General features: G+C 37.9%; 2 protein-coding genes and 1 pseudogene across 7 annotated transcripts; 1 reads left to right on the top strand and 2 right to left on the bottom strand.

Moving 5' to 3' along the window:
- The first annotated feature begins 24,778 nt into the window (after positions 1-24,778).
- Positions 24,779-30,852, top strand: LOC148846357 (elongation factor 2-like). Its single transcript, XM_088956115.1, has 4 exons — positions 24,779-24,977; positions 26,840-26,876; positions 26,993-27,080; positions 28,167-30,852. Exons 2-4 carry the CDS (start codon positions 26,874-26,876, stop codon positions 30,605-30,607), a joined length of 2,532 nt encoding a protein of 843 aa, XP_088812241.1. The 5' UTR covers positions 24,779-24,977; positions 26,840-26,873; the 3' UTR covers positions 30,608-30,852.
- Positions 30,853-41,525: 10,673 nt separating this feature from the next.
- Positions 41,526-50,139, bottom strand: LOC148846356 (myb family transcription factor MPH1-like). 6 transcript variants are annotated; one of them, XM_088953489.1, is made up of 7 exons: positions 49,983-50,119; positions 49,668-49,900; positions 49,344-49,420; positions 48,084-48,256; positions 46,273-46,396; positions 41,965-42,046; positions 41,526-41,883 (listed from the first exon to the last, which is right to left on the bottom strand). In XM_088953489.1, exons 2-7 carry the CDS (start codon positions 49,789-49,791, stop codon positions 41,861-41,863), a joined length of 603 nt encoding a protein of 200 aa, XP_088809615.1. In that variant the 5' UTR covers positions 49,792-49,900; positions 49,983-50,119; the 3' UTR covers positions 41,526-41,860. The 6 variants fall into 6 exon arrangements, with proteins under 6 accessions (XP_088809615.1, XP_088809613.1, XP_088809611.1 ...); XM_088953487.1 differs by lacking the exon at positions 41,965-42,046 and having other exon boundaries at positions 48,084-48,253; positions 49,983-50,139; XM_088953485.1 differs by lacking the exon at positions 41,965-42,046 and having other exon boundaries at positions 49,983-50,101.
- Positions 50,140-61,082: 10,943 nt separating this feature from the next.
- LOC148846355 (ABC transporter G family member 36-like) lies at positions 61,083-68,087 on the bottom strand (annotated as a pseudogene).
- Between the last annotated feature and the right edge of the window lie 4,002 nt (positions 68,088-72,089).

Raw genomic sequence — 72,089 nt, 5'->3', positions numbered from 1 at the left:
ATTTCAACACCCTTCTTATCTTTGATCGTTAGATCAAATTCCTATAAAAGCAAAATCCACCTAATCAAGAGAGCCTTAGAATCCTTCTTAGAAAGAAGGTGCTTAAGAGCTACATGATCAAATTTCAGAGAAAGAATTATTGTACTGAAAGATTGTCTTTATGTACCCACTTTGAGAAGAAATTTGATTTTTGTTTCAAAACTATGTGTGGATGGATATTCTGTTCTCTTTACTAATACGATTATTATCAAAAGAAATAACAAATTACTCGAATACGGAGAACTTGAGAATGGTCTCTATGTTCTCCATCATTCTCTATAAACTAATATAATCGAAACTACGTCGGATGATATCCCCAAGATAGAACCCGTGATATAGTTAATCCCACGTGCCTGTGGAATTACCAACTTGGCCACATTAACACAGATCATATCACAAGGTTGGTAAAGGATGGTCTTTTAGATTTTCTAACTGTAGATAATCTTCCAACCTGTGAACATTGCCTTTAGGGTAAGATGATGAAATGACCATTTAACGGTAAAGCCTGAAAAATGTACAAGCACGCTTGACTTATACATACTGATATATTTCTTCTTACTTGTAATGCAGGGTTAGTCTTCTTCGATCCATATTCCACAAAATTGACCTTAAAGTTCAACATACCGGCTAGGGTATTATCCCTATTGTCTCTAATCTGAGACTCTTCTTCAATACGAAGGTGTTGTTGAATTTGCTCCAAGTTAAGTTCTTCAGCCTTGTGCAGAAGCTTCTTCCTGTAATCCATCTAAGAGGGTGGAAGTTTGGCAATGATTGCTCCCACTAGGAATGATTCAGGAAGGATGATGTCAAGGAATCAAATTTTCTTGACTATCACCTGTAGTTCATGAACTTGCTCCAATATGGGTTTATGATCGTTTATCGTGAAGTCAAAGTATTCTATAATAAGATACTTATTCGTACCTGCTTCTTGCACCTTGTAGTTGAATTCTATGGCATTCCAGATTTCTTTTGGAGATGTAAGTTCCTTGTAGAAGTTGTAGAGCCAATCTGATAAGGCATTCAGTATGTGTCCTTGGCACAGAAGTGAGTCTTCTTCTCATTTTGCTCTTTCATTCTTTAGTTTTTTAAAGTCTTTGTCAGTAGTTTCAGGAGGTGATTGCAAATTATGGTCCAGCAGATAGTATAGTTTTAGTGTGCTCAGAAAGAAGATCATCTTGTCTTGCCATTGGCTGAGGTTTGCTCCATCGAACTGGTATAGTCAAACAAGATCTTGGTTCATCATCTTGATCGAAGTCATATTTGCTTCCCCTCCATTGTAGAATAACGTTCTAAAATTGTTAGGAAATGGGATCATTATAACTTTGGAGGAGAAGCTCTGAGGCGCATCTGAAGACACTATCTTTAGAATGTTATTTGCCCCCACTCAGTTTCACTGAGTTTGTTGTTGGGTTACAAGCAAATCCATTCCCATGATACAACAGAGCCTTGGGCGAGAATCTAAATCCAGTAAAGTTGAAGAATCTTCGAAGAAACCTTCTGTGTGACTATAGCAAATCGGACTGAGAGAGAGAGAGAAAGTGGATTTCGAAAATGTGTGTTTTTGAAGTCCGATTCATGCTCCTTAAATAGTTTATGAAGAGGTATGAAGAAAAGCTAGGTGCCAGTTTAGAGAAGGCACCTTGAATAGTCACAATTTAAAACCTTGTGATTGTTTAAAAGGTAGTTAACAGTTAATGACTGTTAACTTTGAATTGTGCCTCTTGATCACACTCGATCAAATGGTGACCGTTGATCTCATCAACGGTGATCAACAGTCAGCATCCTTTGCGAGCCATTCGAGTGTGCGCGAAAAGTGCCTCATTGCGCCGTGCACATGCACGCACATGCATGCACATGCGTTGTGCGGTATCAAACCCCCACATCTCCTCTACTATTTCTAAGGAGTGTAAACCAGCTCCTATTAAAATACTGAAAAAAAAAGCTTATAATTTTCCAATGTGGGACAAGTTCAAAACTGGGTTTTGTAAGAAAAAAGCTAATTTTCCAATAAAGTGTGCAGGTGCAATTTCTCATGTAATTGACTAATCAAACCCATTGGATTTAATCTCTTATGAGATTAAAATCCAACATTACCAAGCCATGACCTAAAAACATTCCAACCTTTTGTGATTCATGTCATAAGATAGGTCATGATGCAAATTCTTGTAAGAAGAACTCTAGGAAAAAAGAATTCCTGCTACTGGACCAAATCTAGTAAAGGCTACTCCCACCAATGCTTCTATGTTAAATGTTCAAGAATGAGTCCAGGATGCAGCACCAAGTTGTTGAGCCTATAATTTCTTCAACAGAACCAGTTATTGACCAAACGGTGAAAGTTGCATTTAAAAAACAATCCATTGTTCGACAGGAATGGAGAGCTATTGGAGGGGTTAGTTGCTTTGGTCAAATCTTGCCAAATCATAGCAAGCCAATCGTTGAGGTAACTGCTTCTCCCTCTCTTGTAAATATTACTTGTGAGGATGAATTGGTGGCTGAAAACATATCCATGTGGCAGTAGAAGATGCTCCATGTATTGCTTTTGGTTCACCATCACCCTCTAAAGATGCAAAATCTAGAAATCCAAAGATCAACATAACTCTCTAAGTTCATGTTATGTTTGTGCCGCCTTGAATTCTTTGTGGAGACATGCTTTTTGAATCCGATCCGAATTAATTTGAGAAAAACCAGAAGGCAAAGTTTCATTGTGGTTTGTGGTGGGCTACGGGCCTGGGCTACACCCCCGCAGCGGTATGGGCCCAATCCATATTCATCTTATAGGTCTGAACCGAATATGATGAGTTATGTATTTTGGGGGGTTTTCTTTCTTGTATACAGAGTCTTAGTCTTGTGAGAGATGTGTGAGACATTGGGTGTATTTGGGGCTTAGTTTTTTTTTCTGTGAGGGAACAACTCTGTATATCTTCTCCATTGCCAACTTCATAGTGGATTTCTGTTCCTCCTTCTCCCATGGGCATAGGTTATAAGTCGAACCACATAAATCTATGTGTGTTCCCTGTGCTTGTTCTCTTTATCTCTACTTTTACTTTCAGGTTGGATGCCATTCAAATATGTTTTCTTGGGTTTTTTTTATCAATAACCACTGATTTCATTAATAAGGGAAAAAAGTTACAAGGAATATGAGCTAAAAAATCTTAACTCTCCAAGGTATGGGAATACATCCGACTGAAAACCACGAGAACTTACAACTGAGCCCAGAACCCAGAATCCCTATTGACCTCTTGCCTAGCTAATCCATCAGCAAAGGAATTGGCATTTCTTTTAACCCAAGTACATTGGATTTCCATATCCTTGAACAGCCATTTGAACTTTTTTCTTCTCATTGCTGTAGCTCCACATCTTAGTAGTGTCTTCTTTTAACCAGTCCACTACAATCGCAAAATCTCCCTCTATAATCAGTTTCTTAGCATTAATTTCTTTGGCCCTTTGCACACCTTCCAAGGCTGCTAACACCTCAGCCCTCAAGGAGTCTCCCACTCCAATTGGGACAAAGAACATAGCTATTACATGACCTCTTTCATCTCTTAGTACCCCCGATACCCGAAGGCCCTGGATTCCCCATGCTACTACCATCAAAGTTTAGTTTGATAAAACCAAGAGGTGGAGGGTTCTAATTGAGATTCAAAGTCTTCTTTCTTGAAACCGAGTTAGCAACTTCTTTCTAATTTCTTAACATATCATTTGTTGAAAATTCTGTAAACTCATTCATTGTCTTCAGCCAATGTATTGCCCTTATATGAATCACTTCTACCATAGTTTCCAAACCTCTCTTCTTTTCCAAAAAGATCATTGCATTTCTTTTTTCCCATAATATCCAACAAACAGTAGTTGTCTCGCCCAAAATTATAACCCTTGGCTAAGCGGTTGTTGAAGCATAGCTTTAGGTGTCGAATCCACAGAGAAGCTGATTAAACCAACAAAAGGAGTAATCACTAAGAGTAAATAACCTAGAAAAATGATTTTCTAAAAATAAAAAGAAGTGAAAAAATATTTGAATAAAAGTAATGATGATTAAAGGATGAAAAGTAGTATTATGATGAACAAGGCTTCGAGATTCACTTGATCGATTTGCTTAATTGGTCTCGACTTTGATTCCTGTTTATTACTCAATTGCAAGTTTCACATCCCAAACAAACAATCGGAAAATATAACTTTGAAACCAACGACAAGAACAAAAGTATTTGTTCTAAGAGAATTATTTTTTGATGAAGAACAAAATGATCTATTCTTACATGCTACCCAACAATGACAACATATCGGATTGATAGTATTGCAGTCAAGGATCAACTCATAAAATAAATCTACCCAATCAATTATTTTCTAACAAATTGCACATAAAAAGAGCATGACTAATCTTATATGAAAATTGAAGAATATAACTTCAGGGTTTATAAAAATAATAAAAGAAATCTCTCAAGAACAAAATTAAACATTGAAATCTCTCAAGGAATCAAAGTAAAATAACAAGTAAAACTCATCGATCAAGATCCTCCCTAGCCTTGTTGAAGCTTTAACCATGCTTGAACGCCATTTTCCCCTCTTCTCTTCTATGAAAGACTGAGAAAATAATGCCAAAATAACCTCCGAAAGTTGTCCCCCTTTTAGGTTAGATTTTTCTTTTTTATTGTGCTGCCAAGCTCCTCAATCTGCTCAGCCCAGATCCGCATCTTATCCCCCAATTTTCGCCTAGATAGAGATTGAGTGATGGACTGAGCCGGACCTGCAAATTTATCAATCTGAAGCAAAACATCTTCCACTATCCCCCTTAGTTTCCGAATAGAACGGTCAGCTAACTATAACACCACGGACGTGGGTTTTGTCTCTCCAAGACCTAACTTGGAGGCCTCTAGGTGGGCCTTAACTCTTTTGCATAAGTCTTTGTGGTGTTTCAACATTTTATTGACATTCACAATAGGCTTCGTTAAAGTGGGTAGCACTATGAGTTCAAGGGGTCCCAAGGGATTGAACCCATACACAATCTGGCAGGGGCTGAGATGGGTATTGTGATGAGGACTCTTGTTGTAGTATAACTCAATGAGCGGATTGAATCTTATGATTAGGGTAACTTGTTCAACTCTATTCTCAATAAGTTGCCTATGTCCTAGTTTATGACCTCCATCTGGCCATCCGTCTAAGGGTGTAGGAGCTGTTGAACTTGAGGTTGGTGTTTAATTTGGCCCATAAGTATCACCAAAAGTGATAAACAAACTTCTTGCCATGATCTAAGATGATTGTCTCTAATCATGAGTTGGGTCACATGCACTGCTTCATTGGTCTTCTTTCAAAGGATGAAGTGTACCACTTTGGATAATTGGTCTATCACCACTAGGACTTTGTCAACATTGCATGAGGTGTGTGGAAGATTGAGAATAAAGTCCATGCTGATGTCTAACTAGGGGCACAAGGGGCGCAAGGGTATTGGGAGAGGAAGGTAAAGTTCTAACATTAGAAGGATGGCTCTTGGGGATCTAACAAATCTGCATCTATTAACAAACCTATCCACATCATGCTTTAGTTTTGGCCAATAGTACTATTATGCGACGAGAGCATAGGTTTTATCACACCTAAAATCACCTTCATTATGCACTTTTTGCAAAATCAACAAATGCTAGGAGTAACCAAGCACACACAACCAATTGTCCTTGAACAAATAGCCATTGTGTAGATGATAATCAGTATGCTCACCACTATAAGTAGAAAGGAAAGTAAAAAAAAAAAATCTAGATCACCAACATACATATCTCTAAAATAATCTAAGCTAAACACCTTAAGCTATGGTATTGCAATAAGGGCCATGTAACAACTCAACACATCAACTACCTTGTTTAGTTCATCATCCTTGTGGTGCAGGAACTCTTGAATGTAACTAGCCCACTTTGCATGCCTTGTGCTAAGATGTGTTTGAGAATTTGGTTGTTTCGAGACTTCATGGTTTGAGTGGATTCTTTGTGAGTGCTTGAGAGTTTGCTAGGTTGCAAACAACTTAGCATTGTAGGTGTTATAATTGAGTTGTGACCCACTAAATTTTATGTTGAAGTATGTGATGGAGCACTTGTGTTGCATCAACACTGCTCCAATCCCAACCTTGGATGCATCACACTCGAGCTTGAATAGAACATTAAAGTGGGAGCACTAAAACTGGTTTGTTGGAAAGCTTCTCCTTGATTTTGTAGAAGGGGATTTGCGTTGCTTTGATCATTTGGAACTGCAATTTGCTCTTCATTCAATCTGTGATTGGAGCCATGATGGAACTAAAGTCCTTGATGAATCACCTATAAAAAGATGTGAGTCCATGGAAGCTTCGGACCTCATGTAGATTCTTTGGGATTGGCCATTCACGGATTGCTACCGCCTTGGGTTTATCTACTCTAAGAAAATTAGCTTTGGTTGCATGAATAAACACTTCTTTAGGTTAGTGAAGAACTTGCTTAATGCATCAAAAACTTTATGCAAATGTTGCATATGCTCAACAATACTTCTAAAGGCCTTCCATCATTAGCATGAAGATGGGTCATTCAGTAATGAGGAGATGCACCATAAAATTAGAGCGTCGCCTTAGACGTACAATTCAGGATATTATACAGTACAAAATAACTACTCAATCAAACACTGATGGGAGTATTTCTTTTAAAAACTACAAGTTTGACCAACAAGAGTCTTGTAGGGCATTATCAAATTTTCTTATATGTGGAAAATACCCTTTTACTATTGTTGAAGAACCTGGTTTTAGATTCTTTATTCAATCTATAAATCTTGAATTTAAAAATGTGAATAGGCATACTGTTAAAAGAGATATCATGTCTAGTTATGTGAAAGAGAGAGAGGGTGTGAAAAGTGATTTGTCTAATACACTTGGTCGGATTTGTTTAATTTTTGATAGTTAGAGATCTGAGCACACTGATGATGAATTCATGTGTATAATTGCTCATTGGATTGACAATAATTGGAAGTTACAAAAAAGAATTATTCATTTTAAAACTTTGGCACCTCCTTTAGATGGACTATCTTTAGCAGATGAGGTGGCCATGTGCTTAAGCGAATGGAATATTGATCAAAAAATTTTTAGCATCACATTAGATACTGCTAGTTACAATGATGTGATGGCTAACTCTTTGAAATTGAGATCTTCAATACATAAATCTTTGGTGTGTGGTGGTGATTTTTTCAAAATTCGTTGTTGTAGCCATAGTTTGAATCTTATTGTGGAAGCTAGTTTGAACATTGTTGATGATGTTGTTTCTAAGATTCGTGGTGGTGTGAAAAATATAAAGAAATCAGCTGCCCGGAAGTATAGATTTTATGGCCTTGCTGAAAAAAGTTTTCACTTAAACACAACTAGAAGATTGAGGTTAAATATGTGTGTGAAATGAAATTCAACTTATTTGATGCTTGAACATGCCATTTATTATAAGCAAGTCTTACAACACTGGGGGCAATGGGATAATATTTTTAAAATGTTTATGCTTTCGGAAGAAGAATGGGGAAAGGTGGATAAGTTTCACAAATTCTTAAAGGTTTTTTATGATGTTTACTGCCACTAAGTACCCTATTTCAAACATTTACTTCAAGAGAGTGTGGATGATTCACAAACATTTAATGTTAATGAGTAAGGAATCTCAGAATTTTATGACTGACATGGTTAAAAAAATAAAGGAGAAATTTGATAAATATTGGGTTGAATATAGTATGGTTTTGTCCTGTGCTGCTGTGTTGGATCCTCGTTGCAAGATCAGGTTAGTGGAGTATTATTTTGATAAACTTTATGGGAATGAAGCTGATGAGCATGTTAATGCTATAATTAAAACTCCATGATTTGTTTGATGAATACAAAGAAATTTTTCCTCCTCCTTTGTTGGATCTTGTAGTCAATTTGACATGAGTGAGAGAAATGATGATGGTGATGGGTTTGAGTATTATGAGCAATTTTTGAATTCAAAAAGAAAGATTCAAAGTGAAAAAAAAAAAAAAAAAAAACTCAGTTAGACCTTTACTTGGAGGAACAAAACCTTGATATCAAGGCAGATGTTGATGCTTTGGAGTATTGGACTAAGAGTTCACTTAGGTATCCTGAATCGACATTAATGACTTGAGATTTTTTGGTTATTCTTATTTTCACAGTTGCATCCAAATCTGCATTTAGCATTGGAAAGAAGGTGATCAATCCTTGGAGAAGTTCACTTAAATCCAAGACAGTTCAAGCTTTGGTTTGTCTTGAAGATTGGTTTCGTGCACAGGGCCTTGTATTAGGTAATTTTTTTTATTTATTTTTTATTAAAATATATGATTCATTGAATTTTTTTCTAATAGATTTTCCAATTGTATGCAGGGGGATCAAGCTTGTTAGGGGCTTCTTCAGGATCAAACTTGTTAGAAGAGGATGAATGATCAAATAGTAGTGATGATGATAATGAAAATGCTGAACTTGATGATATGTTTTAGGTATTATAATTACATATCTTTCTGTTATTTATTTGTCATTTGACATGATAACACATTACATATATGACATGGGTACTGAATTTATCTCTTATTTTCTTTTGTAGGATGGCTTGGAAGTTAGAAGTTGGAATGTTCAATCTTGTTGGTGAATTCAAGAATGAATGGAGATAGGTAAAACATGTTTTGTTTGATATGGTCATATGGCAATGAAGTGGTCTTTTGTTTTATTTTTTAGAATGGCTTGAAACTTGAGAGTTGGAATATTCCATCTTGTTGGTGAATTCTAGAATGGATGGAGAATATGTTTTAAGGATTTTGTTTGTCTTATTCAGATTTTTTTATGACTTTGGAGGAACATGAACTTGAAGTTATATGAATTTAGTTTTAGTGTGTCATGCTATTTATAGGAATATGAACCTATATGATTTGGTCTCGTGTGTTTTATTTTTAGGTTTTCCTTGTCTCATACGTTTTATTTCAGGTTTGCCTTGGTTGTATAGAAACAATCAAACAACAGGGAATATATTAAACAACCTTAAAGAAGGTTGTTGATTCACTTGATTGTAGGAAAAACATGGAATTAAAATGGATTCTTTGTAGGAATTAAAATGGATTATCATATGTTTTATTTCAGGTTTGCCTTAGTTGTATACAAACAACCAAACAATAGGGAATATATTAAACAACCTTAATGAATGTTGTTGATTCACTTGATTGTAAGAAAAAAGAATGAAATTAAAATGGATTATATCCATTTGAATAGATTTTTTGATTTAAGAATGTAAAATTGTGCTTTAAAACGTAAAAGAAAGGGAAAAAAACCATCTTGTAGGCTCGATGCTCATTTGAATAAGGAAAAAAACCATCTAAACTAAAATAGATAATATCCATTTGAATGGGGAAAAATCACAATCTTTTTATTAGATTGGGCTTCGGGCTCGGGCTCGGGCCTAACAAATTTTTATTCATGAAGAGTAAAATCTCGGCTCGAGCTTGGCCGGTCCGGTCCATGAACAGGTCTCGTAAGGAGCATTGGACAACTGTGAAACACATACTCAAATACCTTTGAAAGACAAAAGAGTTTTGTCTAGTATTCGATGGTAGTTTATTACAAATCTTGGGGTATATAGATGTCGATTTCCAATCAGACCTAGATGGTAGAAAGTCTACATATGGTTACATCTTTATGATGGGGTCTTGTGTAGTAGGAAAAATAGTCCATAATTGATTCATGCTATTGATGTACTTATTGTCATTTATTATAAATGAATAAAGTGCATGATTGATTCATGTTATTTTGGTGTATTTCTGTGTAATACCTTTAAACTAGACACTTATGAGACTCGTCTTAGTTTAGAATCTTCACAGCCATTAGATAGATCTGGAGAGATTTATCTTGCCAAGGCTGACACTGATGTACCGCCAAGTGGGTTGGGGTGGCTTGTCCCAGCCATTAGGTGAGACTTGAGGTACATGTAGTGTGGGTCTTCTTGAAACCCTGAACCGGACCAAATTCCAGTATTGCCCGAGACCTTGGAGATAGATGGGCAAAATTGGAATGTTACACCTGACCCCTAGACTCGAGTGGGTATGTTGATATGCCATTCAGTGAGATCCTTGACCAGGTCAAAACCTGGGTATGTTGGGACAGTCCGAGAATTTACTTGAGTGGGTGATCATAGTGACAGGATCAGCCCCTTTGTCGGGCAAAGCGAACGATCGGGGAATGCACTCTCTCTGATGGAAACCTCAACTGTCGGCAGTTGATTTCAAACTTATTGAAATTTGTTTTGCAAAATATATTTATATAAAGATATACTCGTATGTTATGGTTTCACAAAATGTTTGCAAAAGGTTTTAATTCCCAAGATCTATGTGAATAAAGAGTGCAACATTGTACCTTCCAACCAAGGGAGAAGTCCTCTCTTGTCGATCAGTGTTTGATCATTATGGGTTAAGATGTTAAGTGTAAGACCATTGAGGGTAATACCTAATGGGATAATCTTGCATCTGCCTATAGTTCTTGGGCCTTTACAAGATGGCTCGACCCAATGACCATTTAGTGTAAATGTTGGGCCCATTAAGAGCCAATGGTGATGGACTTTAGGTTTACTATGACTTATAATGAATTCGGCCAGGCCTTATAGCAAAGGTTGGGCTGAACCCATGTGGCTGATGTGTAGATCAATGCTAGGGACCCACACCATACAAAGAGAACCAATGTGGCCAGCATATAATGGGTTAAGTGAGCAATATGACTTAATGGGCCTAAGGCCCATTTCGAACTAGGCTTAAGTGATTTAATTAAAATGGGTCATTTTAGGTTTATAATTTGATTGGGATTAGCAGTTGGATAAGATGGGTCTTATCAACTTGAGAGTCCAGATCTAAATACAAGTTTTAGATTAGGAAATCTCATTCCTAATCAGATTGGGAAGCTGATCCTGAAATGATTATAAATAGGGGCAAATTCCACAGAAAGAACACAATCTTTTCTACAGTGTTTCTCTCCCTTAGCTCTTGGTGCCATCCCGGTTCGATCTCCACCTCCTTGAGTGATCAAGAACTGTTATTGATATTGTTTCTTGGTGAAGAAACAATCTGAAGTCATGCTCACACCACTCTACTCGAATCTTGTTGAAGAATCACAGGTTGTTGCTAAAGAACCCTTCTTATTGATCCTCCCTCAACATACACAATGCCATCTTCAGTGGAGGTGGATTTGGTATCCTCTTTGGGTGTGAACACCTACATTGGGAGTTCCTTTTGATTTCATATCAGGTATACCCCTTGTTGGTTCGGTTGATATTTTGTTATCCTCTTGTCTGGGTTGGGTATTAAGTCTTTAGTTAATGGGCCTTAGTTACTAGGCCTATTTTTATTTAGTGTCTTATTTGTCTGGGTGTCCCATCTCTAATCAGGGGCATCCTGGTCCTTTTATGTAACTTTATGTGTTGTTATTATATAAGTGAACAAGGCCGACTGATGAATAGTGCCCATTCGAACATTTCTTCCTTTCTCCTCTTCTCTTCCTTTTCTTCTTCCTCTTCTTCTTCTCTACTCACTTGACAGGTTCAGTTCAACAAACATGGTATCAGAGCACTAAAACTCGCCTGGTTATAGCAATTGCCTCGCACCTCTCTCTCTCTCACACCTTTCTCTCTATCTTGGTACTACAAAGAAACCCTAGGTCTGGTCATAGAACCTAGCAGAACCTATATCTAGGGTTTGCCTTGGTTGTAGAGCCCAAGGGGAGTTAGTCCCAGTAGCTAATGCCCTAAGAGACACACACAGCAAGTTGTAGCCATTCGGTTAAGTGAGATCTGTGTAGAACAGATCTGGAAGAGAGGACTGATCTCAGCAGTCCTAGAATAGTTCGTAGGTGAGGGTTCAGCCTGCGATAGTAGTGGTTAGTGCATGGTAGAAGCCACAACAGCAAGGACCAGGCTGTGGCAACAGTGGCTAAACATAGTAGAAGGGTTTCAGTTCAGTGCTTCGGCAGTTTGGTGGCAGCTTGCAACAACAGTAGTTAGAGCAATACATCAGAGTGGAACTTGGTATTTCAGCCCTGATACGGATCCTCCGATTTGAGTTTACAGTGTTGCAAGCTCCGTAAGTCTGAAGTGGTTTCATATAACTTGTGTGACTGTTTTTTGTACTCTTGCAAGTCGGAGAAGATGTCTTCCATATCCGGGGAAGTGTCTTCTAGAGATGTTAGGGCTAGTGGGAGGTCTCCTAATCTGGAGAACCCAAATCTACACAACCTACAAATAACAAATGTGTTGCTAGACGAATACAACTTTAGGGAATTGTCTATTTCAGCCATGCTCTTTATCACCTCCTGGTATCTTACCGGCTACTTGGACGGGCAGAAGAAAGAATCCGAAATAGGGAGTGCTGAATATTCTATTTGGAGAAGAGAGAATGTTACAGTCATGTCCTAGCTACTTGCTTCAATTACTTCAAGGGTAGCTAGGACCGTTCAACACTTCTCCACAACTGCCAAGATATGGGAAAATGTGTCTCAGACCTATGGGCAGAAAAAAAGTAATGCCCAAATCTAAAGACTGAATCAAGATATTGCTACCCTGAGGCAAGGAGATATGAGTGTTGCAACATACTTGCTACCTTAGAAGGACTATGGGAAGAGCTGGATCACCACCTCATCATTGACTAGGAGAATGCCAGAGACAAGGAGAAACATGACAAACAAGTTGAAGAGGGTAGAGCATTCAAATTTTTGGCTGGCCTAGATCCAATATATGAGAACATAAGTTCCCAAATTCTGGGAAGAGATGAGATGCCCGACTTACATCATGTCTACTACCTTGTGAGAAATGAAGAGCTGAGAAGAAAAGATATGCAAGTTGATGCTCAGACTAAACTAGTTGAACAGTATATAGAACATTCAACCCTAATTTGAACAAATCAAAGGGGGAACGAGTTCTCTGACAAGAGACACCTGAAGTGTACTCATTGTGGGGGAGAAAAGCATGTGAAAGAGACATGTTGGGTTCTCCATCCTCATTTGAAACTAGTTGCATTGAGGAAAGATAAGAAGCACCTGAAGGGCCAATCTGCAAGTGGGAACCTAGCGGCAAGTCATAATGATGGAGGTTCCAAACACTCATCCACAGTTGCTTCCTCTTCCGTGGGACCAACTAGTAGTTCCCAAGGACATGGGTCTATGGATTTCACAGCTGATGAGGTAGTGGTACTTAGCCGGGCACTGGCCTGCCTAAGGACAAATTCCCTTGCTTCCACCTCCCTTGCCAGATCAGGTATTGTCTCCGCCTTTAGTGCAACTAGTTCCATGGATCCAACCTCCTGGATTATTGATTCCGATGCGACTAACCACATGACTCATATGTCTTCTTTATTTTCTTCCTATCATTTAATGTGTAGCCAAGACAAGATGAAGGTTGTTGATGGTTCCCTCTCTACCATATCTGGGAAAGGAGTGGTTGACCTAAGCAAGGACCTCTCACTCAAATCTGTCTTTCATGTTCCCAATCTCTCTTCAAACATTTTTTATCTGTTTCAAAACTTACCAAGAACTTGAACTGTAGCATAACTTTTTTTCCTACTCATTGTGTTTTTCATGACAGTTTGATGAAAAGAACGATTGGGAGCGATCATGAGCGTGGAGGCCTTTACTACCTTGATGCAGACATCAGTTCGACCCTACAAACATCTACTAGTAGTTGTCAATCTAATGTGGAGTCATTAACTAAGATACATTTGTGGCATGCTAGGCTAGGTCATTTACAGTTTTTGTTATTGGAAATGTTGTTTCCGGAATTGTTTGAAAGTGTTTCAAGTGAAAAGTTAGTCTATGAAGTATGTCAATTATCAAAACAGTGTAGAATTGTATTCAATTTCTAGAAATGAAATTCAAGCACCTTTTGACTTAGTCCACTCTAATGTTTGGGGTCCTTCTCCCATTGTTTCTATTGATGGCTATCGATACTTTATCAGTTTTATTGATCACTATTCTCAATGCGCATGGATCTACTTATTAAAGACACGAGATGAAGTGCCACGGGTAATCATGACATTTTGCAGAATGATTGAAACACAATTTGGCACGAAAATCAAGCAATTCAGGTCAGATAATGCTGCTGAATATTTCGAAAGGTCCTTAAATTTGTTTATGGAGGATGTAAGAATGATTCATTAGTCATCTTGTGCCAGTACCCCCTAACAGAATGGGGTTGCTGAGCGCAAGAATAGACACTTATTGGAGATTACACGAGCTTTTACTATTTCAGCACAAGGTTCCAAAAGCCTATTGGTCTCAACAATCCTTACTACATCATATTTGATAAATCGAATGCCATCTAAGGTCTTGGGGATGAAGACTCCATTTTCTGTTCTTCCCTCACCTTTCTGTTTTTTCTCTTCCACTATGGGTATTTGGGTGTGTATGTTTCATACATGTCAATGATCCGAAGAAGACCAAATTGGATCCTCAAGCTACGAAGGGAATTTTTTTGGAGTACTCTCCTACTCAGAAGGGATACAAATGTTACGATCCAGTCACCAAGAAAAAATGTGTCACAAAAGATGTGGTGTTCTTTGAGTCTCAATCCTACTTTCAATCTTCCTCGGATCCTCTTCAGGGGGAGATTAGTGGGATGGAAGAGGACCCTCCTGTTGATCCTTCTATTCCCTCCTTCTTTGTGCCCCTCTCTGCCTCAGATCTTCCATCCTCTCCTCTTGATCCTCGTAGTTGTAGTATCCCAAGTAAATCTAGTAAGGCTCCCATTGGCCTAGCTACTACTAGTGATGTTGCAAATGTTACTAAAGACTCCAACAGGTAGTAGAAAGATATCAGAATCACCTATAATAGAAGGAAGAAGAGTCCTCCAACTCATGACAACAACTAATTGGACTCTGATCAACCTGTCTCAGTAACTCAAGGTAATCCTATCAATTCCTTTGACTTGGATCTTCCGATTGCCCTTCGTAAGTCTACCCATTCTTGTATTATCAGATACCCCATTGCTGATTTTGTGTCTTACTCATATTTGTCCCCTCGTTATTGTTCTTTTGTGATTGCTCTCTCTTCTGTGCATGTTCCTACTAGGTACTCAGAGGCAGTGTCTGACCCAAAGTGGAAAGAGGCTATGAATGAAGAAATGAAGGCCTTAATGAAAGCATGGACTTGGGAATTAGTAGATCTTCCAGAAGGGAAAAGCACTGTTGGATGCAAGTGGGTGTTCACTGTGAAGCATAGGGAGGATGGGTTCATTGAAAGATACAAGGCTAGACTCGTAGCAAGGGGATTACTCAAAAGGAAGGAATTGGCTACAAAGAAACATTTGCTCCGGTAGAAAAACTCAACACTATTAGAGTTCTACTATCATTAGCTGCAAATTTCTCGTGGGAGCTTTGTTAGCTGGATGTGAAGAATGCCTTTTTAAATGGTGATCTACATGAGGAGGTATTCATGGATCCTCCACCAGGTTATGAATTTGGTAGGAAAGTGTGTAGACTAAGAAAAACACTATATGGCCTTAAACAATCCCCTCGAGCTTGGTTTGAGAAGCTATGTGGAGCCATGAAGAAAGGTGGTTATACTCAAAGTGGGGCAAATCATACCCTATTAATAAGGAAGAGAAATGAGAAACTTACAACTCTTATCGTCAATGTAGATGATATGGTAATTGCTGGGGATGATAAGGAAGAGATTAAAAGGCTGAAGGAAGTCCTAGCTGCTGAATTTGAAATCAAAGACTTGGGTCAACTGAGATACTTTCTAGGGATTGAAGTTGCTAAATCCAAAGAGGGCATCTATATATGTCAACAGAAATACATCATTGACATTCTACAAGAGACAAGCATGTTGGGGTGCAGGCTAGCAGATACTCCAATAGAACCAAACAGGAATCGGTAGGAGAGGAGTACCCTGATAAGGAAAGATACCAAAAGCTAGTGGGGAAGTTAATTTACCTGTCCCTCACTCGTCCTGACATTGCTTATGTTGTTCATGTTGTCAGTCAGTTTATGCACATTCCAAAAGTTCCTCATATGAAAGCTGTAGAAAGGATTCTCAGATATTTGAAGTCTTGCCCTGGGAAAGGGATTCTGTTCAGAAAAAATAATAAAATTAAAGTTGAAGGATGTATTGATGCAGATTGGGTTAGTTCTGTGGTGACAGAAAGTCGAATTCAGGATACTGCACCTTTATTGGAGGAAATTTAGTTACATGGAGAAGTAAAAAACAGAATGTGGTTGCCAAGTCTAGCGCAGAGACTGAATATTGGGCTATGGCTCATAGTGTTGCAGAACTGTTGTGGCTTAAGATTCTTCTTGGTGAACTAGGAGTGAAGATTGAGTGTCCTCTCAAGTTGTACTGCGACAACAAGGCTGCCATCAACATTGCAAATAACCCAGTGCAACATGATAGAATAAAACATATTGAGATAGACCATCACTTTGTTAGAGAAAGAATAGTCTTAGGAGAACTCTGCATTCCTTACACTCCCTCAAAGATGCAGATTGCAGATGTCTTAACTAAAGGGCTAACCACAATGAAATTCTTGGACTTACTTGGCAAGTTAAACATGATTGACATCTATGCTTAGCTTGAGGGGGAGTGTTGGTTCGGTTGATATTTTGTTATCCTCTTGTCTGGGTTGGGTATTAAGTCTTTAGTTAACGGACCTTAGTTACTGAGCCTATTTTTATTTAGTGTCTTATTTATCTGGGTGTCCCATCACTAATCAGGGGCATCTTGGTCCTTTTATGTAACTTTATGTACTGTTATTATATAAGTGAATAGGGCTGGTTGATGAACAGTGCTTGTTCGAACATTTCTTCCTTTCTCCTCTTCTCTTCCTCTTCTTCTTCTCTGCTCACTTGACAGGTTCAGTTCGGCAAACATCCCTCTCCCTCTTTTGGTTTCAGGTCAGGTCCAATTTTGTTTGAAGAACAATATTGAAAATGTAGTTTTCTAAATCAAGGAATATGATTCCCAGATGTAAGAAATAAAATTTTTGAAAATTTTCCCAACCTCCCTATAAGGTTCGGCCATCCATATGATGGATCTCCCATCCCTTCAACAACAACAATCTTTCTAAGAAAAAGTTAGAAGAATTGAATCATCACCCTTAGGATGGTGGATGTGTATTGGACAAACCAATGGGCATCACTAACAACTCATACAAGCCATCCTTAGTCTTGATGGCTATCTTCCACTTGTCAGCAAGCTAGATGCAAATAAAGTGGTAGCCACTCTTGAGGTTAATTTTGATGAATACAAGTGGCTTGGATGAGTTGGTCTAGCATTTCTTCCAATTGTCCTATTGGAATCAACACTCAATAGTGGTCTTGTTGATTGTGCTGATGTCTACACACATGTGCAAAGAACCATTAGCCTTAAAGACTAGTGGAGGTAGTATAGCGCACAGGCTCATGCTGCATTGTATGTGTTCTTTCTCAAGTAGCTAATTAACTTGTCACTACAACTTATCATGCTTCTTGGGGTTGAGTCGATAGTGAGTCCAGTTTAAAAGCGGTGAATCAGGGATGAGGTAAATTTAATCTTAGATATCATGCAGGGGAGGTAATCCTTCCAGTAGCTCCTTTAGAAAGAGATATGCATACTCTGCTACTATGTGTGGTGGATGTTTCTATCAAACTTGTGACTAAGGCAAACATCACTCCTCATCATACTTTGTATTAAAATTCCTAGCACAATAGGAGTGTCGTTATGACTTCGGGAGTATTTTGTTGACTGTGTTAAGGAGGTGATGGTCTCAGCACAAACATCACACCTTTCTTAGTAAAGTTGTGGGTGTTGATATGTCCATCATGCACAACCAAGGGCAGAGCTAGGGGATCCAAGGGAGCCATGTCCCCCCCCCCCCCCCCATGGTCCAAAATTCTCCATTTGTAATATAGTCGTTCTTATAAAAATTTTCCCTCCCCTACTCTCCACCCAACGGTTGCCCCCCTATGGCACCATTTATATTTATTATCCCCTCTCTTCCAGTCAACTTTAGATTTTGGCCCCCCTCATAAAAAATTCCTAGCTCCGCCCCTATGCACAACACCTCGATTATATTGTTAGGGCCTTCCTCCCAGCAAGTGACATGTGTCCATCTATATCACATCACACCATATATACTTGGTCAATATAAGATTTACCCATGGTAAACTGAATTAAGTAGCGTTGGAACACATTCACTTTAGGACACTTCTTCAACCAATGCAAAGAATAGGGTTGTGGGTGCACTAAAGATGGAAAACATAGATTTTAGACAACTTCCTTCGAGACAACATTCTCATAACTACCTCCATCAATCACGATGGTGCAAACCTTCCCACTAAAGAGATAGCTAGAGCAAAAGATGTTGGTTTAAATCCAACTAACTTATACAAACGACAAGGGCCTCACCTTCGAGGTCTCCATCCATAAATTTAGCATGCTCTTCTTTGTTAGATTGTGAGCCATCCTATTGGGATTCTACTTCATCAATCATCGTGTGTTTGAGCTTATAATTGTTGGGAGTGTACCCTACTTCATTCCACTTGAAACAGATGTTCCTTTGGGCATTTAATCGCATTGGAGGCTTGGATAAAGATGATGTATTGCGAGTTAAAGGGTTCATTGCTGATTTGGTGTTCTATGATGTGAATATTGTGCTTGGGGTGATTATGGGATTGATAGGGCACTACAATTGGGGCTGCAACCAAGGTTCAAAATTTTGATATGTATCAGGCCATATCGACTAATATGTATCATATCAATGGTCTCCCAAAATGCCACTACAGGGGGTGTTTCGAGGTGTAACTTGGTTTAGGGGGTAGATGGGCCTTAAATGACCCCTCTGAACCAATTTGAGAAAAAAAAACTAAAAAGAAAAAGTGAGCAAAGATACATGCCATTATGGTCGAACTCACATATCAACCTATATCGGAATTTTGAACCTTAGTTGTGGCTATAGCTTCTCCACTCTTTGTGCAACTTGTTGAGTATCAGAGATGGAGTAGATGTGCAAAGCAACCAAGCGGTGTTGTCACAAGGTTGGTTTAAGTCCCTTGATGTACCAAGTGACAATGATCTCCTTAGGTTCGTAGAGATTCATTCACACTAATAGTGTCTATAATTTGAAGGTGTACTCATCCACCACTTTGCTACCTTGGTGCAAGTATTATAGTTGAATGAAGAGGCCTCCTACATCTTGATTCTGTGTTTGCCTTCCTAGTGGCGAGTCTAGCAGAGGCTATCTCACCAAGCTAGAGCATGGCCTCTTAACTTGTGGGATACCAAGGGAATCTTCTTCTCCTTGGGAACTAGCTTCTCATAAAAAAGCTTCTCTACATTGCTCATTCAATCCACAAAATCTTCTAGATAAACTATTCCTACAAACTCAGCTATCTCATACTTGATACCGCCATCCCAGTGATGTAGGTGGCATCTTTCTGCAATTGTTGCTATTGAATAGCACTAGTAGGGATGCTAGCCACACTCTACTAACTTTCCTAAAGATGCTGAAGCGACTTTTAACTCTTCTAACTCCAATCAATGAGGAGATATGGGAATAAAACCTAGGGACTGGTGGCTACTCCTATAAGCTCTCCTATCTCACAACTCAATAACCAAATTAGAAGGTTGTTGGACTTGAGCCAAGATGTGGTCCAGTTAGCGATCCATGTTGGTTATTCTATCTTTAAGGTCCTACAGAAACAGAGAATAAGTCTATCGACCTGCTACCAACAAGAGTTCTAATTTGTTAAGAACTCAACCTTCTTACTCACTTTGACGAATTTTTCTGAAGCACCTTGAAATCCAAATGCTTGGACAATCACAATAGGATATATACAATGTTGCTAATGGTTTTGCAATCTCCTTGGCCAAAACCACTAAATCGCATTGTGAGATCTGAAATTTAATTCAAAGTGTCCCACCTCTCTGTCAATGAATACAAGGCAACAATGTTCAATGTTTAGTCTTACCTTGCCAAGCAGAAGGAAAGAAACTTTGCAAGAGATCGTCACTACAAATCGTCTAGAGGCCCTTGCAATTGGTCAAATGGTTAAGTTACTATTCTACATCGAAATCGTCGAGTACATCGACATCATACGAATGCAAGGTTGCAAGTCCCAATACAAGGTTGCAAGAGGTTCAGACAATGTTTGTGGGTTATATGAGAATCATCCTAAGGATCCAAGTTTCTCATGTCCAATCTAGCCCATTTCCTATTGTAATAGGGTGGTCTCATTGGCAAGACCACTAACTCCTACATATAATGGTGCATGAATGGGATTTAGCTCTAACCCACCATCCCACTCACATAGAATTGGTTATCAAAGTGGGCTGAAGTGGCAGTCCCGATCCTTGGCTATAAATAGCCTTTCCTAGGAAGAAAGGGGGTTTCTTCCTTTTATGGGAGAATCATATTGCAAGAAGCTCTCACACATCAACACTTGAGGATTGCAAGCAACCACAAGCTCGTACAAACTCCAACAACTGTAATATCAAGAGAGAAGAAAGAAGAGAAAATCTTCTTCATTCTCAACAACACACTTGTATTCAAGCTCTCCAAAGAAGATTAAGCCACCACAGAAAGGCCCTTCTTAGAGAAGCATCATTCACAGCCGATCAAGTGTGAAGCCCGGAGTGAAGAAATCTACAACAAATTTCCTAAAGTACCAAAATCAAGGAAATCTACATCAATAGTTTAAGAAATATGAGAAATATGCCAACAACCCTCATCTTCACCAAATTCGACCGTTAATCAAAGGTTTCTCATGTCATTGAGCATAAATCAAAGAGAATTCATTTCCCTTGTTTGTTTTCTTTATTACAAATTTATTTTTGTAATTTATCTCAATATTTTGTGTTAATTGAAAAATACGAAATTTGTGCTGACACACGCATTAGGATATGAGCCACTTGCTTGTCCATAGAAAACCATAGTTTGACAGCGAGGTTGTCCTTGTATACACATAACCAACCCATTCTTCTTCAATAAGCATCCTCATCTCATACTCCTTGGGTATATCATATTGTCGTGCAGATCCTTACCATGTTTTCCTTCATAGAGTCTTTTGTATGCCCTTAGCTTCAATCAAAATTGATGTACTTTATGAGTTTATTGTAAATGAATAAAAGTACATATTTGATTCATGTTCCCTTGGTATGTTTCTGTGTATTACCCTTAAACTGGACATTTATTGAGACTCGTGTTAGTTTTGAATGTTCACAGCTAGTGGGTCGGTCTGGGGAGACCTATCCTGACAAGGCTGACACTGTGGTGCCACCAAGTCGGCTGGGGTGGCTTGTCTCAGCTACCGGGGTGAGACCCTAAGCACATACAATGTGGGATTAATTGAATCTTTGAACTGGACCAGATTTCCAGTATTGCCCTGGACCTTGGAGATTGATGGGCAAAACTGGAAAGTTACACCCGACCCCTAGACTCGATTATGATACTGCACTAGGTGTCGGATCGGGCTGTCTTTGATGTACCAATCAGTGAGATCCTTAGCGGGGGTCAAAACCTGGGTATGTTAGGACAATCCGAGAATTCATCTGAGTGGGTGATCACAGTGACAGGATCAGCCCCTTTGTCGGACAAAGGTAATGATCGGGGATGCACTCTCACTGTTGGAAACCAAGACTGCCGGCAGCCGATTTCAACCGTTGAAATTTGTTTTTGCGAAGTATATTTTATATGAGATATAAAAGTATATACATTATGGTTTCTAAAATGTTTGCAAAAGGTTTTAATTCCCGGGATCCATATAAGTGGAGAGTGCAACACTGTTCCTTGCAGCCGAGGGAGAGGTCCTCTCTTGTCGGGCAGTGTAAGATCATTATGGGTTGAGAGGTTAAGTGTAAGATCATTGAGGATAATACCTGATGGGCTAATCTTGCATCTGCCCACAGTCCCTGAGTGTTACAAGGTGGCTTGGCCCAAGGACCACTTAGGGTAAGTGTTGGGCCCATAGAGCCCATTTGATGGGTTTCAGGGGGTGCACTGTCTTTAACAGTGTATTCGACTAGGCCTTGTAACAAAGGCTGGGCCGAACCCATGTGGCTGATGTGTAGATCAATGCTTGAGTCCCACGCCATACAAGGAAGCCCAACTGGGCATCAATTAGGAAGGTTAAGTGAGCACATAAGCTTAATGGGCCTAAAGCCCATTTCGAACTGGGCTATTAATTTAGTTAATTAAAGGAGCGAATTCTGAGATGGATTAGCAGTTAGGATAGGGTCTTAATCCTATCCACTCAGAGAGTCCAGATCTGAATGTGATTAAGATCTAGAAACCTCCTAATAAGATTAGGATAAAGCTAATCTAATATGTAGATAAGATAAGGGTTTATCCTTATCATTAGAAGAGAAGGCTGATCCAAATATGATTTGGATAAGTACCTCCTAATGGGATTAGGAGTTGATTTTTTCAAGTTAACAAAAGGAAGGAGGGGGCGGCAGCCTTGAGAGAGACCAAGAAACACATCAGATCCTCTTTAGTGCTGAAATCAAGAAAAAAGAATTCTGCACCCTGCCAATACTCTCTTGCCGCCTCCCTGCTCTTGCCGCCCTGTTTGCCAGTTCGATCTCCAGCTGTGGGAGAAGTCAAGATTGGATCTTGACATCAATTCTTTGAGAAAGGATTGAAAATGGAGTTGTGCTCACGTTCCATCCTACTGTTTCTTGCGAAGGACAAAGTTCTTGGGAAGAACACTGCTGATTCTACTCCATCCTGCACTGCACCATCTTCAGTGGGAGCAGTATTTGGATCATTTCTTGGGTGTGAACACCTTCGTTGGGAGATATTGCTTCTCCATATCAGGTATCATTCTCTCCCATTCCTTTTGGTTCAGATCTGGTTCAGTTTAAGGTTTAAGATTTATCATTGAAAATATGATTTTCTAAATAGGGAATGTGATTCCCAGTTGAAGGGAGAGAAAAATTTTTTAAATTCGCCCCTTATTCCGCAATCTTTGGGCGTCCATGTGATGGATCTCTCAACCCTTCATTCCTACCTCAAGGCACTCCTCACGAGTTAAGCACCCTACTCTGGTAGCTCTTCGGCCATGTGAATGACTGGTCCTGAGGTTCCAATCTTAGGAACATCATTGTCCTTGTATATGTCAACTATTTCCACCTTGGTATTCCCATTGGCCTCTATACTTGCAACCTGATATGATCTCGGGCCTCAAGCTCCTCAATCTTGGTCTCTAAAACAGGCTCACCCCTAGCTTGGGAGCCATCGACCTTGGTATCCCTGCCCTTAGCCCCCACACCAGCCTCAAGATCATCATCCCTATCTTGGTCTCTTCAATCTCAACTTCAATAGATTCATCCTTGGCTTGAGGCCTCACATCTTGGTCTCCCTAACCTTGGCCATAAGTCTCCTCAATTGACCTAGAGTGGTTACTTATCGACTGCAACTTCAACGCCAATGTAGAATGTTCTAACTAACTACCCAACTAACTAAAGCTTGAACTAGGACTACTAGATGAGGATATAATAAGAAGTGTAGAAAGAGCTTATTGAACTGAGGAATACATCGAGCTGAACTCACATACAACCTAGCTTTGTTATACTCTCCCCAATCTCTAGAAGCAAATGGCAAAGTCCAATTACTCAAGATTGCTCTTTATAATGGATCCTTAACTGTTTATAGTGGCTTGCCACCAACAATCCAGATTTTACTCTAATCTGACAGATGCTATGTGTTCCTTGATCTAAGAGTTGCTTTGATAGACACCTCAGAAGTGTAAGTGACACATTAATAACAAACACTCGGGCCAACCATATGAGTGGAAGCAACATGATACTTGAGAGGGCGTGTACAACCCACACACTGTAGATGGAAACAGTTACCTATCCACGAAATGGTGGTATGGCTCAGATCTGATCCTTTTATCATCTTGTAACATTACTTTCTTCGATCGAGCTAACCTACCACTAAAATAACTAGATAATCATCTTGGTCTCAGAAGTGGGGGTAAGTAATAAAACCCATATGTGTAGCCCAATCCTGTGTTACATGTCTTGAAACGAATTAGAGTGCTCCTAATGACCCATACTAGCTTGACCATCAATTCGACTAATCAGTCTCATGCAGATGCATGGGGTATGCTCAGATAGGGATAAGCCATCGAGATCCTTGGGCCCTATAATTGTCTCCTAGTAGGACTAGGACTCCTTGGTGAGCACAAAACCTCTCCTATATATACGTATAACCTTCCAAGAAAAAGGTACGGATAATATTGCACCATCTACCTTTCTTTGATCATTTCTTCTTGTTTTCTTATCCGCCTTGTCAACCAACCCTCTTCTGCTCAGCTCGACAACCCCTTGGTATCGGCTGAAGCATCAAAAACTCACCTTGAACCTCAAGACTCGCTGCCCTCGTTGTAGGACTTTGGAAGCAATTCAGTTTGATTGTTCATATCCGTTCATCCTCTTCCTTCCTCTTTATTTGTTGGTTAGATTTTGACTTAACGTAAATGAAAAATGATCACATAAAAATGAAATAACAAATTCTTTCAAACCCAATTAACCCACCCAACTGAAATAAACTCACCCTGACCCAACCCGAATCCGAACCCAACTCTAATTATCTTGGGTTAAGTCTGGATTGGTAAACTTGGGCTTGACATCGGGTTGGGATAGACCCGCACCCGAGGTTTCAACCCGACCCAGCCCTCCGAGTTACAACCCACTTGCACGTGGATATTTACAGGTGCGCATAAAATATATATATATATATATATATATATATATATATATATATATATATATATATATATATTTTTTTTTTTTTTTTGTTTTTCCCATCAACTGTTAATAAATCTTCATCAGCATCCAACGGTGAGGACGAGTGGGAGTTTAGCTTAGTAGTAGGGTTTCTCACTCTCGTTTCGCCTCAAATCCATTCTCAGATTTTCGCAGAGGCGACTTGAGAGAGTTCCTCGTCTGCTCTTCGCCCCTCTCTTCCTCTTCCTTCCAGGTAAAACTCTGACACCGTTTCCGGATGCTCTTTCATTTCTTATTCTTCTGTTAAATCTCCTTCGTGCCTGTCGATTGCTTTTTTTTTTTTTTTTTTTTTGATTTGATGGTCGAAAGAGTGCAGTTCATTTACTTTGGGTTTGGCTTCTTATATCCTGTTCTTATTGATGTGGGTTCTAACTTCTAAGTTGAATATGGCGTTGTAGATCTGATAGGTGCCTGCAGAATATATCCACTTTTCTTTTCGTTTCTGGGTTTGAATTCATTTCGAGGAGAAATTTGATTTGTTGATCTGTTTGTTAGTTTGTTACCATACTTTTGATGTGTTTTTGGTTTTCTTGTATCGGTAGAAATAGCATGTTTTCTTATCTCTGCTTCTGTTTTGATTGATTGGTGGTGGATTTCGAATGTCTGATGGAAAGCTTTTTTCTTTTTTGGGAACGGATTTGAAGGTGGATCTCTTTTATGTTTATGGGGGGATCTGGATCTATTTTGTTATTATCGTTTGTGATGGTTTTCTTCAGTTCTCGTTGGAATTTCTATGTCTCTATTAAGATTACGTCCTTTTTTTTTTCTTTTTCATGTTAATGAAGTTTTTGCATATGATATTTCTATCTGATATGGTATAGTGACTATTGCATGGTGCAATGGTAAAATCTTGAGCTGATAAGCGGAGAAACGCGGCTTCAAGTCTGAGAGAGGCCACTTCGTGGCCGAAGGTTGGACTCTTATCCGGTTCAACTTTCGTAAGACCCTAAATAGCTGGAACCAAGATTGGGTAATGATGGTTTTGTTGAAGACGCAGAAGCCTTTTACGGCTTTGGATCTTGGTAGTTGATGTAGTTTTATGTACTCGTTATGTAGTGATAATTCAGTGACGATTATCTAAAATTTTTTTACCATAAATTGTTAAGCTGTATCTGCCTTTTATATGAAGTGTGAAAGAAAAGCTATTATAGTCAAAGAACATGTATCTCAGGAGCGATAGCTGCATTGGACAATTATTTGTCTCTCTGAAGCTGTGAATCATGCGTAATTGGATTTAAAAATTCTAAAAAGGTTTCTTGTTTCCTTGGCGCCAATTAATGTTTTACTTGGTACTTCAATATGAAATATTTACTACCAATGAAAGTCATGTGATTAATTGCATTATGATAAAATATATAATTTTTACCCATAAAAAACAAGATGTCTTTCTTATCAATCTTTTCATCATCTGGGGACTGCATATTGGTGGTGGTGGTGGTATGCATGCATTGCAGATATATGATATGTGATATACTAATTAATGTCTACAGTCATTATAACTTCCTGTGGCTTAACAGTTGCAGTAGTTTAATATATCATATATCCTGTAGAACTATCAGGAATCTAGATAGTCCAGTCCATGATATGATGCTGTCCTGTAGCTTATATCTGCTTGTGGTGATGTTTAAAAGTTCTATTGGTTACTTCTTACTTGTGGTTTATTAATGGGAGTGTTCATGTTTCAGAAGTATAGACTTTTTGATTGGTTGTTTTAGAGGTATAGATTAGTACAATAAGATCTCACTAGTATGAAACAACTTCCTATGTTTTTGTTTGTTGTGCCGTGAGCTAACTATCTCCTGGTACTTTATCTCCCATAAGTAAAAAAGTGGTTAATAATATCTATTAATGACTATTATACAGGTGGAATAAATTTTGTTGTCCATGCATTTATGTATACTGTGTTAAATGGGATTTTCCCAAAGATTACTGAACTCCTTTCTCACATTTATAAAATATCTTCAATGGCCTATTCTCTTATTGATTTTTTGTTTATTAGTTCAACCAAGATGTTTTGATGGATAACAGATTGTCTTTTCTTTTTAAACGTTGCAGGATCTGCAAAGGGTGACAACAGAAACCCATCAAGATGGTAAACCAATTACCTTTATATCTCTGTGATAGCCTTTTATCAAGTTATATTTGCTTCATTGATTATGAAATCTATTTACTTGATCTGAATTGATGGTATTCTTTTGGTATCTGCAGGTGAAGTTTACAGTAGAGGGGCTTCGCAGGATTATGGACCTGAAACACAATATCCGTAATATGTCTGTGATTGCTCATGTTGATCACGGTATGGTGTCTCATTGCAATTTGCTTTAAGCTTTGAATGCATTTCCCAGTGATTTAAAAGGCGCATGCCTCAGGCACACCTAGGCACATAGGTGAGGTGCATTTCAGGGTAGGCGCCTCGACCAGATCCTAGGCGCAGCCCTTTCAAAAAGCACACGTCTGGTGCACTTTGTTTGGGCTTGCCTCGAGGGGCGTGGTACAAAGGTGGCTTTTTGAATCAGGAATGTAATATGTTTTTCATCACATTTGCTACTTGAAGTAATGCACTTGAGAAAAAAAAGAGATTGTGGGTTTTATATGCTTGAAAATGTTTTATATATTTTTTATTTTTAAATTCTCATTTGAATACGCTTTACATGTTATATTTATGTATTTTAATATTAGATAATAGGTTTTTTAAAACATTTATTTTAAAATTAAAGTTTATATTTTTATTAATATTATGTTTAATAATTTTTTTTTTGATTTTTAGCCTTTTTTATATTTGCGCCTTGCTTAAAAAGGTGCGTGCCTCACCTTGCGCCTTGTGCCTCAGGTGCATATTGACCCCTGTGCCTTTTTGTGCCTTGTGCTTTTAAAACACTGGTATTTCCACCTAAAGAATCCTAGCTTGTTCTTGATTTATTGAAGGGGTCCTTTCTTGTAATGGCTTTGCATCTGTTAAGGAATTACCAGGCAGGGCAAGCAAACTGTCTTTCTAATATGATCTTTGGACCCTGTAACCCATAAACAAGGGATGCATGCATTACTGTTATCTTCCATCTTTGATGGAATTCAACTTGATGAAGAACCCTTGTTTTCATCTTTGATGGAGGTCAACCTGATGAAGAAACCTTTTCATGTTCACTTATTTTACCATAAATGATAGCGCCTACAGAGCTCAATGTGTAAATTTTAAATTTATTTCCCCAATGGTTCAGATATATGTAAGGTTGCAAGAAGCTTTTTGTCATGACTTGTGTCACCCTTAGTCAACCCTCTCCTCCCCCCTCCTCCCCCCAAAAAAGATTTAAATAGTTATTTTATGTTATATCTCTTGGAGATTTTACTGACGTTTTCTTTCTCTCTCTCTCTTGGCAATTGGCAGGGAAGTCTACACTTACCGATTCTCTTGTGGCAGCAGCTGGTATCATTGCCCAGGAAGTAGCGGGAGATGTTCGGATGACAGATACACGCCAAGATGAAGCCGAACGTGGTATTACTATTAAATCTACTGGCATTTCTCTGTATTATGAGATGACTGATGAATCTCTGAAGAGATACAAGGGTGAAAGACAAGGGAATGAGTACCTTATAAACCTCATTGATTCCCCTGGGCATGTTGATTTCTCATCTGAGGTCACGGCTGCTCTCCGTATTACTGATGGTGCGCTGGTGGTGGTTGATTGTGTTGAGGGTGTATGTGTCCAGACTGAAACTGTCCTCCGACAGGCCCTTGGTGAGAGGATTAGGCCTGTCTTGACTGTAAACAAGATGGACAGGTGCTTCCTTGAGCTCCAGGTTGATGGGGAAGAGGCATATCAGACTTTTCAAAGAGTGATTGAGAATGCCAATGTGATTATGGCTACATATGAAGATCCTCTCCTTGGTGATGTTCAGGTTTACCCAGAGAAAGGAACAGTTGCATTTTCTGCTGGTTTGCACGGCTGGGCTTTTACACTTACCAACTTTGCCAAGATGTATGCTTCCAAGTTTGGTGTAGATGAGGCAAAGATGATGGAGAGACTCTGGGGTGAGAACTTCTTTGACCCTGCCACCAAGAAGTGGACCAGTAAGAACACTGGCTCTCCTACCTGCAAGCGAGGTTTTGTTCAATTTTGTTATGAACCCATCAAGCAGATCATAAATACTTGCATGAATGATCAGAAGGACAAGCTGTGGCCTATGTTGCAGAAACTTGGTGTCACTATGAAGGCTGAAGAGAAGGATTTGATTGGAAAGGCTTTGATGAAGCGAGTGATGCAAACTTGGCTGCCTGCTAGTAGTGCCCTCTTGGAAATGATGATCTTTCACCTCCCCTCACCTGCCAAAGCTCAGAAATATCGTGTTGAGAACTTGTATGAAGGTCCTCTTGATGATATCTATGCTACTGCCATTAGGAACTGTGATCCTGAGGGGCCTCTGATGCTCTATGTATCAAAAATGATTCCAGCATCCGACAAAGGTAGGTTCTTTGCTTTTGGCCGTGTCTTCTCTGGAAGGGTCTCAACTGGTTTGAAGGTCAGAATCATGGGACCAAACTATGTTCCTGGTCAGAAGAAGGACTTGTATGTTAAGAGTGTGCAGAGAACTGTTATTTGGATGGGAAAGAAGCAGGAGTCAGTTGAAGATGTTCCCTGTGGTAACACAGTTGCCATGGTTGGTCTTGACCAATTTATCACCAAGAATGCAACACTGACCAACGAGAAGGAAGTTGATGCCCATCCCATTCGTGCAATGAAGTTCTCTGTCTCACCTGTTGTTCGTGTTGCTGTGCAGTGTAAAGTTGCCTCTGACCTTCCTAAGCTTGTTGAGGGCCTAAAACGTCTAGCCAAGTCCGATCCTATGGTGGTGTGTACAATTGAAGAATCTGGGGAGCACATCATTGCTGGTGCTGGGGAACTCCACCTTGAGATTTGTTTGAAGGATTTGCAGGAGGATTTCATGGGTGGGGCTGAGATCATACAATCTGACCCGGTTGTGTCTTTCCGAGAGACTGTTCATGAGAAGTCATGCAGGACTGTGATGAGCAAGTCACCAAACAAGCATAACCGTTTATACATGGAGGCACGACCTATGGAGGAAGGACTTGCAGAGGCCATTGATGATGGCCGCATTGGTCCAAGAGATGATCCCAAGGTTCGAGGAAAGATTTTGTCTGAAGAGTTTGGATGGGACAAGGATATTGCCAAGAAGATCTGGTGTTTTGGTCCTGAGACCATTGGACCCAACATGGTTGTTGATATGTGTAAGGGAGTACAGTATCTGAATGAAATTAAGGATTCTGTTGTTGCTGGGTTCCAGTGGGCTTCAAAGGAGGGAGCTTTAGCTGAAGAGAACATGAGGGGTATTTGCTTTGAGGTGTGTGATGTGGTTCTACATGCTGACGCCATTCACAGAGGAGGTGGTCAGATCATCCCAACTGCCAGGAGGGTCTTCTATGCTTCTCAACTCACTGCCAAGCCAAGGCTTCTGGAGCCTGTGTATCTGGTCGAGATTCAGGCTCCAGAGCAGGCTCTTGGTGGCATTTATGGTGTTCTCAACCAGAAGCGTGGCCATGTCTTTGAGGAAATGCAGAGGCCAGGTACCCCACTCTACAATATCAAAGCCTACCTGCCTGTCATAGAGTCTTTTGGATTCTCTGGTACACTTAGGGCTGCAACATCAGGGCAAGCTTTCCCCCAGTGTGTGTTTGACCATTGGGACATGATGTCCTCCGACCCGTTGGAGCCTGGAACCCAAGCAGCACAGCTGGTAGCTGACATCAGAAAGAGAAAGGGATTGAAGGAGCAGATGACCCCACTCTCAGAGTACGAGGACAAACTATAAGGTGTCTCGTCATTGTTGCCTCTTCAACTGGAGGGATTGAAGTTATGTTACGAGGACGATGGGGGTTACAATTGTTGCCCAGTTTTTCATCTAGGTTTTACATGTGGTTGGAAGGACAAAACGTTTTCGTTATTGTATTAGGTAGTTTGTTTCATGAAAAATTTTCTTGTGTTATGCCAAGAGATGTTAAGTAACGTGGTTTTGTTTATTCATAAACATCCAAGTGCTTTGATTTTTTACCATCATACTATGTATGTTTGTCAAGTAATTTTTGGGTTTTCTAAGCAGTGAATGAGAACAAGGTGGATCCTATTCCTATGTATGCCCTCGTTCCATGAGGGTGATTTTGTTTGTGCAGTTATGGTGCCTTTTGCTTCTATTGTGGGCGATCCATGGAGCCTATCAGAGAGACTACTACCAGTGATCCATGCCCAACATGGAACCTAAAGCAGCACCTGAAGTGTTTTCTGAGGTTCCAACCTAGCCCCATCCATTTCTGTTGGAATCTTGGTTGTTTTAGGTTGCCTCTGGCTTCCAAGTTCCAACTGTTGCAGCTTTGTTGGATTCTAAATTCGTAATGAGTTAGCGTAGTTCCCAATCTAGTTTGGGAATTAGGGTCTTCGCCTTGAACAGTTATGACTGTTGTACACTTGTATCCATTGATAACATAATCCCGGTATAGGTCGAGATCACATTTCCCCGCCCCACAGCACATCGAACATCTCCCGATGATAGTATGCCATCACCTCTTTTAGGTTGGGTGGTTGTCTTGCATTTTGATTCTAGATTTCTAGTTGCTCTTCCTTACCAAGGCTGATATCGGTTATTTTGTAAAAGAAATACCAGAGATCGACATCCATTTGGGCAAATGTATGCCCACACCGTTATAACAATTTTTTGCAACCTTGTATTGGGAATATCTCTCCATGAAAACGGACATAAGTACGGAGATATTTTCAATGTAAGGCAAAAAAAACAGTTTGAATGGGCTTGGGGCTTTTTATTAGGCAAAAAAAACATAAGTACGGAGATATTTTCAATGACATTGTTGGGCTTTTACTGTTTATAAATAGGATTTTGTTAGGCCCAAGCCTGACCCGATCAACGAGCCTACAACTTGGGCTCAAGCTTGTCCCTAATAAAAAGCCCCAAGCCCGACCTAATAGAAAGATGGTCGCCGGTGCTGAGTTTGCGTGACTGTGTTGAGATCGTATTGATAAAGTTGAGCTAAGATTTTGACAGTGAAAAGGAGAAGTGAGTTCGTGTCAGAGAGAGAGAGAGAGAGAGAGAGAGAGAGAGAGAGAGAGAGAGAGAGAGAGAGAGAGAGAGAGAGAGAGAGAGAGGGACTCACCGTCGCCGTCGATGCTTGTGTTCGCCGCCTCGTTGGTGCCTGGGTTTGCGTATGAGATTCTGAGAGAAGGAGAAGTGAGAAGAGGAACAAGAGAGGGAGAGGGAGAGATAGAGACTCATTGCCAGTTCGTCGGAGTTCACTGGTAAATTCGAGCCGGGCTTTTAGGCCCGAGGTCAAATCCACAGTCTCAAATCTGTATTCAAGCCCACTCGGGAGCCAAGCCGGGCCAGGCTGGCCCGTCGGGCTACCCAGCTCATGAACAGGTCTACTCCGCACCTTCATGAGTGTATCAAAAAACTCTCCTAAAACCATCCCTTTAGGAAAATGGTCATGTGCATGACGTGACTTATTAAAATTTTACCCACCTTACACGTATAAATAGGGAACATCTTCCCTATTTATACGTTACAATGGGGAGATGTTCCTAATTACAACTGTATATTATTGGGAGTAGGATATCCGATTGCTTCATTTGACATTTCAAGAGGAGAAAATGACTTGTTTTTTATTTGAATTCAAAAAACCATTTTGCCACATTATTTATATGTCACCCTACCTCCCATTTCATCATTGTAATAAAGGTGGAAATTTCCCAAACATTAAACGTATATGATAATTAAAATATCAATTTATTTTGATATTAATTTATTCATATCAATATTATTGAATATTCAAAATTTAATATTTAAATATTAGTTTAATATTATATGAAATTGATAATTATTATATAAAAATTTAGTAATTTAAATGTATTTATTTATTTTTAAAATTTCAAAACATAATTTTTAGCAATTTTCAGGTAAATTCAGAAAATTATTCATTTTGAAATTTAATTTTGTTAATACAACTTATTTATTGATATTTTCATTTACATTGGTTTTTGGCAATTGTTAAATATTAAATTGAAAAATTATTGGAAAAATTTAACTATATTTATAATTTTCATAACTGTTTAAAAAATTTAATACTTTTTTGAAAATAAATAAATTGAAAACTTTAAATAATTTCCATAATTACTTATTAGTAATTTACATTGGTTTTGGTACTTATTAAATTGAAAAATTATTGGGGAATTTTAACATTGATAATTTATATTTGGTAATTATTAATAATTTCTATAATTATCAGTAATTTACATTGCTGAAAATTGCTAAAAATATAATTTTCATTTTTTGGTAATTTAATTTATATTTGGGGATTTTTTATTTAGTGAATTTCATAAACTAATTTTCATTTTTTGGTAATTTAATTTAGTGAAAGTTAATTTAAAAATCTAAATTACTAATTTTTTTTGTATTTTTAGTAATAATTATTCATAAATACAAAATTTTTTGAAGATTAATTTATTCAAATATACAAATTTTGAAAATTTTATTCATATGAATTTGGAAATTTATTCATAATTTTTTGAAAAGTAATTTACTTATATCAATATTTGTACTAAGGATTTTTAAGATATTCAATTTTTTCTTTCTATTTTTTATTTTCTATTATGCAAACAACAATAAATTATAAATAGATATTGTTTATTAATTTACTTCTGAACATCACATGGCAAAGTGTCAATTGGTTGGTTGGTAAGGTCTCCTGTTGGTTGTAGCAAAGACTTATGATCAAATCCAACTTGCACTAGGGTTCAGAGGCATTTAGGAATTTGGGGATGATCCCCAAGTTGTGTAGCCCCATGGAGAAACAAAATTTAAGTCTTCCCTTTATTTTAACCTCTGCAAAAAAAAAAAAAAAATCCCTGATATCTTTCAAATTATCAATTAATAAAATTAATCCAACTTTCTAATTTTCCGGTGCATTGCATAGGGCCCTATTAATTTCTTAAGTAATAACTTCCACACCATTAACTCAGACTTTCATGTCTCCTAATTTAGATTTAAACATAATATTTTTTCATAAAAATTCACAACGGGTTTTGATTGGTTAAAGTCTCTTTCCGATATCATGTCTTTTTGGTATCATGAATTTTTTCCTATTATATAAACCAAAATGGTAAAAGAAAGAAAGAAAAATACTTCATAAATGATATTTAAAATTTATAATTTTTAAGTATCATTGAGATTTAATTATATCATTTTCATTATCTATACATGTGCATTTTAATTCTTCTACTATATCCTAATGTTTTCTAAGTATGTCATGGTAGTTCACACTTGATATAGACTAAGGATGGCAATTTCTTCTATAAAACCGGGCCCCTGCTTTGCCCTGAACAGGGCAGGTTTTTCCTAACCTTAAATGGGGACAGGGGAAATATTTTTGTCCAGAATTGGAGAATGGTTTTGCATATAATTCCCCAAACCCGATGGCAAATTAGTAAAATATCCCTAGATTTAATATTGATTTTTAAAATATCTCTAAGTTTTCCTAAATTCTTAAAATCCTAGGATCCCATAATTCCATTTATAAAGTACCCCAAAAGTGTATTAATTCAAATCTTAAAATACTTTCAAATTTCCATAATCTTATTTATAAATTATCCACAAATTAAATAATTTTTAGGTAGTTTCCTCGGGGTGGGAGAAATTTAGGGATTCTATATTCCAGATGGGGAGGGGAGTGGGTGCCCCACCCTAAACCTGCCCCCGCCACCGGGGACAGGGTGGGGATCGGGCAGAGTATCTTGACTACAAGGCAAGGATAAGGGAGGGAGTACCCCACCTTGAGCTTGTTCCGCTGTTATTCCTAATTCAGACCCAGTTTTTTATGTGGAGAATCTTGGATATCTATATATTAGTCTTTTCCTAACTTGTTGGGTTCTTGTATTTTGGATGGAAGATTCAAATACAAGAATCTTTGATTCCATCCCTTTTGTAACCTTTTGCCTTTATTGGTTTTTGTTTTTTGTTTTCTTGTAGCCTCTTGAAGCATGTGAAGGCCTCTTGTCTCACATTGCTTGGGAATAGAGGTGGACTTGATTATATTACTAAACTTGTTATCCCTATGGGTAGGGATCCATCGGAAGAAAGTACACTATATAGTATTCACATGCTTGTGGGGGGTTGGGGGTTGGGGTCCTTTTCACCTGCGCATACTCAGTTCGGCCAAATGGTGATGTGAGTTTGTATGTGTGCCACACCATATCCTTTTCTATTTTGACCATTTGTTTCAAATTTAATTTGACTTAATTGCTTGACCATTTATTTTTCTATTCAAACGTTTTCTTTGTCTTTTGGAGTCCTTGTATCTTCCATAGGAGAGACATCTCTTTGTAAGGACACTCTTGTGACCATTTGGGTGAATTAGAACCCTCTATAAATAGAGTTTTAATTAGCCTGATGGTACAGAATAACACCAAACACATTCTTCTCTGTCCACCGCCTTTCAACATCTTTGAGCATCTTCCATTAGTGATTTGTGGAGGACTAGTAAGTGAGTGCATGCCTACCAAAAGCTTGTAAGCTATTCCATACCCGGCTGCACCGTAGGTAGAGGTGTAAATCGGGCCATACCGTCCTTGGCTTGGCACGAACTTGGACCGGCCCAAAATGACAGTCCGTGGGCCATGCTAGGCCCCGACATGATCATGCGGGTGTGTTGGGCCTAGGATTTTAGGTCCACGGGCCGATACGGCCCAACCCGATACAACCCATATATATTATTTATATATATTTTATATAATATTATATAAATTATAATTATATAATAATATATAGTATATAATATATTTTTTTAATTTTATTATACTAATTTATTTAATTATTGTTCTTGTATACACAAAATTCACATAAAATTAAAATTTTAAATTTTTTTATCAATTTTTTTAAATAAATAGCTTTAACCCGATGCACGACCCGACTTGGCCCAAGGCTCGGTCCATGGGCCAGTCCGGCCCGTGGTATGGGCCTGGGTTGTGGACCGACCCCCAAAATTTTCACCGGGAAGGGCGGCACCCATGGGTTATGCTGTACCGGCCCGACACAGCCCACTTTACACCTCTGATCCGTAAGAGGCAAATAAGATTTTAAGTTCCATTTTCCCTTCTCATTACTATTTTTACAATATAACTAGATAGAGACTATTGACCACGCCATTTTGTTCTATGAATCTGCAACACTGATTTCAGGATTTGGCTGAGATCACAAATGGGTTTTTGGTTGGCTGGAGACACAAATCTTTCTTTGTTCGTGAGATCACAAATGGGTCTTTGTTCGTGATTTGGCTGAGATCACAAATGGGTTTCTATTGCAAGGGTGAATGTGATGATGAGTCGGGGTAATAAATTCAATGGAGAATTTCCCCAACCAGGGCCTAAAGTTTCAAGCAACCTTCATGTACGTTTTGCAACTGTGTTAGTGGGCAAGTGTCTTTTCTATTAACTATCAAGTACTGGAGTGCTGCTTTTGATGATAGAACAGGCTTCCTTGCGGTTTCATCCCTGTCCCTAAAGCCGCTGTTTCTTGTTGTTGTTGAAGCTCAGGCTTTATTAATTGGGTTACGACCGGCCAAATTCTTAGGCTGTGTTTGGTTGTAATGCGAATTTACTTACATTGGTGTAATACTATAGTAGTGTAAATGATTTCGGTGTAAATTATGATTTATTTTTATCTTAAAATATAACTTATTTATTTTATTGCAGTAAAAATGAAATAAAATAAGACCTGAGAAACAAAACAGTAAAACCTAAAATAAAATTAAGCCAAAATCTTTTTGTATGCACTCCCATGCAATTGTACTGGTGCAAATAAAATTGCATTGCAACCAAATACAGCCTTAGGGGTGGATAATGCCACTCTGAACTCAGACTGTCTTGAACTTATAATAAACATTGTCTCCCCAACTCCAAGTATCCCTCCTCCGAGTGACATTTGGCCAGTTCTTATTGTTATATTGATTGAAGGAAAATGGTTTAAAAATGTTTCTGTTTCTCTTGTAAACAGGAGCCAAACAAGAATATTTCTAATTTTCTGGCTACTCAGAATTGTGAAAGGGACAATGGCTTGTGGTGCCTCCCACTTGGCTTTCGGTTTTGATCCAAAACTCTGGTGTATTGAAACCTGTTTAATAAAGTTTTTCTTTTGTATACCAAGAAAAAGTATATCCAATAGGGATGAATGGTAAAAATCAGCCACAAGATCCTTCCACGTGGCAAAAATTGGTGGATTAATTCATACAGGGAAGCTCCCTATTTTTACCTAACTATTCCATGTACATGGATGTTAAGAGAAGATCTCTGCACACCACATGTTTCTGCAATGTGGACGGAACCTGTGGTTTTCAATGGATCAAATCAGCTCCCCCCACCCCGACCCACAAGATTGCCCCCACAACGTCCCATAATACATATTTTCCGTGTATTATCATTTTTTGTATTATTATTGGGAGATACTTTCAATACATGGCAGGAATATGCTGTGGAATGTTGTGAGAGCTGATTTGAACTCGAGTGCCCTTACAATCTCCCACAGCACATTCCCGCTATGTATTAAGAACATTTCCAGATGACGATATCATCATTTTTGACACTATCATCAAGAGATGTTTTCAATACACGACAAGAGTGTGCTATTGGATGTTGTGGGGCACAGTCTTGTGAGGGTCTGATTGGATCTCGAAGGGAGAAGGCAGAAAGAATGTTGAGAGGTTAGAGCTTATTGGTTGCATGAGATTCTAATTTTTTTGTGGTTTTACCAAAATAACCCCTTTTACACATGGATGAAGTCGCACACGTGTTAGGTTTTTTAAATCGGCACCTAGGAAAAACACGTAAGTTTCTCAATTCCCTGTTCTTGAAAAATGAGGAAGCCCTCATTTTCTCAGAAACATGTTTTCTTGTTCCATGGGAATGTTGGGAACAAGTTATTTCATTTGTTATTTTCATACCAAACGTATTCTTGTTTCATAGATAAATGTTCCATGGAATGATGCCGAATAGGGTTTAAGGCTGTATTTGGTTTGAAGGAAAAATAGAGAAAAGAAGAGAAAGGTAAAGAAACCTATACAAAACTTGTAAAAGTTTCCCTACCTCTCCCTACTTTTTCCCTCAAACCAAACATAACCTAAGTAGATATTTATTTCTACCAAAAAAAGGTGGTTGATCTGATAAAAACGCATTAAGGAAAGCTTTTGAAATTTAATTGAAAAAGAAATAATCATTGTGACAAAGTAATTTGACAGGAAATAACTTCGGTTGTTTAATGTATGCCACCATTTTGGGTAATAGACTGATATTTGGATCAAAACTTATGAACTTTTGGCAAATATGAAAGTGAGAATTCTTATGTAATCAGTACCGATTTGAATTTTTTTTTTTTTTATTTTACCAAAAGACAAGTAATATTTTAATTTATTAAAGAATATAATGACAATAATACCTCTGATACCGGAATAGGTGTGTTTGGAAAAGACAAGTTGGTTTGATTTTTCGGAATGGTAAATCTATTCATTTTTGTATAAGTGGGTTGGGAATTCCACTATAGGCAATAGTATGAGGACAGTCCAAGAGGAGCAAAATTGTATGGTTAGTGATTTTATTAAGGCTGTGTTTGGAAACGATAAAAATAAGTGTGAATGCAAATATGTCGAGTGTAAAACAATCTATATAAATTATAAAATTGGCTTATTTTTGCACTGTCAAATTTATCTTCTTACCAAATAGATTTTTAGCTGTAATGAATGCAAACAGGAATTCCAATAAAGCATATGCCTTTTTTTTTATCAAAAGCCCACTTGAATGCAAATTTACTTCTTTTTTATTGATGTATTTTTACATCTTATTATTAATGTAAATATGCATTGAAAAATGTGTTTTCTGTCATTTGTCAATGCAAAAATGTAATGTTGCTAAACACAAGAAAAAGTGAACGAATCAGAGTGTGAATTTATCCTGAACTGGGATTTATTCTCCATTTGCATTGTTTCCAAATGCAGCCTAATGATTAAAAAATGTGGAACAAGGAAAAAAAAATTATAGAGAAAGTTCCTCCTGCCTTGTGGGAAAAAAATTCGTGCGGTTCCAATTCCATCCATGATGAGAACGGTACACTTAGTTGGAAGCCTAACCCAAGGGGAATTACTCCATTAAATCAGCATTTAATCAATCTTATGGAGGTGAACTTGGACCAAAATAATACTGATATTAGGCTGCTGCGTGTGTGGAAATTGGGCAAGATTTTAACTAAGTTGAACTTAAAGGTGGGGTATGCCAACTATCCATTCTGTGGAGCTGAAGAGGATGTTAGCCACCTCTTTTTTCATTGTGAGGAATCGTGGCAAGCTTGGACAGTTATTCGATGGAAGATATTAGGGCACATTATGGATCGTTCGCTTTTTGGTAAGTTATTTGGGTAATTGCAATTATCTTGATAAGTTTTTCTTACAAAACACTTACTCAGGTAAGTGCATTTACCCATGCTCTTTTATTTCATAAGCAAATAAGGCAATGACCATTTTAGCCATAGAAATTCATTTTTAAAATGGGCATTTTTGTCCCATTCAAGTGTTGACAACTTTTTCCCTATGTGGGAAAGTTATTTATCCACTTACGAGATGGGTATTACTTTCCTGAATAAGTGATGATATGCAAGAAAATAAACTTTTCCTGACCCCCACATAAAATTGAAAAAAAAATAAAATGAGATTCTTGATCAAAGAAAACCAAAATCCCATTGACCAACTTTTCCCCTCTCCAAATCCAAAAGAAACACCCCCTAGATTAATTTGATGCATCTCCGAGAATAAATGGAAGATGTACAATGATGTACGTGTTATATTGAGAGATGATTATGATAAGATTATGTGGGCTAGTTATAAGGATATAAGAGAACGTTTAATAAATGTAGCTGAAGCTTGGATTGCCTTGGTGGTTCACACTGTTGCTGCTAGGTTTCCTCACTTAAAGTTCATCATCGAAGGATGGATATTCAAGTATCATTAACAGCTTGTGTGGTCATGTGGATCCGTGTTGAAACGTCAGAAATTTCATTCATGAATGTCATGAGATATGCAAATGGGGTATATACTCAATGTTTCTACGTGCACGTGTTCAGAGAAGCGAATTTCACCGAGGATCTATTGGCCAATTTGGGTCGTGGGATTAATATCTCCGGTTCTAATTTGTTTGATTCTAAATTGCTTTATATTTGTTTTTTTATGCATGGGGGCATTTAACCAAGCATCACTCTGCCTTTTAAACTTTTCCTTCCTATCAAACAACAAAATGTAAAAATAAAAAGAAAGGCCATTTCTGATTCCAACCATTTGTTTGGTTGGAATGTCCTTAATACACCTAACCTAATATTAACAACATATTATTAAAGTAATACAAAATAATATATTATTACAAAAATATTTTTATTACACTTAAATAATAATGATAACAAATAATAATAATAATAAATATTATTATTACACTTAAATAATAAATAATAATAACAATAATAATAATAAAAATAAAGTATTAGAAAAGTAATAACAAAATAATAATATATTATAAAATATTCGTAAATTAACAACAATATAGTAAGATACTAATTATTAAATACTAATAAAATAATACTTATTTAAAAAAGTATAATAAAATATTACTAAAATAATAAGATAGTAATATATTAATAAAATAATAATAAATTAAGAAGAAATACTATGATGATGATGATGATGACAATGACGGCAATACCAATCATCATCATCATCCTTGCCTTAACTAAATGCAGTTAGCTACATGAATTAGCCAATTTGTTCTATTTAAACCCATATCCACTTATAACAGATCAGCTTCTTCTATCTAGACCTGGTGGTGGTCTTCTGTGCATGTGACCAAATTATCTTAGTATACTCTTTATCATTTTATCACTTATTGGAGCTATTCCTAGGTTCCTATGGATGGTTATCAATCCTTTCTAGTTTTTTTACTCATCCTTAGCATTTGCATTTCTATCACACTTATTTTTTGAACATTCTTCTTGACTGCACAACACTTTGTTCCATACAACAAAACTGGCCTAACAACTGTTTTATAGACATTTTATTTTAATTTAAGTGGTATTCATCTATCACACAAAAGTCCAGATGCACCTCTTCATTTTGCCCAACTTGCTTTAATAATAATAACAATAATAATAATAATAATAATAATAATAATAATAATAATAATAATAAAACCAAAAAGTTTGGTTGATTCTTATTTTGGCTTCTAGATGAACCGAATTACAATAATTGGAATATGACTCCGATTATTCCCATCTAAACCAAATAGGCATTGGGAATAGGTGATTTTGATTGCAAACCAAGTGTCGTTTTTTAATTTAACCCATTAAGGGTGAGCCTAATTCCATCCTTCAAGTAATTTTAAATTAATTTTACTCATAAAGTATAATATCAAAAGTCATTTTTAATTAATTTTATAATTAATACTTGTATAATATTTTGATCATTTTTAGCTTAATTTATTTCTACTATTCAATATCTGTTTTCCGTCCGAGTTTGATTTGAATTTGACATAAATCCAATGGATAAGATATTCGAATATAAACGAATCAAATTTGGATCCATCCATATATGATTTGATTTGATCCATTTGATCGCCTTATCCAAACTTAACCCAACTGCCACTTCTACTTTGGAGTATCTCCAACAAGTGCTAATAGAAAAATTTATTAAGAGAACCAGCAGAAGCTTTAACATGACTCTCAAGAACATTTTATTTTGTTTCTCCATTGGGTTAGGAGATGGAAGATGAGATGGTTAGCTCTAGGTTTAAATCACTTTCCTTGAAACAGTTGAAGTGTATGCTGCCTGTCTCATCTGCTTTTCTGTTAGTCTGAGAGGAATAATTGTCTAAGTGCCATAGCTCTTCCTCCCTCTGAATTTTCCCAAGTGGGGCAGTGAAGGATAGTGACAACTCACAGCTTTTACTTGGACGACTAAAAAAATCTTCTTTCTTCCATACTCCATCAAGAGAACTTGCTAGTGTAGGCTGCCATAAAATTATATATATATATTAGGAGCATTCTTAAGAAAGGAAGCACAAACATATTCTTTTAGGAGAATCTCAAACCTCCTACAAATTGTGCAGGTAAACACTGTTCACTCGGATGAAATATCTTTTTGTAATGCCCCAAAGCCTCAAATACTTTAGGCTGCGCTTGGAAACGATGCGAATGAAGTGTAAATCCCCCGTTCAGGATAAATTTGCATTTTGTTTCACTTTTGACAAATGAATTGACAAATGACAGACCAACGTATATTTACATTGATAATAAGATATAAAAGTACATCAATAAAAGAGAAGTAAATTTGCATTTAAGTGGGCTTTTCATAAAAAAAAAGCATATGCTTTATTGAAATTCATGTTTGCATCCATTACACCTAAAATTCTGTTTGGTAAAAAGGTAAATTTGTCAGTGCAAAACTAACCCAACTTTGCAATTTATATGAACCATTTTACACTCTACATATTTACATTCACACTTATTTGCATCGTTTTACAAACACAGCCTTAATGAATAACTTTGCAAACTACTTGAAAACTTCTGAATTGTGTCCTGATTATAATTGGATTATGACTAATTTTTGTTGCTCCAAACCTATTCAGACTCAAACCAATTAATAAGATATAAGAATCTCCTAGTTTAATTTGCTGTAATTTTTGTTATATTTTATGTCTAAAAGGGTAAATTTTGTAAACAAGTATAGAAGACAGCAAAATAAAAAAATTAAAAATTAATTAAAAAATAAAAAAAGAGTCAAAAACCGTTGAACGGATCAACGGGTCGATGGTTCAATTGCCCGAGTCAACAATTTATTGACTTTTTCAATGGTTTTTTACCAGATTCTGGGTTTTGGGTAAAACGGAACCGGTTGCCTAGACGGTTCCCGGGCCGAATGGCCCGACTGTTTGAGTCAACAGCGGTTTGAAAACGTTGGTTATATATATGATAGGTAATTATAGATGTCAAGTATAATTGGGATAATTGAGTCAGATCTGATTATCCAAATTGATAATTGAGTTAGTTCTACGTTTATTTTATAGAACTGATAAGAAATGATTTGGGATAGGTCCACCCTGTCCCAAACCAGACCTGATCCATTGACAGTTCTACTCAAAAAAATATTTGTTTCATATAAAACAACAGTTTGTTTAGATAAATGGTCTCTCGTTAGAAACAAGTTGAAAGATAATCAGACGTCAATATCTTTGGCATCAATCATATATAACATTACTTAATTCAAGTCCCAATCTTGAGAAAGCATGATTCATTGAAGTTGCAACTTAGATGTAGATGTACATTGTTAGAGGAGTCATAACATCTCAGAAATAGGAAAACTAAACATCCTTGTCAGTTGATGAAGTCCAAGGTGTACCTTCTCAGCAAGGTCTTATTAGCCCATTGTAATAAAAACTGGTTTAATATAATATACTCAAAAGGTCTATAAACACCTTTCACAATGGATGGGCAAGGGGCAAGGTGCTTTTGAAAGATGCCACAATAATATAAGAGGTGAAGTGTCATATCTAGGAATCCAAAAGCATGGGACTCTCTTGAAATGGACAAGTGATGAGATGCCACAGATGGGGGAAGGTATCAAAGAAGAAAAAGAAATAGAGGGGAGAAAGCTGTTTGGACTCTCACCAAATAGCGTGTATTGGTAGGGGTGTAAACGGATTGAATTAGAAATGGATCAAGCAATGCTCGAATTCAGATCTGATTAGAAAATCTGATGTCTGATAGATGTTGAAAATTAATATTCAAATTTGAATTCGATTAAATATTCGAATATTCGATTCGATTCGAATTTGATTAATTAATTATTTTAGATAACTAATAAATATATAAAATTATTTATATAATTTAGTTATTATATAAAATATTTGATATATTATATATAAGAATTAAATAATCGGTCGAATTTGGATACTTATCAAATCGAATCAGGTCATATCCGGATTTAAATCTGATTAACTATTCGGTATGAATAGGATATCCGAATTCGACCTATTAAATATTCGAATTATTCGAATTCGATTCGAGTAAGGCGGATATTGAATTCGAAATTGGATTTTTGACACCCCTATGTATTGGCATGTTTCACACATGGGCTTTCTCTACCATTTGTGGGCTTGGTAAGTTTCTTTATCATTCTAGTCAGCAATTCTCTAAGTAAGGCTCTTTTCCTCTCTCTATATATAGAGGATGAAAGTGAAACCCACAAATCATGGGCCCAAAGGCCCCAAACCAATGGTCAAAACAACTTTCAACCATAGAGGATGAAACCCACAAACCATTATGTGGGTATAGGGGTGAATTTGAGTCGAGTCGAGCCGAATAGTACAAGGCTCGAGCTTGGCTCGCCAAGGTAGTACAATGCTTGAGCTAGAAACTTGAGCTCAAGCTTGGCTCGAGTCAAAAACTCGTAAGCTCGAACTCGGCTCGGCTCGGCTCGAGTTCGATTTGAGAAAAAGTGTTTTATAAAAATAAAAAGTTATATATAAAAATATTTATTATTTTATATTTAAAAATTAAAAGTTATAATATTTTTATATATAAGAGCTCTATTAGGCTCGAGCTTGACTTGAAGCTCAGTTGAAACAAAGCCGAACCGAGCTCGAATAGCTCATAAAGAGCTTGGCTCGTGGCCACCCCTATGTGGATAGCAGATCAGTTTAATCATGTCCAATGTAAAGCATTTGGAAGTTTGTTCATACTTCCCACCATGTAACCTAGTATCAACTCCATGACAAGATCCCAGAAAAAAAAATAATAATGTCACCCTCATTGCAAAATACAAAATAAGCCTTAAGCACCCTTCCCACTTTTCTTCTCCATGGGTGTTTATACACCAGACCAAGCACCACAAATACATGCACAGCAGCACAAGCACAAATTGTGGTTTAGGAGCGACATAACTTATTAGACCTCTCAAGGTTTCCTTAAAAAGCAACATGAGACAAATTATCAAGGGAAATTGATCAAGTCAACAAGGCTTAAAGTGTTTTAACACAAGAAGAGAGGACTCCTCTTTGAGTTCTTAGTTAAAAGCTTTTAAAGAGAGTTTCGTTTGAACACGTTTATCTCAGTTTGTTTGCAATGCAAATTTCATTTACATTGGTGTAAATGCATGGGAGTGCAAATAGGTAGAGCATAACTTGTGGTTTACTTTTACTTAAGAGATTTGACTTTGTCTTATTTGTTTGACAAGTAAAACAGGAAGAAAAATGCAGTCTCCACCTTATATGGAGGTAGGAGAGTTATATTTATTTGATAGTGAGGTAGAAAGTAAGATGATATTGTCCCCCTTTATATGAGAGAGAATTGAGATAGGAGGAAGGTGGTACAAATTTTGCTTAAGCTTTTGAGATGCAAAATTTGCACTGCCACTGAATGCCAATAAAATTAAAAGTGAAAATTTTGTATTAAATAGGACTGGGTACAAAATTTGTCTAATATATATTGTATGTGATGTTGTCTACATAACCAATAACTCAATGGGAAAGAATAAAACAAGAGCCAACAATAAGTGTTTTGAGCATTTGGTAGGACTTGCTTTGAAAGTACAAACCCTAAAAGTTATACAAATTCAATCTATGTTATTGAAGATTTGTTTCTATTTTTATTTACTGTTTCGTATTTATTGGAGTACCCTCTAGTCAGAGTTTTTTTTTTTTTTTTTAGGAAAATTACAGATAGGCACCCTGTACTTAGAGGGTGGCAAGCTTAGACTCCTGAGCTTTGTTTTGCAACATAGATCCCTATGAACTTTGCCCCCAGACCCAATAATGGAGTTGATAGTAAAACTAAAATTACTAAATTTTCTATTCAAGATTCTATGGATTGACAGCAACAAATATCAAATGATGAAAATAACCATTCTAAAGAAAGTTGAGAAACATGTGAGGGTTAGGATTTTAGAAGAAAAACTAGTTAAGTTACATGGGAAAAATGGTCTTATAAATTAGTATGAGGTTAATATAGTGTTTTAGAATTGTTTATGGAAATATTCCATGAAGCTGAAAAAGTTGGGGAGGGGTAAGTGTCACTATCCCTTAGGTGAAGGGTGGTTGTTTGTAATTTGCCCTTATTATTTTTTCAATATTTTGCAAAGAGACCTGTTTTGTGTTCATTTTATGTTTATTTCATTATTTATTTGGGTTCGATTATGATATGGAAAAGATTGATATCCAAAACGCAACTGACTAATAATCTGGAATCATAAATTAATATCACAGCAAATCAGGTGTTATTTATCAAAATTCATGGTTGGATTTTGATTGGTCAAAACTCTTTCCATACCATATCTTTTCGGCATCATAGATTTTCCCTATTTATTTTCATATCCAAACTTGCTTCAATTATCATATCTTTACCTGATTTTCACAGCTCTCTGCATTTTCTCTCGTTTGTGGGAAGTCATAGCTTTTTCTCCAAAACGCTTCATGTACACAATCTCCCATCTTAAATTCACATTCTCTTACTTCATCCCATAATGTCCTGTTGATCCAGAAGCATATCCCTTATTAGAAAAGAAAAAAAAAATCTAAAAATACAGACAGATATTCCAAGTGGAGAAAAGCAGAGAAAATAAAAATTTAAATAACAGATTTAGCGGGTTATGACAGTTTCTTGAAAACCATACCCATTTAGCAGTCTATACAATCTAAATTCCATATTTCACTGCTTTAACCTAATGCTTTGTTTGGTTTGAAGGAAAAAGTAGGGAAAGGAAGGGAAAGATAACCTTTACAAACCTTGCATAGATTTCCCTACCTTTCCCTACCTTTTCTTTCAAACCAAACATAACCTAAAGGTTAATCTATTATGCAAGAAAGATTACGGAAAGGTATGATGCCGGAAGAGGTTTGATCAATCAAAAAAATTTTGGTCTGCTTTTGCTTGATGATTGACTTTCTTTTGTTTGCTTTTGAGGAGTAAAAAGAAAAGTAAAATTATGTGGTCTCCACTTCAATAAAAAAAAAAGAGAGGAGGAAGGTTGTTTGTTTGGGAGTAACAAAATAACAGCTAAAATGATGTGGTCCTCACAAGTGCTGCAGTAATCCGATCCGATCCAGTGATATCCACATTCAATCTGCTTATCTTATCTTTGGATCTGAATTCGATCCAAAATCTGATATATTGGGTTAGGATCAGATTTGGATTTAATATGCGTCTGCCTTATGTGCTTAAAATGACAAAAAAATAAAATAAAAAATAAAAAGTTCTAAGAAAATTGATTACTTTTAACTACTTATACATGTATAATAATTGTATATGAACATAGAATATTAAATTTATTAATTGTTAATTTTATAATTGTATATGTATGATATCTATATATATACATAATTATACTATATACATTAATAATTTTTATTTAGATTCGAAATTTAATTTGATTAGATGAGGCTAAATTTGCATCCCATCCAATTATTAATTGGATAAAAGTTCTAACATTAAAATCCAGTCAATTGGATTGAATGCTGAATTGAGTATTAGACTTTTGAAGTCCATTGATAGCCCTAACCCCCAGTTTATATGAGAGAAAGTCAAGGTAGAAGGAAGGTGGTATGAATTTTCTATCAGTTTTTGGAATGCAAAATTTGCATTGTCAAAGAGAGCAAATACAACAAGAAGTGCAAACTTTGTATTAGGTATAGGAGTACAAATCACATCACACTTATGAATAAGGATGATATGAGGCCTGAAAAGCCTAGCATGCATGTAACTGTTTTCACAAATTCAAGTATGTTTATATTTAAATTTTTTAAAAAGTAGTTCTATTAACTTGGGCCCAGATGTAAAATTTGTATCGGATTCAAATTTGTACAAATCTAATTCAGATTTGCACTGCAAACAAAAAGAGCCTTTAATCAAATTAAAGTTGTAACTTTCCATCTTCTGTATTGAAAAGTAAAATTTGTACTCTCTCCATCTGATCATTTGGGTTTATCTTTAGTTTTCTAGATGGGGTTAATAATTCTGTCCATACAATTTTAAATATTTTAATGTAAAATAGCTTGAAGAAATGATCTAGAACCATTTGGCATTTTCTTTTTGGAATTTTATAGAAATTTAAACAGTTTATGTACTGATGGGACAAAGGAAATGCTGCATGCAGAACATCATAAACAATTTAAAGGAACTAATTAAAACAAATAAATGATAGTTAAAACATGCATACTTATGTGGGGAGCAACTGTGGGTACACACAGAGATCCAATGGGTGTTTTCTTTAACACTGGATGGATAAAAGATGTTCATATCATTCAAGTATTTCCTTTCTTGATCATGTAAACCTTTTCCAGATAGAAGAGCTTCAATATTTTTGCTGCAATTGCCGCTCCTGTACATCTGCTGATTGGAAAGAAGCTCTACAAGTAAGATAATAAGGCAATCAATATAACCAGCATCAAAATAGTATTGTTAAACTCCTCAGGTCTTGGAATCAAATATAATTTTAACAAATATAAATGAAACCATTTTATTTAATTTCTTGATTTTTGTTCTAATGGTATAAAATGAGAGAAAGTAGACTTGAATAATATCTATAACGCTCATAGGAAGTGATCTATTATTGCATATTGAAAAGACTAGAAGAAGACATGGGTTAAAGTAATAATGAAATGATTTAAGTATTCATAATTTAAGAATGGATATGACATTAAAAAGAATAAAAGGCAAAACAGGAGATGACCTATAATTGAGATAAGACTTGAATGATGATGATTTTATTTTTTTATTTTTTGCTATTCTTCTGAACATTTGAGATTAGTGCCATGAATTTAATTCTGAACTTTTGGCCCATATTTGGCTTCCTAAGATACCTTGCATCTTCAGTACTGTGAGACCCAAATATCAAGTCATTTCAGCATTTGAGCATTGATCAAACAACTGGCCTGGTGGAAAATCTTATTAGTTTTCTTCTTTTATAAATCTCTACCGATTTATGTGAATCCAAGTTACAAAACTTTTCTATAGTGGCTAATGAATTGAAATGTGAAAGGAAAGGGACTGAAAAGAAGGCTTGATACTATTTGGAGTACTGCTTCAGATTAATGAACTGCCGACATGAACTGATTTTTAACACGTTGTTCAATTTTATGGCTTGTCATCTCTGATTTAGATCTCTTTCTCTGCACCCAAAAGGAAACATCTTTTCTTTTAAAAAGAAAAAGATGGGAAAGAACACTCGAGACGGATTAAAATATTCTTTATTAATTGGATGGAGATAATACAATCTAAGCAGCTGGGTTGTTCATCAAATATTATATATATAATTAAAAGCTTGAATTTTCCACCACTATCATCATATGGGGTTGAAATAATTAAGTGTCTGCAAAACCTGAGGTATTATTATAATGTTTTTAGTAAATTTGATAGTGTTCCTAAGAATCCAAAATTCCTTTTTTTTCTTTCTTTCAAGGAAACATGGTAATTGTACCTGAAGGTGGCTCTTGACATGAGATATCATCAGTCCCTTTACGCTCATCAGTTGTAGAATACGCTTTGGCGTCGCTTCTGCAAAATCAGTTAACACACAGCATCAAGCAACCACGTTAGATTGATGCTTAAAATATTTAGTCCAGATTCTTTTTTCTTGGGCCATTTTTAATTTCTTGTTCTTCCTGTTTTCTCAACAGTTCTTTTACCTGAATAACACCAGAAAACTAGCTTAATGCGTATGAGAGAGAGAGAGAGATTACTAGAAAAAACTTTTGGGGGTAATAGCTAATTAATTAACAACGGCTCTGCAACTGGAACTTACTGTGTTTTCCGCCGAGGTGATCGACGGCCGATACAAAGCGCTGGTGAAGCTCAGGTGTCCAGCGTAGTCTTGGAACATCAGATTTGCTGTAGTGTCTGACTCCAATTCTCTGAGAGCTCCTCATGTTTGTTCATCAGAGACGAGTATATTTCAGTACGAGTCTATTTTGTATTATTAATGAGTTAAAGTTAGGCAGACCTTCCTTCAGAATGAAGACGCAGCTAGCTAGAAGCCTATAACCAAAAGAAGAAATGAAAATTGGCCGGGAGTCCAACGCTATGGACTTTTGAGAGTAGATATCCAGTCAAAACATACCCTGGCAGCCTGCTGGCAGTGTGGCACACAACCAAAAAGTTGGGGAAATGAATTCCAGGTCTGAGACAAATCATGAGTCCGTCATAGACATCATGGAAGAGGGCGGAATTGTTTTATTATAAGATGTTGATTTACTTATTTTTTCGTAAGACCAAGCTGCCATTTCCTTGTTCATAAATTATATGAGCCTTTAATTAGGGATGAGTAGATGGGTAGGCTTTACCTGGATCTGACTTTGAATTGGCCTTATATCGATCCTATCTGATCTCATCCAAGCCGTTCCAGAGTCTAGGAGTTTATCCTACCTGAACCGATTTTGGTTGGTCTCGACCTTGGTAGAATCTACTTTGGAATTGAACTTATCTTAAAATAAACCTCAAAATACTTTTAGGGATGTGAAGATTTGAACCCAAGCACAAAGGTCATGGTTTCACTTGACCATTGAGTTACTTAAATTATTTGATCATTTGTTTTCATTTTAATATTTGAATGTGTAGAATAAATAATGTAAAATATAATATTTACAAAATTTAAATTTAAATTATATGTTTTGAACCATATAATAATAATAATCAACATATTAAATTACTTGGTTTAATCAATAAAAATAATATAAGTATTATACTATATATTATATTTATTGAAAATCCCAACTCGGAATCACCAAGGCCACAATCGACCTTCACAAGATATGTTCTAGTTCCGAAAACCTGGAACTGGCCCCTATAGGGTAAGTTCTAGGTTCTGCCATGAAATCGAATCAAACCGACCCATGCTCACCCCTAGCCCACCCCAATGAAAACAATGATGAAAAGGGTAAAATTGTCCTTTCATTATCGAAGGAGTATTTTTCTCAACTATTAATTAATTTGGGAAATAACCATTTATCAAGATTCAATGATAGGGTTGCCCAATACCAAATCATGCATTTCTCAAAATAAATCCAATGAATTAAAGGATAAAGTATGGGATTAAAATTACATTGGCTCGGGTGTGTGTAATCTCTTCAAAATATTGCCTTTGAAGATTAAATTAAGATGAATACAAGTTATATAATTTGGGGCGTGTTTTGTTTTTGGATTTTGAGAGGGGGAAAGTTGGTTCAAAATTCCATTAACCAATAAACATATATTCTTTTATCAGATTTATGTGGGGATCAAAAAAAAATTATTTTCCTAAATGATACCCATATCGTACATGGATAAATAACTTTTTCACTTAGGAGAAAATTGTCAATACTTAAATGGAACAAAAATGCCTCTTTTAGTAATAGATTTTTTTGACTAAAATGATCATTAACTTATTTACATAAAAAATAAAAGAATATAAATAAATGCACTTGTCCAGATAAATAAGCAAAATTTGGTCTTATTTGCAGGCGGAGTGATTAACGAGTTCTATGCTCTGCTCTTAGACGTAATTGACTGATGCCTCATGATGGAATGATGGAATTCCTTCCAATACATGCATGGTTCCGTACTGATTGAACCCTTTGGAAGATTCAATGAATGAGGATTGTTAGTTCAGACTATAGGAAGAGTCGATGATTCCTTAAAAAGTACTATTTGAGATTCTGATTATTAGGATATACCGACAAATGAGGCCGGGATGCTAATTTGCAGTCCTTTTTGAATCTGATGGTCTCTGTATTGGATTGGATTTTGGATTGCATGTGAATTGTGAAATGGGCTTCAATTCTTTAGCTCTATTCAATTTATCCTCACAACTACCACGTACGACACCACCATCCCCACCACTGTCGTTATCATCATTATCGTCCAAACAAAAGAATTAAGCTTCATGCCTGGCCATATGCCCATATTGTTGGATAAGACTTGAATAAATTTTGTTGCACCCTTCACCTGATCATCACCTCCATTGTTAGTAATTCTGCAACATACAAGTGAAGTGAGGGAAACATCTAAATCACGACGAGATAGATTACCACACATATCCGATCTGTACATGAATGAGTTCTGGGTTTGAAACAGAAACAAACTGAACCGTTCAAGCTAAAAGATTAAGCTGTTAGACGAGTTCTTGAATAGATTTTTATTTTTTAACACCCTATCATGCAAAAGCCCAACGGCTTTAAAGCATAAATCATACTTGACGAGAATAGAAGATCATTTGGTTAAATAAATTTTGATACCATCTTGAAGAATCATTCGACGTAAAAACTCAAACAGTTTTGTGAAGGCTCCCTTTGTTTTGTATACAAACGTCGAATAGGGGTATTTATGTACTTTGGTTTGTATTTGTGAGTATTCCTTTTATATGCAAAAAGTAATGATTATAAGAACAAAAATGCATTTTTGTGACACTTTTATACTCAAAGAGTATTATTGTACCTATTTTTTTGATACAATTTGTGTTCTTTTGATAATTAACTTTTTGATCAAGTTTAGGCATTTGAGCATAAGATAGTTGGAGCATTTAATGATGGGCCCACACTTTTGCACCTATTTCAAACAAACAAGATGAATGCAAAACGGTTTAAATGTGAACCATATTTGTATTCATGAACCAAAAAATAGGTAAATATGTAGTGTACATATTTGTATTTGCATTGCAACACCAGCTTGTTGAAATTTAATTAAATTACTCTCTCTCTCTCTCTCTCTCTCTCTCTCTCTCTCTTTATATATATATATATATATTAACTGGTCCGCTCCAGTATAAATGCGGATTCGATTCTTAGCACCACCGATTTTTTGGGAATGAGGTTATTAGTGTGGTGAATATCACCAAATATTAAAAAAAAATTTAAATCCACAAAAAGCTTAAAATCCATCAATTTCTGAAATCTATTTTCCTAAGGCTGTGTTTGAAAACGATGCAAATGGAGTGTAAATCCTATGGTTCAGGGTAAATTTGTATTCTGGTTCACTTTTGCCTGTGTTTAACAACATTACATTTATACATTGACAAATAACAGACCAATACATATTTACATTGATAATAAGATATAAAAGTAGGTCAATAAAAGAGAAGTAAATTTTCATTCAAGTGAGCTTTTCATAAAAAAAAAAGATGCTTTATTGGAATTTGTATTTGCATCCATTACAGGTAAAAGTCTGTATGATAAGAAGATAAATATGTCAATATAAAATTAACCTAATTTTATAATTTATATAAACCATTTTACATTCTACATATTTGCATTCACACATTTTTGAATGGTTTCCAGATGCAGCCTAAAGAATGAATATAAACGATTAAATTAAATAGATTTAGAATATATAGGAGTGCCCACAGAAAAAGGAGCCAGAAACAACCTAGGATGTAACACATGTGGCTGTGAATTAGATAACAAATGAACCACAGCCACGGCCAGGCCGGCAGGCCCCTAAGTCAAGCTGTAGAATGTGGATTGGGGGAAAACACAAAGCTTTTTCTCTACAATGTCTAGCTTGTCAATAAAAGACGGTGCCTACTTTTGTACACATTCAGGCATCTATCAATTTGTTGCCGTGTTCAACACACTCACTCTCCTTTGAATTTCAATGGCTGAGAAGAAAAAGCAATAAGCCTTAGATTTTGGTGACAGGGAATAAATAACGATGTAATCAAACTTTGCTCACGGATCCAATAAGAGTGCATAAATTTTGTACTGCCAATATGAATAAAAATGAGACAAAAAAGGGCAAATTTTATATCAAACAAAAGTATAAATTATAACTGAACCGAGTGCAAAATTTATATCCCTATATTTAATTCAAATTTATATGACAAACAAACAGAACCTAAGCAACCACTGTTGCATGTACATGGAGCAAAGTATATTGTAGCTTGTAGGTACCCACTAGAAGATCTACGAAGAAAAAGTGAAAAGTTGGTGATTAGTTAGAATATTCTAATTGCTAAGGTTATCTTCAAGGTGTAGGAGATTGAATGGTTCTGTGGAAAGATCGGCCCATTAAATGGTGGGTCCCACCCTCATGCACGTATGTCGCGTCAATGGCTAAGCGCAATTTGTTGACCGTCACCATACTGGGAAGCTTTCTTTATACACACGGCACTAGTGCTGCTTTTTCTCACTGATTTAATGCATGTGACCTTTTGGGAATGAGAGATGGAATTGCACCGTTGTATTACTGGTAAAAGTAAAGAATAAAACTATTTTTTATGTATGCTTAGATAGAGAAAGATTCTTTGATAGATAGCATGGATATATAGATTTGGTGAAGGAAACAATTCTGTGGATTGATAGACTCTCCTTGATTCCCAATTAAAAAAATCATCTTTACTGAATAACAAAGATAATGTTGGTAGGTGATAAAGGATTCTACTCTATCTACCATTGTCCTAACCTCTTTCATCAGGATAGCATACATCCTTATAAAATTTCACTTTTTAATGCTATCCTTACCATTTATTATATCGTATGTGGATTCCATTACGACTTTATCTAGCAATTTAATGCAAATACTAGGAATGGCAATACATCGAGTTAAATGATAAATCCAGCTTGTCATGTTAGGATTAGGTTTATAGATTTGTTCAAGTGTAGGGTTGGGTTAGAGTTTTGACTTTTAATTAATAATAAAAAGCAAATATATTAATTATTAATTACAATAATAATAATAATAATAATAATAATAATAAAAACAATTCATGACATAATATTAAAATATTAATAAATTAGCAATAAAAAGCAAAGATATTATTTATGTAATAATAATAATTAAGTACAAATAAAATATTGATACAATATAATTAAATTAATAATAAAATAATAACATATTAATTATTAAATAATAATATATTACTTTTAAGAAAACAAACAAAAATAATAGAATATTAATAAAAATAAAGTAGTAATATATTAATAAAATAATCATAAAAACAAAGATATTATTTATTAAACAATAATAATAATTAAGTATAAACAAAATGTTAATATAATATAATTAAAGTAATAATAGAATACTAACATATTAAGTATTAAATACTAATAAAACAATAATTATATATTCAAATGGGCATCATGACACATGGCTCGACAAAACCGCGAGACGACAACTCAACTCCATGTAAGTAGACTTCAGGAGCACGACAAACACCTCACATCTATCGTGGACTCCTTGGCCCCACCTCGACAAGACGAATTGCAGCGGCCTGTGTGACGCGATGGGTGACATCCTCCTCGAGCAAGTTGTCGCCTCTAATGTCCTCGGGATACGATGCCACATTGACGGAGCTAACTACCGCCCTGCCCGTTTTGTGCATGACCGGATAAGCGCTACCCGTTTATGTGGAGTTCATCTTTAGGTGTGAAACCACCTCCGAACTAGATGGGCCAGAGATCTCAGAGGCGCTTCGTGGAGCTCACGACTGTTAACCTATATAAAGGCATCCCATTAGAAAATGTATGTGTGATTTAGCTCTCACAACAATCTAACTCTCTTGCTTTATTGCAATCAAACACTCTGTTCATTGACTTAAGCATCAGAGTGCCCACCCTAGGTATAACAACTCGAACACTCTTATCTCTTCTTCTGTAGCTCAGCTAGGTGACCTACACACTTCATCATCTGAATTGCCTGCCAGTAGGGAGCATTAGATTATGTAACATCAATTGGCGTCGTCCGTGAGAACCACTACACTAAAGCCAGTTCTCACTACACTCCTAGTTATAGTTTAATGGCACCCAACAACAACAACCTCGTCAACAATTACAACAATGCACGAATTAACGGTAAAGTCATAAGGGGGGCAGAACCAACCCACATTACACTCCAAGGTCCCCATTGTCACAATCGAGCAGTTTATTGTCCCCTTGACCCTACCTAGCATCCAGACCACCCAAGGCCTGAACCTCCCTCTATCTGTCGTGAATGCACCTCTTTCGATGGTCGAGCCCTCTGTGGTTGGGAATGATGGTCACCAATTCCACAAGCTAGTGTAGTACATCTACAGGATAGACATGTGGATGCAGTATTGGAAAGGTCGCTTTGCGGCAATGGCTAGGGTGCAGCCACAACTATCACCTGATGTACAGATCCAGCGACAACAACAGTACTAGGTCGTTGTGAACTAGAACCAGAACCAACAACTCAGCGACTAGAATCAAAACTAAGACCCGGTGTCGAACCCTCCTTGCCACCACGATGATTGCAATCAGGCAAGGACACCCACACCTTAGAAACTTGGGACCTGACTTACATCCTGAAAGAAGAGACCAATTGAGTGACCTCTTTAGCTGGGACCAAAACCACTGGTTCCACTAAGGGGTCCAGGAGGATGTTCTGCAAACGTTCACATCATGTCGTCGGAAAGAGCCACTTCACTCCAAAGAACGAGTAGTAGGCGAAGAAGCAAGAAGGAAACAAGGAAGAGGATAGCCAAATCGCCACCTTGTCTGTACCACCCATGATCGTCACTTTAAGGCCCCCAACCTGGACTCTTATGATGGCACCACTGACCCAATCGGCCACCTCGATAGCTTTTAGGCACTTATGCAATTGCATGGGGCGACAGAAGCAAGCCTCTGTATGACCTTCTCTTCTACCTTCTAGGGTACATCTTTGATGTGGTATTCTAGGTTTATCCTGAGCTCCATAAAGACTTAGAACCAATTGACGGACCTATTCACCACCTACTTCACGACCAACAAGCGATGCCCAAAGTCCTCGATGAACCTAATGAATGTGATCCAACGTCCTGATGAGTCAGTCACTTAGGGACTACATTAAAAGGTTCAATCTTGAGCGACTATAGATTCCCAACCTCGACCTAGTTTTTCAGATCACTACGGAAATCAATGTCATCTGACACCCCAACTTGCGCTTTTGCAAAGGAGAGATCAACCTACTCGCGACCCACTACTAGTAGAGCAGCCCTCCGTGGTGTCATCAACATGATCACAGAAGGGTCGATAGTTGTAGACTACAGACGTTAGTAGGTAGGAATTCGGTTTGGGAGCTCTTGTATGAAGAAGAGAACCTAGCAAAGTGCCCTTGCATGAAAGAAGTCATTTACTTCACCGAGGATCACACTTGTGGGATCTAGTATCTGCATGATGATGCCATCATAGTCAAGTTAGTATTAAATGACTTCGAGGTAAAATAGATTCTAGTTGACTCCAAAAGCTCAGTGGACATCATATTCTTGGAGGTGTTCGAGCATATGGAACTAGAGGGGAAGGACTTGCTTCTGACCAATGTCCCCTTGGTCAGCTTTAATAAAGAAGTGGTGCGACCCTTGGCTGTATTAATCTGCCGGTGATAGTAGGCTCGACACCAAAACAAGTCCACTTCAACCACAACTTCTTAGTGGTGACAACCGCCTCGCCCTATAATGTCATTCTAGGATAACCTATTCTATACACCTTCAGATTCGTGTTGTCAACCTATTACTTGGCGGTGAATTTCCCAACGGACTGTGGAGTAGGCATAGTGTATGGTGATCAACTAGAATTGTGGAAGTGCTATGTGGTAGCACTCAAGGGCAAGGGAAAGCAGAACGTTGACATCAACCTAGAGCCACCCCTGAAGAACAACGATAGAGCTTGCTCAATGGATGACACTGTCTTGGTGTCGGTCTCAGATACCAACCCCTTGAAGACAGTGCAAATCGACACACGCCTCAAGTAACCACTAGGCTCTAAACTGGTAAGTTTTTTAATTAAAAATTTAGATATTTTTGCTTGGTTAGCCACAAATATGCCTAGTATAGATCCCTCTATCATAACTCATAGGCTGAATGTTGACCTTTTAGTCGCACTAGTCTGATAGAGGAAAAGGAACCTCGCCCAGGAGTAGTGGAGGATAGTAGATGAGGAGGTCGGGAAACTCCTTGTAGTAGGCTTTGTGAGAAAGGTCCAATATCCAAGTTGGATTTTAAACCTAGTCCTCGTGAAGAAGTTCAATAGCAAGCGGCGCATGTGCGCCGACAACATCGACCTCAATAGAGCTTGCCCAAAAGACAACATCCCACTCCCTAGGATAGATCACATAGTAGATATAACCTCAGGGTTCGAGTTGTTGAGCTTCATGGACACCTATTCCGGTTACAACCAAATTTAAATGGATCCATCTGACTAGGAGAAGATAGATTTTGTAATTAAACGTTGGGGCGACCAACCAACGCCTCGTAAACAAAGTATTTTTTGACCTCAAATTTTTTAATTGCTGACCTAAATAGCGTATTTAACGTTCTAAGAGAATACAACATGAAGCTCAACCCAAACAAGTGTGTCTTTGGTGTCACGTCGGGCAAGTACTTCGGCTACATAATGAACTGATGAGGCATCGAAGCCAACCCAGACAAAATACAGGACATCCTAAATATGCGACCTCTTATATCAATAAAAGAAGTACAAAGGCTAACAGGTCATGTAACTGCCTTGAATCGGTTTATGTCTAAATTGGCTAGGCGGTGCCTTCTATTCTTCAAAGCCATAAAGAAAAATCAAGACTTTGAGTGGGCCGAGGAGTGACGAGCTCAAGAGGTACTTAAGTTCCCCACTTCTACTAACTAGGTCAGAACCCGAAAAGGAGCTTACACTCTACCTCTTCGCAAGTGATGAGGTAGTTAGCTTGGTCTTAATTTGAGAGGTGGGCAAAGTGTAGCGACCTACCTATTACATAAGTAAGGTCCTTCATGCATGTCACCTAGACCCGATATCCTAACATAGAAAAGTTGGCCTTTGCCTTAGTGTTGGCAGCCTAGAAGTTGCTCCCTTACTTCCAAGCTCGTACCATTATCATCTTAATTAGTCGACCTCTGAGGCAAGTTCTTCAAAAGCTTGAGGTCTTGAGGAGATTGACGAAATGGACAATCGAGATTAGAGAATACAATATTTGGTTTGATCTGCACCCAGCAATCAAGGCCTAGGTCCTAGATGACTTCATCATCGAGTATACGATCAGCATGCTGGCCCCTGGGGTTGTAGAGCCTATGACCACCTCAAAGGCTACTACTAGTGTGACACCCAACCTGACAAGGGATGAGGAGCCCTGGATCCTCCATGTAAATGGCTCATCCAACCAGTAAAAAAGTGGAGTTGGACTAATCCTTTATGGACTTAGCAGAGTAAAGCTGGAATATGCTCTCACATTCCAAGCGTTGAACAATGAGGCTGAGTATGAGGTGCTCATCGCAGGCCTCTCCCTGAGAAAAGAGGTTGGCGCAAAGCATATCATCGTGTGCAGCGATTCACAACTAGTGGTGAACCAAGTGAATAGACAATATGAGACTAGGGAGCCCGCCATGTTGGCCTACTTGGCTAAGGTTAGAGAGCTCCTACCCAACGTCTGCTCTTGGTACATCCAACAAATCCCAAGGTCTAAGAACACCGATGCTGATGTGCTCACTAATCTGGTCAATGTGACGGACACCACCAAAAGAACTATGTACATCAAAGACCTACCGCGCTCGAGCATAGAAAGAGTGGTAGAAGATGTCGCTTCCATCATGGTCGTCGAGCCGAGATAGATAGATCTGCTTATTGAACATTTGCGCCACGGGATCTTACATACAAATTATAACGAGGCATGGAGCATAGAATAGCAGTTCACTCACTATGTAATCATTGGAAGCTACTATATCGTAGGTCATTCACTTTTCCCTACCTACACTTCTTATGTCCAACTGAATTAAACCATGTGCTATGAGAGATCAATGAAGGTCTCTATGGTGGATACTTAGGGGTAGGGCACTATCCCAAAAATCGCTGCAACAAGGATATTACCGGTCGATGATGAAGGCGGATGCCATCTAGTTTGTGTAGAAGTGTGATAAGTGTTAGAGGCACACCAACATACCATGACAACCTTTTGCCGACCTGAGGTACTTGACTAGCCCATGGCTATTTTCATAGTAGGGAATTGACATACTCTGTCCCTTTCTTCTGGCAACTAGGTAGAGAAGGTTCTTAGTCATTGTGGTGGATTATTTTACTAGGAAGCTGAACTACTGGTATCAATCACAACTCAGATCGTGCAAAATATTTTTTGGAGAAACATTGTGTGTCATTTCGGACTACTCAAAGTGCTAATATCGGACAACGAAAAGTAGCTCGAGGACATCAAATTTCAAAATTGGTGTGTGAAGATGGACATATAGTAGAGCTCCACCACGGTGGCTCACCCCTAAGAAAATGGTTAGGTCGAAGTGACAAAAAAGGCGGTCCTACGCAAAATTAAAGCTCGACTCTCTTGCGCTAAGGGTTTATGGGTGGGCGAGCTTCCTAGTGTTTTATGGGCCTATTGGACGACGATTAAGACAACAACGGATGAGACTCCCTTCAACTTGACATATGGGACAGAGGCCGTCATCTTGATAGAGATCGAAGTGCCAACCTTGTGGTCCAAGACGTATGACAAGGGGAGGAACGAGGACAAGTTGCAGACTAACTTGGATTTAGTAAAGAAAGTTTGTGACTTGGCCTACATATGGACTGCGGTGTACCAACAATGAGTAGATTGGTACTATATAATGCCCAAGTGAAAAGACACCAATTCTAAGTTGTCGACTTGGTACTCTGGAAGGTTATGGTGCCTAAGCCCAGCTCAGAAAGACGAGGTCCAAATTGGGAGGGCCCTTATAGAGTGTCATGAGGGATCGACGAAGGATCATATGAGCTCAAAACTTCGAAGGGGAGGCAGGTACCCCGTGCAAGGAATGTCGACAACCTAAAGAAGTGCTACCTATGAAGAATTCATAGTTTTGAGCAGCTTCCGCAAAGGCTAGCAATTACACCAAGTACAAAAACATAGACCATCCGCTATGGTGGCCTCGTCAAGCTAATCTTCGACAATAAAAATATGTAGTTTTGTAGTGTTTTGATTTAGTTGACAAAATATGCATCTCAATAGCATTTCAACTTAGCCGAACAAATATGCAACTTGACAGAATTTTGACGTAGCCAAGAAAATATCATGTGCGTCTTACGTATTGATACTTAGCCTATTTTTCTAAGATGGAAAATAAAAGGTACAAGGAGGCACAATGCGTATGAAAGAGAAATTTCATTAACAGAAAGAGAAAAGTACATCACTACTTGAAAAAAGCGAGAATGATAGTAGAAAACCGAGCTTGGAAGCTCGAAGTACAATATGTATAATGGGGGGGGGGGGAGAGAAAAGAGGTAGTTCAAGGTTCATCCTCAGCATCCCACTCTCCAACACCCACTTCGACCTCATACTCACCGTCTTCCACCATGTTGTCCGAAGTGTCTGGCTCACCATCTATCCAGTTGCTCACCTCGTCTAGAACCAACCTGATTGAGATGTGGCTAAAGTTGAAATTTGGATGCAGATGCTGGAGGTAGAGACGACACAGGTAGAACCCCTTCTTAAGGCACGGTTTGACAGATTCCAACTTCACGCTCTTGAACTCAGGCGAGCTCTAGAATCCCTCGGCTCTAAGCTACTTCGCCCGTTGGATGTCCTCATCATATTTGGTTTGCCTTTCCTCGAGTTACCTAGCTTGTTCCCCTCCCTTGGAGGTCAGGCTACTGATCTTGCCCATTGCCTCATCTAGTTGGTGAGTTAGGTTGGACAATGCATCAAAGAACCGCCGATGATCCTCCTGGGATTCTAGCCAAGCACCTTCCAATTGAAAACGAAGGGACTCGATCTCGGCCATCATCTGCGTGGCATTGCGCTCCATAGTGAGGGAACGATCATATAGATCTCGAGTCATGCAACTTTCCTACAAAGAAAGAATTAGCAAGACACGCATATACAGAGACCAACTGTTAAAGGGTGGCAAGTACTTATCAATAAGATGTCTCGGATTATCATACCACCGAGGTTGGAAATGCTCGCTGACTTAAGTCCCACTTGTCTTTAGGAAGAAGTATGTCGTTGATCACCTTAAAGGCAATGCGAGGATCTCAAATACTATTCGCAACAGTGACATCCTAGTTTGGGAGGTAAATGGGGCTGTGTGAACTGGACCCTTCAGAAGCGAAGTTGAGGAACATGTAAGCCCCGAGTGAAGCAAATTGGTTAGGCATGGCCGCGGAGTCGACGAAGGTTAGATTGATGTTATCATCCACATCGAGCTCCCTAGTTGGTGGCCTACTCTCTATAGATTCTTGCTCCGTCTCCGAAGCATGTGTAGATCTGGATACCCTCCTCTTTTTCCTGGGAGCCCTCTTCACTGCAGCTAGAATAGACGTCGTGCTTGATTTACCTGCCAAAGGAAAAAGATTTAGTTAGATCGGAAGATCACAATAGATTGGCAGAACAAAAGAATAATGTGAGTGACCTATCCACAGGACTTAGACTGGCCCCAATGAGCATTAATTCGGTTAAAAACTCGTCAACCAAGGATTGCCACTCTACAAGGAACAAAACCTAGTCCGCTAGCTAGTCGTTGAACTCAATTTCTGGGATGCTCCTCGGCTCACTCCTCTAAGTGGTATCCATGGGACAACTGTCTTCCTGGGATAGGAAGAAGTATCTTGACTTCCATGGGACAACTGTCTTTCTGGGACATCTTCTTTATTTGATAGAGCCCAGTAAAAATATCTATGTTGAGCTCAAAATTGAGGTGGAAGCAAATAGAGATCGTCCCCACAATTGTCCTAATTGAGTTCGGTTGAAGCTGTCCTAGAGAGATGCCATAGTGTGAAAGCACCTTGCAAATGAAAGGATGGAGTGGGAAGCGAAGCCTGGCAGTAAGTGCCTCTTCAAAGACACATACCTCAGTTCGTCCTTGATTCCAAGGGAGTTGGTCTTCTCCAAGCAATTACCTCCTCCCCAGTTAGTTTGGTAGGTCTGAACTCTTACATGGTCTTAGGTTGTTAAGAGGTTGAGGTCCCTCTATGGGATCCTCATCGCTCCTAAGCCAAGGTCCTCACCTCATCTCGAGCGGCTCAGAGATACTCCCTCTCCAACCCACTAGACATAACTTAAGAATAAGGACTCACCAAAGACTGAGATTGAAAACCAACCTCGTGTGCAAGTTGCTCAACCACTCGTTCAACAACACTCTAGAAAACTCCAAAACAGCGTAGTAGGGACCCGTCGGGGGCCTCTATTTATAGCGGAAGATCGATGATGGAGATGCTCTTCATCTAATAGACTAAAAAAGTAATGCATGCTTTCAAAACTTAGCAGTACATTCGAATTTTGAATTTTCCCGCTTAGTTGGGCCACTTTGACACTTGGCGACGAAATTCAAAATTTGAACTCACACACCCAATTCGAAATTTGAACTTAACGTGCTCGATGATCCGCTCTCTAAACTTGGTGGGCAAACCAGATTGTGCTTGTGGAGAATCAACCAGATCCATCACTCTAGGCCAAAGGCTTGTAACGAGCTACTCCCTTGTTGAACTAACCTCGACTCGGGAATGGGGGGAAATTGATGAGGGATAATTTGGCCCTCTAGTGACATCATGACACATGGCTCCACAAAACCATCATAAAACAACCCAACTCTATGTAAAAAGAATTTGGGAGCATGATAGACACCTAACATCCGTCACGGACTCCTCGGCCCCACCTTAATACGACAAACTACAAATAGACCAAATGATGTCAGGTCGGCACAAGAGGCGATCTAGGTCTGCCGACCTATTAGAGATTTAGCTAGCAGCTTGTATGACACGACGGGTAATATCCTCTTTGAGCGAATTGTCGCTCTCGACTTCCTCAGGATTAAGATGCCACGTCGACGAAGCTAACTGCTACCTACTTACGCGAAGTCCATCTCTGGGCGTGAAACTACCTCTGAACTAAACGGGCCGGGGATCTCGAATGCATTTCATGGAGCTCACGGCTGTTAGCCTATATAAAGGCGTCCCCTTCCTCAAAAAAGGTATGCACGATTTAACTCTTACAACACTCTATCTCTTTCGCTTTCTTGCAATCAAACACTCAATTCATTGACTTAAGTATTAGAGTACCCACCCCAACTAAAGCAAACCAGACACTCTGATCTCTTCTTTTGCAGCTCAGCCAGGCGCCGACCTGGCAACCTACAAGACGTGCTCGCCAACAAATTCGACATGCATATCCTAACACTCCTACGATCCTTGGAAGTTGGCCCACGTGCCGAACGATCCAGAGGGTGGTCAACGTGCATGGCAATTGCCTTAGGGAATCTCAAACTACTTAGACGATTTCTCGGAAATCTCGGATGCAGTGTGTGAAGCCCACGCCAAACAATGCCTATATAAAGGCACCAACCCCAATGGCATAGGGGGGGGGGCAAGTAAGCATATTCTAGCTCTCATACTTTGTGATTTTTAGCTTCAGTCTACTATGATAGTACTGACTTAAGCATTGGAGCAACCTCGCCGGGTCAGCCACCTCGGGTCCTCTGACATTGATTCCTTGCATGTCTCTAAAGAACTACAAATCTCAACAATCAATCCAGCTCGCCACCAGGCAACTTGGCCCTCTGGTCAGCTCGACAACTAATAGGCAGCTCGGCCCTCTAGTAAGCTTGGAAACTAATAGGCAACTCGGCACTCCGGTCAGCTCGACCTTCTGGTCAGCTCGGCCCTCTGGTCAACTCGTCACCTAACCTGCCTAGCTTGGCCCAGTCAACTCGTCATCTAACCTGCCTAGCTCGGTTTAGTCAGTTTGGCACTAACCGGCCCAGCTCGGCCCAATTAACTCGGCACCTAATCTGCCCCCAACTCGGCCTAGTTAGCTCGGCATCTAGATCCTCATCCAACAAAAGTTCACTTCAGCCTCTGAGTCATCGACCACTTTGAAGCAGACCAAATGACGAGGTACTTAACACAAAAAATTGATACATCACCAAAAATTAATTCATAAGGTTCTATGACGTTTTGCATCACTCGGCCTTTTTGGTAGAGAGACCAAGATTTTGTTTCCAAAGCTTGATAATGTTAGAATAATGAAGCTACTTCACATGTTTGAAAGATAAGGTTTGTCCCGTTCGTTCTTCTGTTTTTATTCTATTCTCTATTATATCCAAATTATTTAATGCTCTCTATATTGTTTCTTTCATTATTTCTATGCATGATATTTTATTAATATTTTTTAAAATTGTTTTTCTTGTTGGATCTTTTACAAAGATTGATTTAACATCAGCTGACATAGTATCTGACATGAGAGTAACTAAATATTGAGAAAATCAAATTTAAAGCATCGATTTGGGAGGACATCAGATCACTTGTAGAGCCTGGAAGGATTACTATGCAAAGGTATGCTTAGATTACAATAAGCCAGGCCGTTGTGTGGTTTTGTTTCTTCTGCAATCGGAACATTGCCATTGTAAACTAGAGAGAAAAACATGTTCCAACCCTGAAATTTTATCCGAATTTATTTGTTTCACTCTTGTTAGAAATGGATAAAAATGGGTGAGCAATATTGAATTGATCTAACCTCATTTTCTATTGTTGGCGTAGGAGTTAACATGAGGGTTTTTTGGGTTAGATTTTGTAACAATGACAAAGTGAGAAGAAACTTCTTGGGATCTTCCAGGAGTTACTATCTAGTTCTGCTTTCTCTTATTCTGTCATCACCTGATAACACCCCAAAGGCACTGAATAAAGTGGAAGGGCAAAACAGGATTCATAGAGCTATATAACTGGGAGAAGGCATTTTTCAGTTCAATTGACAACACCGACACCCCAAAACAAAACAGTTCATTTGGACGAAGATGATTACACAAAATATGATGGCTTGGACGAAGTTATAAGGAAGCTCCATCATTAGCTGTATGATTCACAATTTTTACCAAACTTAAATAATCACTTTTGATCTATTGTAGTATATATGGGATTACTTGGTCATCAAATGCTAGAGAAATAAGTTATGCAGATTCAGGTTACCTGGGCATAGGCATATGAATCCTAGGAAAACTACTGCAGTGTACATGCATCCCAAGGCATTGAAAACATCTTGTTGCTTTTCACTGGCACATCCAGTCATAAAAATCAATATGGGTGAGAAAAATTAGTTAGTAGTTAATTGGGGATTTTCATTTCTAGTTTTTGGTGGAGGCAGATGCTTACATTTTGCTTCCCATGTTCCAAAACAAGCTTCCAAGGAGTATAGCACCTATGAGAGTGAAGAAAAAGCGGACAGCGTTGTATTGCGGATTCCTCCAGTATGACCAATGTTGCTACCAGAGACAGGCCTTCGCCTGAACCCACAAAGATTGTGAGAATCTAGTTTTGAAGTGTAGATCATTGGATCCAGGGACTGGTTTTTTTAAGTTCTTCTATAATTGATTTGTTTTTTTGATAGAGTTGAATTAAGGTAAATTTCTGCAAAATCTACTCCAAGATAATTTTCAGAAGCTATTGAAGTTACTTCCAGCATCCATGTTGCTGGGTTATATCCAGGAGGTCTCTTTGGGATTCCATCAACTTCTTCCAAGTAGTTGATGAGCTCATGTGACTGTTTTCCAAGTGGACGTGCATATATTACTTGTCCTCCCTGCTTTCTAAGAAATAGCTGTTGCAGAAAACAAATTCGCCAACAAATAAGGAGGCATAGTAGTTGAAAGTTGGTGTAAAATTTTGAACTTGGGTGTTTTGTTGAATGATTCATTTGCAAATCAAACCTCATCAAATGACTCAAAGATTTGGATACTTGGTTGGTGAATAGTGCAAACTACGGTTCTTCCTGTGTCTACTGTGTTGCGAACAGTTTGCATCACAATTGCTGCAGCTCGAGCATTGTAGTAGGTCCATCCATGAAAATAATGGAGGGGTTGGCTACAAGTTCAACAGCTATGGTAAGACGCTTTCTTTGTTCCATTGAGAGTCCAGTAACACCTTGAATGCCTACTAGGGCATCCTGCCTCACAAAAATCTGCATAACAAATTTGAAGATTTTGTTTCATTGAATAAATGGTTCATAGAAGTTTTCTAGGTCTGCTATAAAAATTTGATAGTGGTTCAATGGAGTTCACCTCTCTTGTTTGCATATCCACTTCAGTAGGTAGTCAAAGCCAAGCCGAGAAAAGAAAAGATTCATTAACAGTAAGGTTGGGAGAGTGAACGTCATTTTGTTCACAGTAACCACTGATTCGGGCAAAAGTTTCTTGCTTCTTTGGGTAGCCAGAGGGGGTGATTGTGCCCTCAAAATATCCAACAGTTTTCTGTCCAGTGAGTACATCCATGATCCATTAGGGTGGTTTTCCCAGCACCAGTCACTCCCGTCAAACATGTCAACACACCTGCTCTAAAGGACCCACTTACTCCACGTAGTAGCTGGAGACGGTCCCCTGGTGTCCCTTGCTGTTTCATTTCCTGCACCAATAGAATAAATGGGATGAGTTGAGAAATATATTAATGCTTGTAGACATAGTTAATTTTGCTAATTAAGAAATCTTTTTCCTGTTACATGAATCAAAGTTTGATATCATCAAGGAAAACTATCTCTTTTTTATTTGATCCAATGGCGTTCCATTAGATAGAAAAGATATTAATAGGTCCTTATTAAATCTAGGATTAATGAATGCTCCATTAGATAATGAACTATTGGTTCAACACATGCAAACTTACTCTGGGCATGTCAACGAAGTAGTTCACATTGTCAAATTCCATGGAAAGAGGTTTAACTGGCAAGACCATGCCTTTCTTCTGAGTCTTACTCTGTTTTCCTGAAAAATGCCATGCCAATGACATTGTATACTCAAGTTTGGAATATAACCTTCTACCACATATTCTAAAACAAATATTCTTTGTACAGTGGTTAGTTATTTTTACTACAATACAGAAAATAGGCTACCAGAAGCTTGTATATGGCTGTTTTTCCCATTTATTGTTTCACCAGCATTAGTTATTGTTATTTGAGCCAAACCAAGAGTTGAAAAGACAATAAGAGAAAATAAGTTTCAAAGAAAATTAACCAAATTATGAAATCAGTCCAATTAAGATTGATTTTCTTCTCACGGTTCAGGTATGCCAATGCAAGAGTATAAAGGACATTGAAGAAAATGTTGTATGCCAAAAGGGCCCCATTTGCTGTCCAGTACCACTTTTCTTCAGGAAATAATCCCCGATCAGCTTCAGAAGAGTCTGTCCTACCTGCAAAATAGTGTTGATTTTATTGTCTATTCATCTTAACCTGCTTATTTGTTCCACTGAAGGCCAGGATATACCTTGCCCCATCTACTTTCTAGGAACTCATTTACGGCAATTGCATTCTGAGCCATACATTAAAGGAGATGCCCAGTACCCCCAGACCCACCATTTATGTATGTCATCTGTGAATTTCATTCAGGAAAGAGGTACTCTTGGTACAGCATAGTAATTGTAGTGTGAATTTCATTAAGTTTCTTGCTTGTTCACCATGACCCTATGGTAGGTGAGAGGAGCACAGTTTCAACCAAGTTACAAATATATAGCATTAATAAAATGCTAGGTCCCTTTTGGAGAAACCTACTTAGGATTTTCTATATCATGAAGAAGGTTTATATCAGTGTTTCTGTTTTGAAAAAGGTTTGATGGATTTTTTCTTTTTCTGCAGAAAATTTATGTGAAACCTGCAATATAGTTGATCTTTATTTCAATTTCATTTCTTTTTTCCTTTTACCATTTCTGTTTTCTTCAATAGCTTCCTGTCAATACAAGCTGCCCAGCTTTTAAATTTAAAGACAGTTTTTGTCCTGTGACTGATCATGACATTACCCTCCTTTTCTTTTTTGGGTCATTCAAGTTAGTTGATGTGTAAATCATGTATCATTTAAGAGTAATTCAGGAACCAAGGCTAAGGAAGATCTTGCTGCAGCAACACGTGTATATATGGCTCAGTTGGGAGTGCAAAGCCTTATATTTTACATGTGGTTTGAAGATTTCACAATGAATGGCTGAAAAGGGCTGTGAGAACGGTGTGAGCACAGTTTTGCGAGGGCTGAATCCGCCCACCTTTGATGTTGTTTGCCCTTCTTACGATACATGTGGTCTGAAGATTTGTAAGTAGGTAAAGAACTCACATCAACTGAATTTTGAACTACCTTTGATATTCCAATTAATTGCTTAATTACTAGTCCTATCTTTATAGTTAAAATACTTGAACATAATTCTAATATTTATATGTTTTGATTTGCAGGTTCAACCAATATGCTAAGTGGATTTGCATTAGAAGATATACTGCATTATTAGAGAATTTGATTATTTTTTTAAGTTCTTGTACTATTTATATGTCAATTGGATATTGTATTTGAACAATGTCTTTTGGATATTTTAATATATAATCTTTGAATTAATAGATTTCATTTTAAATTGATTTTTATAAAATGGCTTTGTTGTACTAAACATGTATGAAAATGCTAAATCAATAAACAATTGAGTTACCACAAAAATCCTGCAATTAAGAGGGTATATGAATTTTTTTTTTGAAAAAAATAGGTTTATGCCGGCGGTCATGTCTGCCGGCTTAGCTATCAACATGGTATAAATAAAAAATGAAAAAGAGATCTAAGTCGACGGTCATGGAACCGCCGGTTTAGCTGCAAACACACTAAGGCAGCAGTCATTTAACACCTAAGCTGGCATTTTGGACCGCCACCTAAGAACAGGAGGGAGTTTGATAGAAATCTAAGGTGGTGGTCTTTTGGTATCTAAGTTGGCGGTCAAAACCACCACCTGATTAATGCTAAGCCAGCGGCTCAATGTGACTGCCGCTTCAGAGTAATTTAAACTGGCTTCAACCGGTCATCTAAGCTGGTGGTCTTTTGCATCTAAGGTGGCAGCTGATAAGGGGGCGGATGCTTGACCTTCACCTTAGACCTAAGCCGGTGGCGGTCATAGGACTGTCGGCTTTGACCTTTTTTCTTGTAGTGTTGAAGAGTTGGAAGAGCAGATGAACTGAAGAGATCGGCGAGTAATCAAAGGCGTGAGGTGTGCTAAGGTGAGTGAGTGCAAAGTGTAGAGAGAGAGAGAGAATAGTCATAGAAAGTTGTACCTTTATTGGCTTGCCTATTGATAGGGAGGGAACCATTAATCATGAAGGGAATGGATCTTGTAATAGCTCCCAAGTTGGTTCACTTCCTCCACCCATAATGTTCTAGTAACACCCATGTGGTTGGCCATTAACTCGTATTAAGTGCTTGGGTGTTAGTGAATTGGTTTGGTCAGTCCACATATGGTAGCCCACTGTTACAAATTCACATATTGCATCCAAGTTGCCCAATGACATTTGGTGGTCTCCCATTTGCGCATGTTGTATAGATGAACCACTTGGCCCCCATTTCCATTGTCGACGAGCTTGACATCAGGTCAGCTCGGCCAAAGGAAGTTGTTCTGGGCTGCTTTTAGGCCAGTGGGGAGTTCCTCTCATACATTGCCTTTGAGAAATTTCTTGCAAATTCTTAAGAGATGCATCATTTCAGCTAGTGAGATCGTCGAAGCGGCGGTTTGCGTGTCGCACCTTTCTGTGTATTCGACCTGGTTTCATGCATCATTCCTGATTGGCTACCTATTGACAAGAATATTATAGCCGTCACCGTAACTCTATCGCCTAACTCATTTCTCAGCCATTGATTTCCATTTTCTCTCTTCAAACCTAGCAGATCTTGGTCTACTAAAGGTCTTGGATGATTTTAATTCTTCAATCTAGAAATTTATTCTTTCTTTCTGTTAGTTGAAATGCTCAATAATCAAATATATATATGTAATTAAAAATATTTTTGATTTAACAAAGGATATGTTTCTCAAGGTATATATCCTAGTATATGAACTTGCTCTTTCTTGACCTTGGTGGTCATTCAAAGGGGTAGCTCTGGTCGATGGGCTAGCAGGTCGGCCTCCCGAGCCTTCCTCTCTTGCCCTTGCTGGTCATTCAAAGGGGGCACAACATTCCCCATCATGGTGGTGAGGTCCTAAACTTGCCACTAAAGATTGTTAAATTGCTCTTATGTGACTACCTATAGTTATATTTGATACCAAGAGGGCATGGTCATTGAATTAGATGGTGTGGTTATAGGTAGTCCTTATGTTAGGAAAGACAGGGTCATTGAATTAGATGACCTTGGTGAAATGGGCGTTTTGTTTAGGGCTCCAACAGACAATGTCAATTGTTGATACACAATTCCATGATGAGAGTAAGAGTATAAAGTTGTGCTAGGGACCTCTATAGAGGTGTTTCACCTGTAATCACAAATAAGTGTCAAAGGCAATGTTTTTGAATAGTCGTTGACCCGACTGTTTGGCCCGAAAACTATCCAAGCAACCAGTTCTGTTTCACTCCTAACCCATTCTTGATTCAAAAATCGTTGGCTTCATTAGAAAATTATTGACTCGGGCAGCCAAATTGTCGACTTGTTTGACCTAGACAATGATTCGTAGTGTAAAGTTGTAGGAGAGAAACACATGAACTCAGATCTGAGTTCGTGTCTCAAATCTAAGGAAAGAAGAAGAAGAAGAAGAAGAAGAAGAAGAAGAAGAAGAAGAAGATCACAGATGTTATAGAGAATCTCAAATCTAAGATCCGAGAACTCAGGTCTTAGATCTGCGAACTCAAGTCTTAGATCTCTGTCTATTCTCGCTGCCTCGCCGTCGCCATTATCATCGCCGGTGAGCATCAAACCATCCTCCTCTTCCTTCTTCCCTCCTTCCCTCCTTCCTTTCCTTTCTCTTCTTTTCTTTTTTTTTCTTTTCTCCTTCATTCCTTTCTTTCTTTCTTTCTTTCTTTCTTTCTTTCTTTTTTTCTTTCTTAGCCAGCAACATCTCTTCTCGAGTTCTCCTTCCTCAAATCTCATATAAAATATTTGCCCTAATGTGCAAACCATCCGAACCGTTTAACCTAGACAGTCGAACCGCTGACCTAGAAACCAGTAGCTAAAACAATTCCGTTTCCGGGTCGATTTTTAAAACCTTGGTCAAAGGCCTCAAGGTGGCTCCCTGTGGGTAGAGATTCCAACGGTTGATCAATGTAGCATCATATGGTAAGTATGCACATGCTTTACACGTAAAGAAATTTTATGATTATGATAGTACTTTATATTTTCTATATTTTTTTATATTTCTACGTAACTTATCAAATTTAGATTTGGTTCCTTTAATTATTATTTTCTGTAATATATTTATAATTAATTTTTCTATTTGTAAATTTTGTTCCCTTTGAATGGGAGGAAAACTAACATTTACAATGGTGTATGTAAATGTACGGGTAGGTTTCTTTTTGATTGGATGAATTTTAATGGGAGGATGAGGTT

This window comes from Nelumbo lutea, chromosome 7 (assembly GCF_056320005.1).
Source record: "Nelumbo lutea isolate HS-2025 chromosome 7, American lotus-T2T, whole genome shotgun sequence".
Lineage (NCBI taxonomy): Eukaryota > Viridiplantae > Streptophyta > Magnoliopsida > Proteales > Nelumbonaceae > Nelumbo > Nelumbo lutea.
The sequence above is the reverse complement of the archived record's forward strand: the minus strand, read 5'-3'. Positions and strand labels throughout refer to the sequence as shown.

Coding starts and splice junctions, on each gene's coding strand:
- LOC148846357 (XM_088956115.1), top strand. Junction 27,081..28,166: donor GATTGCTCATGTTGATCACG/GTATGGTGTCTC, acceptor GGCAATTGGCAG/GGAAGTCTACACTTACCGAT.
- LOC148846356 (XM_088953485.1), bottom strand. CDS start 49,791: ATGAGGAGCTCTCAGAGAATTGGAGTCAGACACTACAGCAAATCTGAT. Junction 49,421..49,667: donor TCACCTCGGCGGAAAACACA/GTAAGTTCCAGT, acceptor CTGATTTTGCAG/AAGCGACGCCAAAGCGTATT. Junction 41,884..46,272: donor CAGAGAGCTGTGAAAATCAG/GTAAAGATATGA, acceptor ATTTTATGGCAG/CCTACACTAGCAAGTTCTCT.